Source organism: Erpetoichthys calabaricus, chromosome 4 (assembly GCF_900747795.2).
Source record: "Erpetoichthys calabaricus chromosome 4, fErpCal1.3, whole genome shotgun sequence".
Lineage (NCBI taxonomy): Eukaryota > Metazoa > Chordata > Cladistia > Polypteriformes > Polypteridae > Erpetoichthys > Erpetoichthys calabaricus.
In genome coordinates this window covers 58,879,023-58,951,111 of record NC_041397.2, presented here as the reverse complement: position 1 = coordinate 58,951,111, position 72,089 = coordinate 58,879,023, and the positions used below count along the sequence as shown (strand labels likewise).

General features: G+C 36.9%; 1 protein-coding gene across 1 annotated transcript; it reads right to left on the bottom strand.

Annotated features, from left to right (window-relative positions):
- Window positions 1-12,281: 12,281 nt before the first annotated feature.
- mtmr6 (myotubularin related protein 6) lies at window positions 12,282-68,961 on the bottom strand. Its single transcript, XM_051926388.1, has 14 exons — window positions 68,737-68,961; window positions 62,075-62,194; window positions 52,188-52,350; window positions 49,834-49,994; window positions 45,822-45,948; window positions 44,358-44,494; window positions 43,513-43,645; window positions 38,510-38,619; window positions 37,605-37,730; window positions 32,335-32,384; window positions 30,728-30,928; window positions 26,689-26,823; window positions 22,538-22,664; window positions 12,282-13,878 (listed from the first exon to the last, which is right to left on the bottom strand). Exons 1-14 carry the CDS (start codon window positions 68,758-68,760, stop codon window positions 13,609-13,611), a joined length of 1,884 nt encoding a protein of 627 aa, XP_051782348.1. The 5' UTR covers window positions 68,761-68,961; the 3' UTR covers window positions 12,282-13,608.
- Window positions 68,962-72,089: the final 3,128 nt, after the last annotated feature.

Here is a 72,089-nt window from a genome sequence, read left to right as displayed (position 1 = left end):
CCAAGTATAAACCATTAAGGAGATCTATCATGAACTGCTAAAGAGACAAGTATTAAATATTCAGTGGCCTGCTTTTAACATCATGTTTTAAAGTCATTAGACACAGTGTTGTCAATGTTAAAAAGATAAGTTATTGTTGGTGTTCAGTTCAGTTTCTGTGGCTTCCCCTGTCTTTATTCCAGCTACACATTTCTGCCCTCTGCTTACAACTTGAAGTCTTCATTTTATTGCAAACAAGAAAATGCTGTGGCTGATTAATTTGATTCTGATGAGGGTACATCAGCCAGCACTGATTCACTGAATTAACCTGGAAAAGAGAGGTTTCAAGAGGAAAGTAAAAATGCCTGCTCTGAATCTGCTCTGAAAATTACTCTGCATTTCTCATTATAGACTAGCAAGCATCTAACTGAAATCTGAAGTGTCATCACCAGGGGATTCAGGTACCTGTATACAATATGTCCTGTCCTGAAAGCCTTATGTGGAATATCCATTCCTTTCAGAAATCAGTGTTGCTTCTAATGTAAGCAAAGCATTTGGACGCCTCCCAGGACCAGCCTTACTAGTATGAGCAAACACTAAGTACTCTTAACATAGCTTGGATGCAAACAAGGAACTGAAGACAACTGCATGTGCTGGGGTGTGGAGCTTTGCACTGACAGCCCAGTTATGCATGTGCAAATGTGCAGTATACACACTTGGCTGAATCAAGCAATACACTGCAGAAAATTTCAACATGTCTATGAAAATTTAAAAATTGAGGAAAGCAATATGAAGAAAATCTATGCTAATATTAAGGATTAAAAAAAATGTAAGATTAAAATTAAAATTAAATCAAATTGAAACTGAAGGCCCAAGAAACGAGAAACTACAATTCTGGGCAAGAAGAAAAATTGGACAAAAGGATTCATTCATTTTTTTATCTATTCATTCATAGATATGTTTATTGATCTGGAAGAAAATTAAAAATTTACAGCACATTCCACAAGTCAATGTAAAATACAAACATCAACTTGATAACCTTCAGAAAGCAAAAAAACATTACTACCCAGGCTGTAAAGATACTCATTATACAATGTAATGGCTACTGGCAGAAATGACCTTTACATAGCGCTCTCTGCTGCAGCACACTTGGATGAGTTTGTTGCTGAAGCCATTCTCCTGTTTATTCAGAGTAGCATGCACAGGGTGAGGGTGGGCATCATTGTCCTTGATGGTCAGTCATCTTGTATTTGTTTCCAATTACTGCATTCAGACAGTCCACACTATCTGGCAGAGCCAAGCTTTCTTAATCAGCTTATTGAGTTTGGTGTCTTCACCCACAGCAAACTGCTTCATTGAAGGTTACACCTGCTGCCACAAACTGATAGAACCTCATTAACCGAGGCCTACAAACTGCAAAGGCACAGACTGAAAAACAGATTTGACTCTGACCCTTCTTGAACAGAGCCTCAGTGTTTGTAGTCCACTCAGGCATGTTGTCCAGATACACACCTACCCAAGTCCTCACTGCCTTCACAACCTCTCCAGCAAAAGTGGTAGAAAACCATTAGTTCTCCTGAAGTTCAAATCAACTCAACTTTTATTGTCATTCATCCACATACATAGTATATGGTGTGACGGTGCAGGTCAGCTCCATCCTCCCTCTTCCATTTTGGAAGCCTCTTGAACCTGACACGTAGCTTGGCAGATGAGGACAAAACACACACACAGCAAAGGGGATGGTGAAAGGGTGAACAGTGCTTTTATTAAAAACAATTCAAAACCAAAAGTATTCAAACAAATAGTGCAGTGATTCAAAAACTGTTCAATAAATAAATAATCCATAAAAATTAAATGGTGTTGCTGGAGGTTAAAATCCAATAAATTACCCATTAAAAACAATGAGGTTAAATCCCAGAGACAGTCGATAGAAACAGTGAGCTCCAACGCTTCCCTTTAAACCCGGCATCTCTTTCTCTTATCCTGTCCAGACCTTGCAGAAGGAGCAGACGCCTTCTTATTTGGGCTCCGTTCCTTGCCTCCCTTCCGTCAGCATTTGCAGACCACCCCAAAGAACCTCACACACCTCTCCCGCTATTCACCTTTGGCCCTTGCAGGGAGACGCCATCAATCGGGCCACTCCTACTCCCACGGTCCTGAGGCTCACTCCCTACCACCTGCCTCACTCCATTCCACTCGGAAGCTCTCGTTCTCCATCTCCACCCCTCTTTCTTCCATTTCCTTTTAACCTCATTCTTGTCTGCTTCTCCCAGTCACTGGCCAGTCTGTTTCCTCCTTTCCTCTGGTCTGTGTTCTCTTTCCCTTCCTTTCTCGCACTCGCACTTCCCTTTTAAAATGAAGACGTGGCACAGCTGTGGCAATCAGCCGCTCCCAGCATGAATTATGGTCACAGGCGATCCTACACCTGTGCACTAAGTACAAGGCAGTCCGCTCCCGCATCACATACAGTAACCGCTCTCGCCACGTTACCACACACAAAAATGCAAGTGCGGCAAACAGAACCATTTATTTATTAATTTTCAGCCACGGACCCCACTTTACCACATATGGTTGAATGAAATTTCGTCTATGGTGCATAGGGAAAACATCACACATGTAATATATACAATAACATTATCAAAACCAATGCAAAAATAGAATGTAACAAAACAAAAGAGGCAGGACTATAAAGCTTGAACAATGCCCTATATCCATAGCAAAGTGGAGAGTGTAAAGTAACAGTACATAATTGGGGGAATGTTAATAGGGATATAGTACTGGGTGACATGTAGGAGTTCAGACATCTGACAGCTTGGGGAAAGAAGTTGTTATAGGACCTGGCTTGGCTGGTCCTAATGCTGCGGTATGTTCTACCTGACGGCAGGAGGTCAAACAGTATGTGTGAGACGTCTTTCACAATGGAGAAGTTCATCACTATCTGCTTTGTTTTTTCAATCTTGAGCTGCAGCTGACTGTTTGTGCACCTCAAACAATTCATCCACTAAAGTAGTATACATATCCTGCCACCCATGATACACACCACTATTTCTGTATCATCTATTCAAGAAGCAGCAGCACTAAGTGCAATAGTTGATAGAAAGACAAGGATAAAGGACAAACACCATTGGTCATCTTTCAGTCTGGTGATGGCATTGTAAGACAAGTGTTTCAAAGTAGGGTAGTTATACTCACTAATCATGGCTCCAGACAGTAGTGGCGTGTTGCATGTTGACTAGCATGTTCAAGTCAGAATTTCATTGTTCTAAGTATACATGACAATGATGACTCTATAAGCCTATCTGTGAATTTCTGAAGAAGACATGACCTGTACCTAAAGGAGTACAAGTGGGATCATCAATTGGAAGGCTGCATGCAAGATTTCTTTGGCTCCACATCACCCGTCTCCGTCACATTTTTTCAGGCATACTAAAACTTTGTAGAATCTGTAAAAGTCAGCCATCTGTAATATAAAATGACATATAATGTCAGACACATGAAAAGTTTGAAATGAGAAAAAGGTGCTCAATTCATGTTAACAAGACACAACACGAGGGAGAGAATCCATAATGAAAGTGAATAATTCATTCAAGGTTTACTACTTGACGGCACTTGAAATTTAACACTGAATTGCAGGTATCACACCTATTATTAAAAGCTGGCACCACTGGGTAGATCTGACCACAACCTGATTCATCTTGTTCCCAGTTACAAGCCTGTTATTAGATGGCAACCTGTTACTGCCAGAACAGTAAGGAAGTGCAGCCTGGAGGCTAAAATGGCTCAGAATGACTGCTTCCAAATTATAGACTGGAGAATGATGTTCAAGTCACATGAAGATGTTATTGAGGGACTCAGTGACTGCATTACAGATTATATTAACTTCTGTGCTGTCACTGTGGTACCCTCAAAGACAGTGTCTTGCTTTCCAAACAACAAGCCCTGGAATACTAAGGAGCTAAAAGGTCTTCTGAATAAGAAAAAGGGATTCAAATCTGGTGACAAAGGAGCTCTGAAGAAAGTACTGTGGGTGCTAAAGAAAAAACTGAGTGAAGGAAAGGAAGCTTACAAAGCTAAAATAAAAAAAAAACTCATCCAGAAAGATTGAAAGATCTCTGGATTGGACTGGACATAATTACTGCATTCAACAATCCAGGGCTCAGGTGCTAGAAGGGGATGTGGACAAAACTAATGCCCTGAACCAATTTTTTAATAGATTTTTCCCTCCCACTGCCACCTTCATCCAATAACCAGTCTCCATACACCATCTCTACTACATCAACAAGTCCTACCACTTCAACTAGAATGGCCAGTGATGATTCCAACCCTGACTGTCATAATGGGCTGTCCATGACTGGAGACCAAGTAAGGACAACTGAGGAAGCTACACACTGAAAATGCTGCAGGGTCAGATGGAGTCAGACTTCACATTCTTAAGGCCTGTGTTGACCAACTTTATGGTGTCCTCTGTCACTTGTTGAGTCTGTCCCCAAGGCAGAAAGTGCCACTGTTGTGGAAAACATCTAGAAATTGTTCCTGTTCCAAAGAAGGAAGGTGTCTCTTCACCTAATTACTACAGAACAATGACACTTACATCTCATATCATGAAGACCTTTGAGAGACTGGTCCTGAACTATATGAGTCCTCTTGTGGTATACCACCTGGACCCACCGCAGTTTGCCTATTGGACAAAGATTGAAGTGATGGATGCAGTTAGCTGTCTGCTCCACAAGGCTTATTCTCACCTGGACAAACTTGGCAACACTGTGAGGATTATGTTTTTTAATTTCACCAGTGCCTTCTAAACCATTTAGTTATTCCCTGTTAAGGGGTAAACTCAGAGCTATGTGAGTGGAGGAGTCTGTGATACACTGGATAATGGATTATCTGTCGGGCAGACTGTAGTTTGTGAGATTCAAGGACTGTGTTTCTGATACAGAAGACTCATCTCATTTTCTCTTCACTCGGTACATCTCTGCTTATAAATATAAAACCAGGCCATGTCACTTGCAGAAATTCTCAGATGATTTGACACTTATGGGGTGTATTGATGAGGGGTGTGAGACAGAGTATAGGAGTCAGGTGGAGAACTTTGTAACACTTGTCTTGGATATGTGTGGGTGTCACTGGCAGTTTGCACCTTTCCCCATTTCTGTTCAGTATGGAATGGCTGAATGTGCAAGGCCAGCCAATGGTTCCTGGGGAAGGGAGCACCTGGCTCGGAGGGCCAAACAAACTGTAAGGGAAGGAGCCGACCACATGTAAATCTGTGGCAGGAAAAAGGTGAAAAGGAGAAAAGAACGCAGAGGCAAAGGAGGAGACGCCACCAAAACGATAAGAGGGAAATCTACTTGTGGAACTTGTGGAGAAAAGTCCAGTGAACCCGTTTTCATTTCTGTCTGAATCATTTTTCCCTATTTTTTATGAACGAGCTGAAGTAATTCGGGAGAGAACTTGACGGGCCAGCATAAGGGACTGAGTAGCGTTACATTTCAGAGAACTGGAGGTACGGCTCGGTGCATCCTTCGCCATTACAGACTGTAAATAATCAGGTTTCACAGTGAAAATTTAAAGGACACTGGTTTTCACTAATTTGTTTTTCACATTTGAGTATTAGGGCTTTATGTTGTTAATTGTTTGTTATAGGATTCATGTGGGGGGTGGAAGCACTGCTGCGCCGGTATTATGTATATAGGGGTTTGTTTATTGTGTCCAATGCCTTACTTTAAAAATTCTTCTTTAACTCCACTTTGCATTCACTGGTGTGTTTCCGTAGTTGTGGTAGTGTAGTAAGGTAGTAGTAGTAGTAGTTTATTTATATAGCGCCCTTCACAGACAAACGGTCACAGAGCGCTGAACAGCAAATACAGTACAAATATAACAGTTAAAACAAAACATAAACAAAACCAATAAAAACAATAAATAAACAAACTGGAACTATTCAGCACTGATTAAAAGCTTGTTTAAAAAGAAATGCTTATAGTTGTTTTTTAAAAGAATCAACAGACTCGACTCCAGGCACACCACAAGGCAGACTATTCCATAGACTTGGTGCCACAGACTGAGAGGCACAATCCCCACGGGTTTTTAGCCAAGTGCCTGGGACAATGAGAAGGCCCTGTTGCCCAGATCTTAGAGTCCGGCAAGCTGTATGGCGTTGGAGCAGGCTGGTTAGGTACTCAGGAGCTTGTCCATTGGCTAACACGGTACAACACTCTACTGCCATGCAAAGCTCTGAAAGCAAGTACCAAAACTTTAAAATGAATTCTATAAAACACTGGGAGCCAGTGCAGTGTGTGCAAAATGGGAGTGAGTGATATGATCACACTGGCTAGCCCTAGTTAGCGGGCTGGCAGTTGTGTTTTGAACTAACTGAAGGCGTGAGAGAGAGGACTTGCTCAAACCTGTAAAGAGAGCATTACAGTAATCAAGCCGTGAGGAAATAACAGAATGAACAAGTATCTCCAATTCTGATTTTGAAACAACAGTTCTTAGTTTTGAAAGATTTCTTAAATGAAAGAAACACGAGCGGCTGACTGACCTTACATATTCATCAAGTGTCAGGGACTGGTCAAAAATAACCCCAAGGTTACATAGACTCAACTTAATAACAGGAGAGACAGAAGATAATTTTAAACTGATCTCAGAATGAAGAACAGGAGGAGCAACAATTAGTACCTCAGTTTTTCCTGAATTCAACTGCAGGTAATTACTACTGAGCCAGTCGTTAACCTGAGACAGACAATCAACCAAAGTGACCAAAGTATTAATTTGGTTAGGCTTAAATGAAAAATAAAGGTGTATATCATCTGCATATAGATGATACGAGATGTCCTTAAAAGAGTTAAGAATCTGTGATAGGGGAAGAATACATAAAGAGAAAAGTATAGGTCCAAGAACCGAGCCCTGTGGCACTCCATATGTCAAAGGAGCAGAGTCAGATGAAAAGCCAGCCACACCGAATGAGAAACTCTGTAGTGTTGCTCATTCACGTCCCAGATCATTTCTTTATTTTTTTTTTCTTTCTCTTTGCTACCGCTGTTGGATGGCAGCACATATTATAATGGTTGCTTTGTGCAAAGATAATTCTCTGCACCTTACCATTTGCAGAACCAGGGAACTGGTTATTGAGTTTTGCCACATCAGAGATTCTCTATGTCTGGTCACAATTCAATTCAGGGAGTGGATATAGTGGTGGTCTGCTCCTACAAGTACTCGTGGGGGAGTCCACATCACTGACAGGTTGGACTGGTCTTGTAACACAGAGGAAGTATATAAGAAAGGGCAATGTAGGCTCTTTTTTCTTAGGTGACTGCATTCCTTTAATGTGGGTAGTGACATCCTTCACATCTTCTATAACTTTGTGATGGGCAGTAGAATTTTCTGTGCTGCAACATCACCTCAAGAGAGGCCCACCAAATCAATAAGCTAATCAACAGGGCGGCCTTGGAACGGGATACATTCTGGACCCCCTGCAGGTAGTAGCAAGGGGGAGAATTAAAACATACCTGAGTGCCATTATGAATAATACTGCACATCTGACACGCTAACACTGAGGACTTTCAGCCAATGAAATATGCAGCAGAAGTGTGTCAAGAAACAGCAATATGCCCGTATAATGCCTCACATCAACTCTCAAATCAGATGTTTTCTTTCTTTTTACTCATTCTGGTATGTGTTCAGACCATAATATCTGTATATATTTATCTACCTATTTATGTATGCATGTATTTATTAATTAATTTAAAAAGCTTCTGTAAAAATGAAAATTTCCCCTGGGGAAAAAAAGTTTGTTTGTTCATTCATTCGATCTATCTATCTGTCTATCTATCTAATCTAATCTACCATAAAAAGCAGGCCATTCAAAAACTGAATATATAAAGATCATGACCAAGACTGGGCCCAAAAGTAAGTTCATTTTCTTGTCCACAGATCACTGCAGTTAAATTGTTGAGTGGTCATTTTAGACAATAATGATCATAAAGCCTGAATGATAGGAAGAGGAAAATTCATTAGAATTTACACCTTCTACCATGCTTACAAATTACCATCTCATGTGCTGGGTTATTGAGGACATGTTAAAATATCTAAGGTATTACAAAATCCTATTGTGCTGGAGTCAAACTAATTCCCCAACAGTTAAAATTCAATTTTTAATATTTTAAATAAGTCAATATTAATTTTAAAGAAGGATCCATGATAAATGTGAATTTCATACAATGATTGATAAAATAAATCACATTATTTATCTCAACAAAACTGATAAACTAACTTTCACAATTTTATGTTCAAGATTACAAACCAAGTAAAAAGACACACATTAGCTTAGGCATTTTTAAACTGTCCACTACTAAGAATAGGTAAAATTATAAAACAAATTAAGTTTTCAAGAAAACAAAAATACTTAAAAACAGAATTCTGTACAGAAGCACATGCTATGAAGCATGAAGAAGCATGTTGGTATTTTAGCTGGTTCCTTTAAGGCATTCGGCAGCAGCCATACTACACGGACTTCAAAACAGGTCATCCACTTGAAGCCAAGCATGTTCAGGCTCGGCCAGTACTTGAACGGGAGATCAACTTGGAAAAAAAAAGCTTGGATTGCTGCTTGAAGAGGTGTTGGTGAGGCCAGCAGGGAGTGCCTACCATGTGGTCTGAATGTGGATCCAAATGCCCCAGTGCAATAAAAAAACGGCGCAATCTTGATAACTAAAACAAAAGCATACAGTAATCCCTCGCTATATCTCGCTTCGCCTTTCGCAGCTTCACTCTATCGCGGATTTTATATGTAAGCATATTTAAATATATATCGTGGATTTTTTGCTGGTTCGCAGATTTCTGCGGACAATTGGTCTTTAATTTCTGGTACATGCTTCCTCAGTTGGTTTGCCCAGTTGATTTCATACAAGGGACGCTATTGGCAGATGGCTGAGAAGCTACCCAACCAGAGCGCGTATTACTTAGTAAATAAAACTCCTCAAATATATTGTGAGCACGGGGGCTGTTCGCACCCCTAGAGGATACGGCTGCTCCTCAAAAAACGCTGAAAGATTACCTTCACATTGCTGCCATCCTTGCTGGGCTTACATGTGCTTCCTGCACGGTGCTTCGCATACTTAAAAGATCAAACAGCACGTATTGATTTTTGATTGTTTATTTTTCTCTCTCCCTTGCTCTGACATTCTCTGCTCCTGACGGAGGGGGTGTGAGCAGGGGGGCTGTTCGCACACCTAGACGATACGGACGCTCGTCTAAAAATGCTGAAAGATTATCTTCACATTGCTCCCTTCCGTCTTTGTCAAGCGACATGCTTCCCGCACGGTGCTTCGCATACTTCAAAGCTTGAACGGCACGTATTGATTGTTTGTTTTACTCTGTCTCTCTCACTCTCTCTGACATTCTCTGCTCCTGACGGAGGGGGTGTGAGCAGAGGGGCTGTTCGCACACTGGCCTAGAGGATACGGACACTCCTCTAAAAAATGCTGAAAGACTACCTTCACATTGCTCTCTTCCTTGCAGCTGCTTTATACGGTGGTGCTTCGCATACTTAAAAGCCAAACAGCCCTATTGATTTTTGAGTGTTTGCTTTTTTCTCTCTCTCTCTCTGACATTCTCTGCTCCTGACGCGCACTCCTTTGAAGAGGAAGATATGTTTGCATTCTTTTAATTGTGAGACGGAACTGTCATCTCTGTCTTGTCATGGAGCACAGTTTAAACTTTAGAAAAAGAGACAAATGTTTGTTTGCAGTGTTTGAATAAAGTTCCTGTCTCTCTACAACCTCCTGTGTTTCTGTGCAAATCTGTGACCCAAGCAGGACAATATAAAAATAACCATATAAACATATGGTTTCTACTTCGCGGATTTTCACCTTTCGCTGGGGGTTCTGGAACGCAACCCCCACGATCGAGGAGGGATTACTGTACACTATATATGGTAAATAAGTTTACATCTATTATATAAAAAAAGTCTTTCGACGTGACAAGACTTTTTAGGAGACGAGACGTGACTTTTTAGAAAAGATTTTTTCAAGTCCTGCGAGACAAGAATATTGCCATGATATTTTTAAAAGTCACGACCTCCTACCAACCATTTTCAAACAAGACCACGGTATTCTCACCTCTCAGTCTTGTGAATGCCTTTGTCAGACACATTTCCTGCGCTCTCAGCTCTTATAAATTTTAACATTTCCCTCACTTTAAGTTCACAATTAAAGAAGACGTATTATGCCCAAATCTTATTTAAGAATTTCATCACGAAGGGTTATCAACAGAAATAATGAGTACACGGGCAATCCTAGCACCAAGAAATGAGGAAATCAAACAAATTTACACCAAAAATGTTGATTGTCTGCGGTGGGTTGGCACCCTGCCCGGGATTGGTTCCTGCCTTGTGCCCTGTGTTGGCTGGGATTGGCTCCAGCAGACCCCCGTGACCCTGTGTTTGGATTCAGCGGGTTGGAAAATGAATGAATGAATGAATGTTGATTGTTAACACATCAAAATGGTTAAATGCGTATCAATAGACTATCCTGAAACAGTTGGTGGTGATCATGCAGAAGATAAAAACAACAACTTACAATATCATGAAGAACATCTACAACGGTTAACACTGTCTGGTCTTCCACCACACGAATTACTGTAGAAAGAAGGATGTATCCAAGAAAGGTAATGTAGTACATTCCCCACGGATACCATTAAGACACCAAAGATCTTGATATGTCGTTCGTATTAAAACATTTACAGTTTCCCATTAGAATAGCTTTTGCAAAGACAATTAACAAATCTCAGAGCCAAACATTCAAAAAACTCATTTTATTTAATAGAGAGAAAGAAACGAAATGCAGTAACGGGCAGTTATATGTCGCATGGATGCAAATGTAACACTTCACATGAAAATTAAAATCTGTTTAAATTGTACATCCACATCCCCATACGCGAGCGGCAGAACCGTAAACAGGCTAGCGTGTAATGCTGGCCAGGGGGTTGGCGAGCGAAGCAAGCGGCAGGCAAAGCCCCCTAGTTTAATTGTAATTAAATTAATTAATGAAAACATCCTAAAAATGACACAGTAGTTAACATAGCGCCTGACATGTCCACAGAGCTCAGTTTGGTTACAGACTTTGGCACTGTCTTTGTGGAATTTTTCCAGATGCTCCGATTTTCTTTCACATACCGAAGATGCATGTGTTTGGCTAATTTGTAACATAAATTATGACAGTGAGGCGAGTATGGGTATTCACTCAGAATGTCAAGTGATGACTTTATGCTTACTGCTGCCTAATATAGATTCCCATGGACCCTGTAATGAACATAGCAGGTTCAGTAAATAAATGAATGTAGGAACATAGAGCATGTTTAAAACCAATTTTGATAAACCTGGTTTGCACACATATTTTCACTAAATATACTGAATAAACTTTAGTGTAAGTGCCATTTCATCACTTTGCCATTTTGATTATTTTGCTAAATATCTTAAAAAGAAAATTTACTTTATGACTTCTTTTACTTTCCAAATTCAGCTACATTGGTACTGCCTCTACAAAAACAGCTTAGTATATCACGGATGCATATTTGTTTAGATAGATAGATAAGATAGATACTTTATTAATCCCAATGGTAAATTCACATTATCCAGCAGCAGCATACTGATACAATAAATAATATTAAATTAAAGATTGATAATAATGCAGGTGAAAAACAGACAATAACTTTGTATAATGTTAAATGTTAATGTTTACCCCCCCGGGTGGAATTGAAGAGTCGCATAGTTTGGGGGAGGAACGATCTTCTCAATCTGTCAGTGGAGCAGGACAGTGACAGCAGTCTATCGCTGAAGCTGCTCTTCTGTCTGGAGTTTATAATAACATAATGTAAAAAAATGCTGTTTCTTACCTTATATGTATCTGCAGCTTTCAAATAAGCTCTGCCAAACCATCTGTGCATGTATGTTTTTTGAGTTTTTCTTTAAAATGAATACTACATCATAGGATATTTTAAGAATTAGATTTTATTCGTGTATTCTTCAAAAGTTACTGGCCACTTGTCTGACATTTGGCCATCTGAACCATGACAAAATCTCAAGATAGCAGAGACCACTACTGTAATTTCAAATGGCAAAATGAGTAACATTTTTGCTAATAAATACTCAAAAGTGAGCACTGAAAAAAACTGTGATATTGATGTTATTTGAATGTTAAACTTGTATATAATTTTAATTCTTGCAGTTTAGGGTGGTGTCCACCAGAAAAAAAAACAAATTTTAGACAGAGAGTGCAAATTTACTATTTCTTCCAGAACATAAACCATTAGGGTAACATGTTTTATTCTCAGGAAAAATTTGCATTTTGGAAAATGTTTGCATCTTGAATAAGTATTACTGAATATTTAAATAAATATTTAAATAAAAGAGAAAACAACTGTAAACCATACTGAGAATTATTAAGCCTTTTCATATATCATGACCTATAATGAAAAGCTTGACATTTAAAATAACGTATTATTCACTACCCATCAATTACTTCTGAAGATCCAATGGAACAGATGAATGCACATTTAAGATTCTCTTAATTCTCTTTTGAAAGGTAGTCTTTGCCAAGTCTGAATTCTCACAAATATAACAAAGGCAAGTGTAGCATAAAACACAAAGAGACACCCAAAAAAAGGCAAAAATGAAAAAAGGCCATCTAAACTGCATCTCACAACCAAATAAGCTTTAAAGAACAAGAGTGGGACAGCAAGTAAAGAACAGAATACAAAAATACAGTCCCAATAGAATTAAAAGTACAGTATTTAGAATAAAAAAAACACTTATCTGCATAAAAGCACCATAAATAATACACATACTAAAACAGAACTAGGATTAACAAAAAAATATTATCAATGTTGTTTTCTTAAAAGAAATTCCCACAGGATTTTATGTTAGAGGCACATGCTTCCAAATATTAAAGTACCCTTGATTAAAAAAAAAAGTAAAAAAATAAATTTGCGGTTGATTATCTGTATATATTATAAAACACAGTATTTTCAAATAAGCCCACACATATGTATGTGTATGTTTTTACCTGCAAATTTTAAAATAGGTTTATGGCTAGAAAGTTTTCCCTTTAGCCCTAAGCTACACTGTATTAAAGAGATCTATACAGTACATACACCTGCTTTAAAGAACATCTATGGATGTATACACATCCTCGTGTTTATGAGGTTTCAGTTTCTTTATTCTCTTCTGCTAATCATTCCCTAGTGCAAATTAATCATTAATGCAAAAGTTACTTGAAACATCAAGGCTTATGCCAAAATATGACAATGTAAGGTCACTATTGTTGACAAAATCTGTTTTTCCCTTTATCTTTTTAAACAGCATGGGACAAAACAGATTTTTAAAACTACTAATTATAGATATAACTTTCAACATATACAATTTGATTCACGGTACAGTATCTACAGATGGCATGCTATTGGTTTATTATAGATTGACAAAGTAATAACAATGAATCAGCTCTTCCCAAACTCATGCAAAAGGGGGACAGCCTTTCTAGATTTACTTAACTCAGTCTAAACAAGAGAATGTAATTCCAGTATTTTGACAGTCATTTTTAAAATACAATTGTAAACATGTTATTTAGATAATGTAAACTAGCAGGTCATCCGAGCCACTCCAAGCTCCAGGCTGACCATAGTAGGTTCAGGTTTCATCAAAGATGATGGTACTTCATCATAAACATTTTCTGCACTGCTGCTGCCCTCTACAGTTCTGATGCTGTCATTGGTAGGCACCTTCTGGTCATGTTCTTTGCAGTTCAGAGGCTCTTCAAGAATCAGAGAACTAGGCCGAACTGGGAAAACTGGCTGTTTGGTGGGTTCATCTAGATTCTGGATCCAGACAGATCCCTGTTTCTGCAGTTTCTGTGGGAAAACAGAATCATTACAGATGAATCACTCAACCTAAAGGCTATAGTCACTCATGACAGTATACCTGAAAATGTGGATGACTGCAAACATAATACAACTTGTGAATTAAAATGTGGTCCTATATATTCATTAGAGAAAGTGCTGAATTTGTTAAAGAAATAACCCTGATACAACAAAATCTAACATTAAAAGCTGCTATGTACTCTGTGGTCCCCTTTAAGACAAGTCAATAATGGAAATTTTCAGGAATATTAAGGTACAGGGGCATGCATGAAAGTGCATAGAGTAGGTGTAATAAAAAATGAAATATTGCTGAAGAAAAATGCACACCCATTATATGAAACCAAATGTGGGTAGGTTCAGTGAAACAGACTAGTTCTGTGTAGTAAGGACTATTGCACACTTGACCCCTAGCACTGTAACATCAAGGGAACTTACATTTGACAACAAGTAGATTAATGAGCTTGACTGTAAGTTTTTGCTGGGAACTGGATGTGTCTATAATTTCTGATACATGGAATAGTTGGACTCTAGAAACAGCCTTAAATTTGTGACAATTAAAGAGATGTGGCTAGCGAAGAATAGAGTAGCATGGGATTGCCAGTATGGACATACTGTATTTTCTTTAGACTGTAGGACAGGAATAGGCTTTTAAAAGAACATTACTGTGCAGATCATTGGTATTGCTTTAGAACATTAGAAAAAAACTTGATAAGAACAGGCCATTCAGCCCAACAAAGCTCACCAACACTTTCCATCAAAATTCTCTGAAAAAACATTGTCGTTGTTTTGAAGGTCCCTAAAGTCCTACTCTCTTAACACACTCCTTGGTAATTTATTTCATGTGTCTATGGTTCTCTGAAGAAAAACCTCCTAATATTTTTTGCAATATTTATCCTTAACACATTTCCATCTGTGTTCCCATGTTCTTTTTGAAAAACTCATTTTAAACAGCCTGGATCCACTGTACTCCTTCAATTCCTTTTACAATTTTAAAACCTCGCAGCCAAAACTTATAAAATTGTCATACTTTGCAGCCCTGGAATTAGCCTTGTTGCTCTTGTTTCAGTTGTTTCTAGTGCTGGGCCTTCTCTTTTGTAGCCTGGAGACCAAAACTGCATTCGACAGTCTATGTGAGGTCTCACCAGTGCACTATATAGCTTAAACATAATTTTCTGTTGACTAGTACTCTACACTTTGTGCTACATAACCTAATGTTTTAATAGCCTTCTTAATGGCTTCCATACACTGCCTAGATATAGAGAGTGAAGGGTCCACAACTATTCCTAGGTTCTTCTCATAAGAGATAATTTCAAGTCTCAGACCTTCTCATTGTGTATTCAAATCTAAAATTTTTACTTTCCTTGTGTAATACTTTACATTTACTTACATTAAACTTAATCTGTTACAAATCTAACCAAGCCTGTACAGATCCCTCTGCAATTATTGGAATGATTCTAGAGTATCTGCTGTTCCACCTAGTTTGGCATAATTTGCAAGTTTAACCAGCTTATTATTTATATTCCTGTCCAGATCATTTATTATTTATATACAGTGGGTATAGAAAAGAATCACTCCCTTCGAGATATTCCCATTTTTTTTTTGCTTTACAACCTTAAATGAAAACACACACAAAAATAATACTTACTCAATGCAACCTATAACATCCAAGTGAAAAATATCACAGCTACAGTTCAGAAAAATTATAAAAAAACATACTGAGATTAATAAAGGATCACCCCCCAATGTCAATATTTTGTTGAACCACCTTTTGCTTTAATGACAGCCATGAGTCAGTTGGGATAATTCTTGTGGAAGAAAAAAAAACCCAGAGGAAGACAGGACAAGTTCAATCAATTAGATTTTTATTCAGTCACAGATGACTATGTGGATTCTGTGTTGCAAGGCAGAAGAGCAAAGTTATATTTTTTTCTATTGGCTTTTTATAATTTCTTCTTTCTCCCCCTTCCCCTTATTATTCAAAGCATTTTATTTTATTACGCTAATGGGTTATCTGTTCTTATTTTTTTTACTTGTTAAATAGACCCTAAAGAAGGAAAGGTCATCTTACCTGTGTCAAATAGACACGTTCCTAAAGAAACTGGAAATTGTCCTAGGCCAGCTTACTGCACCCTGTCTTATGACAGACGCCTGCATGAATAACCTGCCGTTACAGCAAAATGGCTTTGTCAGCTATTAACCCTAAGTACTGTAGCTTGCAAGAAGTTAATTTTTCTTTTACATTCTCTATCAGTTTTGCATTATATTTGCTCACTCTTCTTTACAGAACTGTTCAAGTTCAGTCAAATTGGATGGTGATCGTTGGTGGACTGCTATCTTCCCATCTTTCTACAGATTTTCAATGGGATTTAGGTCTGGGCTCTGACTGGGCCACATGAGGACATTCACTTTTTTCTCTCCTTCAACCACTGTGTGGTCAATTTTGCTGTGTGCTTTGGGTCATTGTCGTTTTGAAAGGTGAACATTCTGTCCATCTTCAACTTTCTGGTAGAAGGTAGCAGGTTTTCCTCAAGAATTTAACAGTATTTTGCCCCATCCATTTTTCCTTCTACCCTAACAATAGCCCCAAGCCCTGCAGCAGAGAAACACCCCCACAACAGGATGCCGCCACCTCCAATCTACTATAGGTATGGTGTGTTGTGGATGGTGAGCTGCATTGGATTTGTACAGTTTACTGTTTGGTATTGAGGCCAAATAGTTCAATTTTGGTCTCATCTGACCATAAGACCTTTTTCCACTTCGCATCAGAATCTTCAAGGTGCATTCTGGCAAAGTTCAAATGAGCCTTAATGTGGCCTTTCTTGAGGAGTGACTTTTTCCTTGTGACCCTCCCGAACAAGCCATAATTGTGGAGCACTTGTGAAATTGTTGTCACATGCACACAATGACCACTCTTTGCCATAAAATCCTACAACTCCTTCAAAGTGGCAATTGACCTCTTGGTAGCTTCTCTTACCAGTTTCCTCCTTGCTCTTCCATTCAGTTTGGAGGGATGGCCAGATCCAGGGAGGGTCCTAGTAGTACCAAACACTTGCCACTTCTTTATTATGGACTTTACTGTGCTCCTTGGGATTGATAAAGCCTTTGAGATTTTTTATGCATCTCCTGCCTTATGTCTGTCCACAACTCTATCCCTCAGATCTTTTGAAAGTGGCTTGCCACCCATAGTCAGTTGTTTGCCGTCAGTTGCACTACCAAGCAAGGGAATGCTACAGGAACAGCTGTTTTTATGCTTCGCTAATCACACTGATTACAATTGATAACAGGTGGAAGCCAGTAACCGTGGTCAGCAATGGAAATGGTGGACACTTATACCTGATCGAGTTTAGGAGGGGGGTGATCCTTTATTAATCTCAGTATTTCTTTTTTTTTATTTTTTAAAATTGTTCTGAACTGTAGCTGTGATATCTTTCACTTGGATGTTATAGATTGCATTGAGTAAGTAAAGCTGGAAAAATGATTGGTTTGTGTGTTTTCATTTAAGGCTGTAATGCAGAAAAATGGGAATATTTCAAAGGGGTGATTCTTTTCTATACCCACTGTGTGTGAAAAAAAAAAATATATATATTTGTTCTTTATTTCACCTTATACAATTTCTTGTATTAGGAATTTGTTAGTTTTCAGAGTGCAGGGTCAGCCATTGTACAGCGCCCCAGGAGCAATTGAAGGCTAAGGGCCTTGCTCAAGGGCTCAGCAGAGTAGGATCTCTTTTGGCAGTGACAGGGATTCGAACTGGCAACCTTCGGGATACCAGCGCAGATCCTTAGCCTCAGAGCCACCACTCCGAATTATTAAAAACAACAGGAAATCCAACAAATACCTAATATTGATAAGGTGTCTCACACCACAACTCTTTACCTCTTGCGTGTGAACTAATTTTGCACCTATCTACATACAGTGCTCTGAACATACCTGTTCTTGCAATGTGATGCTGAATCTTTTTCGGAATAATTCTTTTCATTTATTTCCAGTGGAACCTTGGTTCACGACCATAATTCGTTCCAAAACTCTGGTCATAAACCGATTTGGTCATGAACCAAAGCAATTTCCCCCATAGGACTGTATGTAAATACAATTAATCCGTTCCAGACCATACAAACTGTATGCAAATATATATATTTTTTTTAAGTTTTTAAGCACAAATATAGTTAATTAAACCATAGAATGCACAGTATAATAGTAAACTAAATGTAAAAACATTGAATAACACTGAGAAAACCTTGAACAACAGAGAAAAGTTACACTGCAATAGTTCGCGCTATGGCTCTACCAACCGCTCGCTAAAAACACTTTTTTTTTAATGAGTTTTAAGCACAGGGAAAAAAATTAACATTTTAAAAAATCCGTAATTTAATAAACCACCAAGAAAAGTAACATTGCAACAATGCACGCTACGAACCGATCGCTATAAACAGAAGTGAAAACAAAATCAAGCCCAGTGCATTCTTTAACTGCCTTCTCTACCTTATGAGACCAGCCCTCTCTCTCGCTCGCGCTGCCTTTGTGTGTGCGTCTGTCTCTCTCGTGCTGCCTGTGTGTGTGTGTGGCTGGCTCTCTCTCGCTGTCTGTGTGTGTGTGTCTGTCTCTCTCTGACGCTCTCTCTCTAGCGCTGCCTGTGTGTGTGCGCGGCTCTCTCTCTTGCGCTGCCTGTGTGTGTGCGTCTGTCTCTCTCTGGCCTGCCTGTGTGTGTGCGTCTGTCACTCTCTCTCGTGTTGCCTCTGTGTGTGTGTGAGTGTGTGTGTGTGTCGCGCGCTCTCTCGCGCGCTGCACAGGAAATGCACAGGGAGAGACTGAACATGTACAAACCGAAAGGGAAACTGGCTTGTTCGTATACCGAGGCAAAAGTTTGGCGAACTTTTTTGGTCGTAAACCGATTTGTACGTGCACCGAGACGTTCGTGAACCGAGGTTCCACTGTATCTCACTGTACAACTTTCTAATCACTAAGCACCCTCTTGGCAGTAACTGTTACTGCTGGGAGATTATCCATTTTTGTACATGTGAAAACATACTATAAGCTTTGGAAAAATTCAAGTTTAGAGCATTCACTTCTTCACTCTCTGCATAATTTAATTTGCTGTTAGTGTCTTAATACACTTCACCTTTTCCTTGACTGTTCTTTTGCTTCTAAAATTCTGAAAGAATCCACTATTTGTAAGGATAGCCCAGTGAATATTTAGATAATTAAAATCCACTGTGAGTGTAACATCCTCCTCTAATAATATTATAATATATTCAAAAAGACAGAAACTACATTGTCAGGGCTCTATAATACACTTCCAATATCATTCTTCTACTCCTAATGCTTTTTTGGATGAATCGAGAAATCTTCACAAAGATGAAGCTGATCATCCAAATAAAGAAGATGTGCATTTAATTTCCGTTTCACATAAATCGCAATCCACCTCCCATTTTGTTTTGCCTATCCTTCCTAAAAATATATTAACCATCTATGGTATAATGTGAAAGTTGTGAAAGTGTGCATTGGATACTTGGGCTTCAGTCTTTACACATCCTACACCATGTCAACATTATGTCATTAATTACTATAACATATGAAAACACTTCATGTCATTATTACATATAACATATGAAAACATTTTCTGTTTTAGCTGTGTGTTCAGCATTTCTTGCCTCACATTTCCTCTGTCATGTTATATTTACACAGACTGTTGTACACACTGAACACACATGAAAGGAATGTATTTCAAATTACAGTATTTCATTACCTATGTAATTCCTTACACATGCATCGCCATATTAACACTTCAACACAGACATCAGCTGTGAGGATTGCAGCAGGGTGATGCCGTCATCTAAGTATCAGGCTGCGTTCTGCTAATCCACACATTTCCAAAACAAAAGCGGGATATTAGCGCAGTGATAAAGAGCTACAAGCTTTTTGACATATGTCAGGAAAATTTAAGGAGGTCATGAGCAACAAATAAAATCTTAAGTGTCAGGGATTCTAGTGTTAAATGGCAACAGAGACATGAGCACTCAAGGCTCACTGATGCCCGCGGGGAGCAAAGGCTAGCCCAAATGGTCTGATCCCACAGAACAGCTACTGTAGCAAAAGTTGCTGCTTTCCATGAGAAAAAGTTGTCAAAACACACAGTGCATCCCAGTTTGCTGTGTATGTGCCCTTGCTAACCCTTATCCACTACTGAAAGGACCTACAATGGGCACATAAATATCAGAATTGGACCATGAAGCAAAGAGAAGAAAGTCTTCTTTTAGATAATCTGGACAGCAAGGGTGTGTGTACATCGTTTACCTGGCTGCAGGATGCACTGTGGAAAGAAGGCAAGCCAGTGGAGGCAGTGTGATGCTCTGGGCAATATTCTGCTGGGAATGTTGGGTTCTGGTATTCATGTGGATGTTACTTTGACACATACCACATACCTAAAAATTGCTGCAGACCATGTACACTCCTTCATTGCAATAGTATTCCCTGAAGGCAGTGGCCTCTTTCAACAGGATAATGTGCCCTGCAACATTGCAAAAAATGTTCAGGAATGGTCTGGGAATTATGACAATGAGTTCAAGGTGTTGACTTGGCCACCAAATTCTTTATCCAATTGAACATCTATGGGATGTGCTGGAAAATACAAGCCCAATCCATGGAGGCCCCATCTTGCAACTTACAGGACTTAAAAGATTTGATGTTACCATCTTGGTGCCAGGACACCTATATACACAGAAACACAGACACATATGTATACTTCACTGTAGCTACATGATTGGCTGCTTGGATGAACAGGATATTTGCATTATTTATCAGGTGTAGCTGATCAAGTGGCCACACAGTGTGTCTAAAACGAGGTATGACAACTTAACTTCCAGAATGAACCTGTAGAAAACATAAGCATATCTATCTGTGCATTAGTGGCTACTGTCACCTTCAAAGTAGTCTCCTTCCGCTGCTATGCATTTAGTTAGATGGTATTGCCATTGCTGGAGACATACCTTTGCTATGTTACACTGGATGTCAGAAATTTCTGAAAATTTTTGTTTTTACAAGGCAGTTATTATTTTAGAGAAAAAACAGAAATAACATAGGGCTATTCACAACTCAGGAAATTTGGTAATTGATTTCTTAGCCAGGAAGTCGCAAGCTCTGAGCACATCATTGCTTGGGGAGTGGTAATCATGGATGATCTACTTCCGACATCATCATTCACATCTTCTCGCCTCTCCTTCAACCTCTTATGCCATTCAGAAACACCTGACTTTTTCACATCATCTTCACCATATGCCACTTTAAACAGCTCCAGCATTTACTAGCGCTGGTGACACTACACAGCCATTCCAGGAATTACATTGACACACCGTGTTTATTATTCAAGTATTCAGTGAAAATTACATTTCTTATTTTCCAGTCAACTTTATGCTGACATTAATTACTTAAAGTTATGCAAGTAGCTCCTTGCAACTGTGACATGGGTCTGAAGATTAATGTGTGAATGAAATAAGTAAGTACATTCATAAAAACAGAAGAAATTAGTCTGGCTGCTTTGGTCAGAATTAAAGAAAATTCTGGCAACTCCTTAACAATTGACTTGTGTCTCTCTGGCCAGCCTACGGGATATTTATTATGTTATGCACCACATAAAATGAATACAGGAAAATACTTCAAAGTTTTCCTTCTGTTTTCAATGTATTAAAGAAATCATGTTTTAATATCCAAAAGTGAAAGACAGAATGACGAAATATGGCAGTAGTAAAATGGGCAGGCTGTTTCTTAATCATAAATAAAAGAACAGAATTACTGGTTTAAACAAAAATATATTCCTTATACTGTAAATTTTGAATTTTCAAAATAATTTGAGTATGTAGATATGTGTGGTCAATCATAGACTGAGTAAGTTTTTGGTATGTTATCTTTTTAAATACTAAATTATGTTTAAATAAAATTCTTTTCAGATATACCTTTAGTACAGAGTTTTTTTTTTTATTTGTACTCAACCCATTGTTTCATGTGTAATGTATGACTGAAAAGTCTGAGTCTTTTGAGATGATGATAAGTTTCAGAAAAAGATCATTGAGAACTAAACACAGTTAACTGCAAATGTAAGCAATACAACTGTGGAGTGAAAGGGGCAATACACTTGCTACCAGATATTTCCAAGTTTATCCATAGGTTACAATTCCATGCATAGATCAGGAAAAAGATCCTTTAGTGTATTATTTTAGATGTTTTCATGCCGTCCTGTTAGGTATAAATTTTAAAAATATTCAGTGAAAGAATTTCTGTTATGCAAGTTAAAAATGCCTGACTGTAAATTAATAGCATTAAACGTATGTCATCATAAATACATTTTTTAAATGGTATAAAATAAGGAAAAACCCACTTTAAACACTCTTCATAACAATTACTGATGCACAATAGAGAACTGTAGACCTATGAACTGTACATAGACATTTACTGTACTCATTGTATTAATATGTCACCAATTATAACGCCAATTTCAATTTTTTAAGTTGTGCAGGAAAAAAGCCTTCAAAACTACAACCATTGTACATTAACTAGTCACGTATGAACTTCCATAAATAAAAGAACAGGTGCTCCATCTAGTGGTCACTTCTTATGATTTAACAAACAAAAACAGACATCACAAATTCACACTCACTGCTTCTAAGACTTTGATTTTTTCCTCCAGATCTCTGCTGTTGCCTCTAACTGTGCTGATGTGGTTTAAAACAACCTGCCTCGGGTGCATCGATCTATCATACTGAAGGTACATATTTCTCCAGAACCTATAATTACAAGAAGAAAGAAGATTTAAACATCAGAGTAAAGTGTGTTGCGGATTTATAGGTGCATTTCTGAAAAAGCGCCTTGAGCATGGGAAAGGCACTATATAAATAAAATGTATTATTATTATGATACATACATAGGCAACTATAACAAACATGTAAATGTGAAAAATTACCCAAAATGTTTGGTTCTACCGCAAAATTACCCTAAAAGATAAATTTCACATGCCCAGGGTCAGAAACATAGAAACACAGCATATTGTAAGAAACATGCTTAAGACATTTATAACAATAATGTATAGTAACATTCGCACATCTCTCAATTCAAAAGTCACGATATCTTTATTTATTTATTGTGCTTCTAATTATCCTGTCCCCCTTGTTAAGGTCATCAGTGTCATAAAGTACCAAGTATCAAGATTACCTTTGTCAGGAGGGTGGACTTTTGTACACATTTATGAATGAATGAAGAAATTAATTTTTAACAACAAAATCAGTATTTCACAATTTCCATTTCAGTCTTCATAGTCTTCAGTCTTCAAGCATATGTAAGCATCCTGATTAAGGCAGGAATTGTAGTGCAAGAGGAAGATGCAAGGAATAAACTAATAAGTGGTTAGTTTAGTTTAGAAAATAACACTGTATATATTTTTATTCAAGACGCATACAAATTTGGCAAATGCCAATGAATTAGAAATAATACAAAGTTTACTCACCAAAAGAAAGAAGTTAAGAGCAAGAAACAGTTTTTAGGGTTCACCGCATCAAACCATTCATCAAACATCAAAGCATTCAGATTTATCCAGTTGGAGTGGCATTGTGGCTTGCCATCACATGTTGGAATACCAAAACTTGAACACATACACCACCCAAATTTTTGTTGGTACTGCAACTCGTGCACACATCACATTAATTTCTGACGATGTGCTCAGAAGACATATCAAAAGAATGCTGGATACATGTGGCAGTATTGGTAAGAACTTTAAGCACACTGACTGAAAAAAATAAAGATAAAGAGGCCAGAGGGATCCTTAATGTTTACTTTCTCGTATACAAAGTATAGGGAAAGTATTGTAATCATCCAAAAATTCGATGTCAAGATTTTAATGAATCTTGATGTGTTGGACCTCCCTGAGTCCAAAAATACCATTTTTGGAATTATGTCTGTGTGCCTGTGTGTGTGTGTATGTAAACACAATAACTTAAGTATACTTTCACTTAGGTCAACCAAATTTTGCATACAAGTATTAGGTATAACATGTAGATTTCTATCAAGTTTTGGGCTATTTCCACTAACTGGAAGTGGTACATTACCTTTTATTCATGCAGTTGCAGAGTCCGATTAATTCAACTTTACTTTTATGATAATTATTCAATATATTATTAATTTGATTTGATTTGTTGTTGATTGTTATTTAATGTACATAATATAAAAATATAATCATTGTCTTGCAGTTTACTCCTCAACTATCCATTCCCATATCTGAGCATACAAGAAAGTCTAGGGGATACCACTCCCTATTTTTTAATCTAGAAAATCAAATCAGTAGTGGATAAAGGTCAAGTTAATAAAAATAGCACTGGTTTTAGATAAAAATATCTTTTACTTCTTGCAACCTCAGGGTTGTTTATTTTTATATAATTTTGTTAAGCATAAAATAGTACATGCTGTTCAGCAGTCTCTTGTGTAATAGTTATTATGATCTGATCACTTTCTTATGGGTACAGAGTAAGAGGGCTTGAAGGGGCTATGATCTAGCAAGACTATTCTCCACAATTCCTTGACCAGCCTGGCCGTGGACTTTGCCACATAATGGGTTTGATATGGTTACCAGAAGACTGCCACATAATGTGTTTGATATGGTCACCAGAAGACAAGGAGATGCATCATGAACTGACGTGTTAAAAAAGCTTTTTCCATTTCCTGAGAGCTGTGTACCACCATCAATAGAAATGTATGCCTGGATCTAGTCTCACTGAAGCCAGACATATATATCTCTGTATATACTATACATGTCTGAAGACAATCATGAGTAAATACTGCCTAAAACTGGGTGGGAACAATTAGATGGCTCACACAGTGTTACATTTCTAAACCAATTCAAAGCCTCATGAAGGCAACATTCAAAGTAGGGGTAATGATTTTGAACTGCAAAGGTCAGAGGTTCTCTCGTTAACCAGGTCCAAGAGAGCGCAAGCTTCCTTTTACGATGAACTGTCTACATTTGAAAAGTTTCATAAGAAATCCCTCTTTGTTGAATGTGTAGAAGAAACACTGTACATTTTAAAAATAAACATAACCTGTTTTAAAAATAAACATAACCGGATGCAAGGGAAAAAAAACCTTTCTGTAGTATGAGGTTATACATTGGCTTTTGACGCTATCAATACACATATGGTAAACATAAACGATACGTTGCTAAAAGGACTGTGTGTGTTCTCTGCTGTTCATCAATAAAATGATAAATGTATTAGTTGATGTAAGCTTGAAAGAATTGGCAGCTATATTTGTGAAACTATGAACTGTAAAATATGCATTTGAAGTAAACAGTGTGTCATATTCCGTCAAAAGGACTACTGTTAAGAGAACTGATAATAAACAGCCACTGGAGATGCAGATTTCAGTACTCAAAACATCCCAATCAACAAATCTGCCTAACAATACCAGTATATGATGATGTTGCACAACATCCACCTTCTGACTACATGTCTAAAAGAACTAAAGAAATTTAACATTAATGTTGAATTAGAAATATTAATATGTCATGACAAAATAGTCGCTACGTTTTAACTCACTGTATATCCATATACCACAATGTCTACCTAAACTGTATTTGCTGTTATGTCATATAGTGATGCAATAGTTAAAATAATAGAAAGATATGGTAGCAGACAGAAGCACTTATAAAACATATGGAGCCCAGTAGCTGCGGTGGCATCTGTGGCATGTCTGTCTGTCTCTTCTGTTGTGGCACTTATTACAAATTAATCATTAAGCTTTAGTTATCTTGTGGTACTGAGCTCCTGAATGGATAACAGCAATTTTAGCTTTTGTTCAGTACCTTTTGCTTTCTCAATCTCTGGCGGTGATTTAAAACGCAATAACTGGAGAAACTGGGGACAGCTGTTTTAAGAAGAAGCCCTGTGGTTGTAGCCTTTGCAGCAAAGTATTTTGCCGCTATTTACTATACACTTTTAATGGGTTTTCTCCAGGCATGTATTCTTGTTTGACAATCACATATGGCCTTGTGAGACTAGCCTGGTTCAAGTAAGAATGCTCTAGCTCTAATATGTCAGAATAAATGGAAACTGAATTCCATCAACATAAAGTCTGTTTTTATGCCAGGAGCATCTGTGATGTGAGACAATTTATGTGTGTGTTTCCCCCAAGGCTGGATGTAAAGATAGACTTTGGATGCCTTAGGTTGAGTAATGCTTGCTTTTAGGTACTAAAGAGTGAAAGATACCATACAAAATGGGGTAAGGTGTCAAGGATGGAGTCTGCTAGGTTTTATTATACAGATCAGATTTGCAATATTAAAGGAGTACTAGTACATCATTTTAAAAATTTCACTGGGGAGGTTCATAGTTAAAAGCCCTGATTTACCCTGGATAATGCAATAGAGTTCTATTATGTCTGAAAGGAAGTTGATGCTGAAAATGGAACTACACTGGGGTAGCAAGAAATAATTTATTCAGAATGCAACTCATCCTTTACTGTATATATCCTATGAAGAGACCCACTTGTAATTGAATCAGAGGCTAGCCAGCTCAGATCTCAGGTTTAACACTGTGTAAAAATCTTAGGCCATCCAAGGACATTATTTTAAAGCTACAGTAGTTACCTAGCCAGTACAGGTTCATTTGCATGTAAAAAATACTATGGAGCATTAAAATAAACAAATTAATATGGTATTAGTGAGATTTTTTTAATTGTGTCATAGGTAAAGATCTCTTTCTGTTCAATTAACATGATTCTGTCCTACATAACAAACATTATAAAATAAACTGTAAATATACTTACTTAAAATTAAATGGCATTGTATTTGGTTCAAGCACTGGGTGTGTTTCAGCAAATCCGGGTTGATAAAGAGGGTTTAGATAGTTCTGATGGTTATTCATAAGATGAGGCCACAAGGAGTATGTCTTATCTTTCAACCTACACAAATAAAACAGTGCAATCAAAAAGAAAGTCAATTTCCTTTTATACTTGTACCATAAACAGCAAAGAATAACAGAGATAAAATGTTTTTCCGATGTATTTTTTCTCAAAACAATAAAAAGGTAACTTTATATTTGTATCATAATTATGATCCTTTAAAAAAATCTATTTCTAAATAAACAAGACAATACTGAAACTCAAAGAAACTGTTAATGTAGTATCATATTGTACAAAATAGAATTCTACACATCATATTCAAATCCCCAAATGTTAAAGTTCTGATTAAGCTATGATAATTCAGTTTTATTGGGTATTTGAATGCAAAAATGTTACACTTGTGTACACAAATTACAAACTTTTAAAATGTAGTTCATTGGCAACAGGAAACAAGTAAGCAACTTATTACTACCCTTTAATCTTCCATATACAGTAATATGAATGTAGATTTGGTGTCTCTGAGGCTAAGGATCTGTGCTGGTATCCAGAAGGTTGCTGGTTCGAATCCCCGTCACTGCCAAAAGAGATCCTACTCTGCTGGGCCTTTGAGCAAGACCCTTAACCTGTAATTGCTTCAGGGGCGCTGTACAATGGCTGACCTTGTGCTCTGACCCCAAGGGGTATGCGAAAATCAACAAATTCCTAATACAATAAATTGTATAAGGTGAAATAAAGAACAAAAAAAAAACAAAACAAAGCATGGAGTTCCCAGACAATCTTTATGACTGCAAAGGCTTGGAGCCTATTCTGGGAATAATGGATACAAGGCATGAAACAGCCCTCTACAGCATGCTATTCCACTGCAGGCCCCACTCATAGTTTGCACGATGTGACACTAAAATAAAAGAGTACCTCATATGTATAATAAGTAGCAAAAGTTCTTAGCAACACTAAAAATTAGTGAAAATGTAGCACAGACAAAGTAAACTATAGTAGAAGATTAAATAATTCATGTGTACATAGTACATTAACATTTATATTTGTATGTCTCCTGAAGAGTGATAGCAGTGATGTTAACAGCTGTAGAAGTGACAAAGTGAAGCCTCAGAAGCCTCACTTGCTGCTCTCCTTATTTTTTCATTTCACCCTTAAAAAATAAATTGGCTCTGTAAATAAACTTTAGGCAAAGACTTTTAAATTTAATCACGGGGAATTGAAGTCACAAAAAACAACTTTTAGCATTATTTAGATCCTTAATATAGAGTGCCTTTTAGCCTAATGTGAGACTCTACTATGTAGTTAGATACTGTCCCTCCTTTTTTTGCAAAACCTTTTTTTTCTGGCTACATATAAATTAGGGAGTAGAGGTAATGATCAGAACCAATAAAAACACAGTATAATCTGCTATGTAATAAATAAAACAGTGCCTGTCAACTGTTCTAGCTTTCTTTTACTTTTTGACTAACAAAACAAAAATATTGTGTATTAAAGAACTACAAATATTATGTGTAATTTATTGATTTAATATGTGTGGTTATTAGTGTTACAGTAACATTTGCCAAGAAAACACAAAACTAAACATTACATACATATAAATGTATCCAGTATCAGTATATTTACAGTCCTCTCCACAATTAATAGCAGCCCTTGTAAAGATGAGTAAAAAATGATTGTAAAAACTAAAAGTCACCCTTTTGGTAAATTACCTTAATCTTGCACTGAAATAAATGAGAGGAATCCAGCCTTTAATTGAAAATAATCCCTCACAAAGAAACAATGTGCCACAATTATTGGTGCCCCTAGAAATTCTTATGATCCAAGTGTAACTGAAGCATTTTTTTCCATTAAATGTTACTATTTTAAGTTGATCAGAGTGTGTAGGAAAAAGTGATCTATGACTTCTTGTTACGTAAGGGTATAAAAATAAGGAGGCACAGAGGTGAAATTCCCTTACACATTTATCAACATATGAAAGATAAGAGAACACACAACTCAATTGAGAGAAAGTTGTGTAGATCTTCATAAGTCAAGGGATGTCAATAATTAGGTTAGGACAATAACTAAAAGATTAGGTCAACTGGAACCGTTACTAACTTGCCTAGAAGAGGACCCAAGTTTATTTTTCCCCCAAACATGGTGAACAGGATGGTAAAAGAGGTAAAAAATCCTCAAAGATTACTGTTGAATGAATACAGAAAAAAATAGTATTTTGAGGTCACCAATTCTCCAAAACTACCATCAGAAGCCACTTCCATGCCCATAGAATATATGGAAGGCATGTCAGAAAAAAAGCCTTCCCTATCATTTAACCACAAATATAAGTGCCCGGAGTTTAGCAAATGCTAATGGAAATTTGATTTGAGCCAAGTTCTTTTGTCAGATAAAGTGAAAATTTGGTGGATCTGGCATAAAAATAAGGATGGCTACTGTAAAGAACCTGATCCCCACCACCAAGTATGGTAGATGCTCTGTAATGTTGTGGGGCTGTTTTTCCACCAAAGGCCATGGGGATCATTTTAGGGAATATCGCATCATGGACTTTATGAAATACCAGGGGATTTTAAATTTAAATCTGGCTGCCTCTTCTAAGAAACTAAAATTGGGTCATCGTTGGATACTCCAGCATGACATTGATCCAAAAACATATGTCCAAATCAAAACAAAGTCAAGTTAAATGAATACAATATCAAACTTCTGCCATGACCACAACTATACACAAGCCTAATCCCAATTGAAAACCTGTGGGAGGAGCTGAAGAGGAGAGTCCAAAAGAGAGGACTGTGAATGCTCTATTAAGATTCTATAAAGAGGAATTGTCTCAGATTCCCTGCTCTTTATTCTCCAACTGTATAAGGTGTTACAGGAGAAAGTTCTCTGTCTTTTTATTGGCAAAGGGAGTTTGTACAAAACATTAAATGTAGGGGTGCCAACAATCATGGCATGTGTGGTTTTGTTAAAAAATACTGTAATTTTTTCTTGATAAGGGAATTTTTTTCTCCTAATAAATTAACTTCAGTTAAATTTTGTTGTTCTCTTTTTATTCAGTGTGAGATTAAGGTAATTCACCAAAAGGTGAATTTTTTATAACATTTTGTCCTCATCTTTACTGAGGTGCCATTAATTGTGGAAAGGTCAGTATATCAGTTTTTACAATTAGTCAGTCAGAGTATAACTATTGCAGTACACATTCTCATACAACATCTGGCAAACTGAGCTTAAACAACTATTACTGAAAATTTATAACTGAATGAAAATTTTGCAAATATGAAGAGTAAGAAAATGGAATATGTTTACTTCAGCCTTCATACTTCAATTTATTACTACTAAAATGCATTTGACCAGTTTTTATTTAGAGTTTAGCATATTCCTATGGATGCATAAATATGACGGATACAGAGCAAAACCTGGAGGCAATGGTAATGGTAAGTTTAAATAAAATAAAATGTTAAATTCTGTTTTCTGCAGTAATTTGCAGTATTGTGTTTTTGTTATAAATATAGCAGAATTAAAAGGAACACAATTTACACTCCAAATAGCTGGCGCCCTGCCCGGGATTTGTTCCTGCCTTGCACCCTGTGTTAGCTGGGATTGGCTCCAGCAGACCCCCATGACCCTGTGTTAGGATATAGCAGTTTGGATAATGGATGGATGGATTGTCACACGATTAAAAACTATGTACTGTATACATCATCCATCTATCATCTTCGAAACCAACATATCCAGAGCAGGGTCATGGGGAACCTGGAACCTATTCCAGTAAGCACTGGGCGGGAGGCAGGAACAATCCCTGGACTGGGCTCCAGTATACCCCTGGATGTATACATCACCTCTTCCACCAATAAGTATTATTGAAAAAACATGAGACATCTCTGACATCTCAGATGATTTGCATTATGAATAATGAATTTAGATAACTGTGTGAATAATATTAGTAACATTGCATTTTTTTTCTCCCTCATCTTACCTCATCTCTTCTCGTTCCCTTTGGCAGTTACCTAGAAAGTTGCCAAACTGGCATGAGTGAACATGCTCATGAATTTGAATGAGAAACCATTCATTATACTCAAATGCCATTGGGAACTGTTCTAACAGATGCCAGACACACTCCAAAAATTGGGTAAATACAGGAGACACTTCCTTAGGGTCCCCATCCAACTGATCACACCTAAAGCAAAGAAAAAACAGTGACAACATTTAAATGTAACTATTAGTATTTTATCCTATGACTGGTGGAAGAAAATGGATTTGTAGTCTTAAAACTATTAAATAGACATCAATAAGAATCATAAACATTTAATACAGTATGTTCTCCAGTGATACTTCTCTTAAACACTGCATCATGCAGCAATTGGGGCAAAGCTGGAGTTCATTTTAAAATCACTTTGTAATCTTTAGAAGATACTGGCAAAACAGAGAGTGAGGAGAAAGAGGATTACTCTGCTTTCAGAAAATTATTTAATTTTGGTGTAAAAAAGTGGCCATCAGAAAATGTAATACAGCAAACTAGAATAATGCAAACTAGAGGTGAAAATAACTAATTCAGGTAGAACTTTAGAACTCTTGGAACTATTATTGGCTATGCTAAAATTAAAGACTAACAAATAATTCATATTTCCTACCAGTTAAGATAAAAATGAGCCCTTTCAAGATCACACTAACAAAAATCCAAGTGTTTTCTTGTTATTTGCGGTCATTGTTCTGAAAAGTATTTTGACAATTCAGTGTAATAATTAATGATTACGTCTGTGATAGTCTTACTTTGATATCATGGATTAATATTAAAACAAATTACAACAAAACTTCCACTCATCCATCTATGAGTCACAGGAAGTAACAATTTCTAAAATAGGGCCAACCAGTTTGGAGTTGCCAGCAGAGAACATGGCAATTAATAATAATAATCACTAGTATTAGAAGCATGTTTCTCTTACACTGATTTATAAATTGCATTTTGTTATTGGGTGTATATTCTAAATGGTTTACCAATTGCAAATGATTATTTTAAAATAAGGAATTTATTCCTTAGGATGTGAGCAGACAAGAAAAATGCCTCAAAAAAAAATAGTTCCAAGAATTTTTTGATTGAATAATTATTTCTTTCTTCCTTTCATTCTTTATCACAAGGATGCTTCATAAATACAGAAGGCAAATTTTCTTAAATGAAAACCTTTGCTGCTTCAAAGTGGTTGTACAGTATTTGGTAAGTTTTAAGGCTTTTCATTCACCTATGGACCCTGGCATTTTTAAAATTAAAAAAAAAAACTCCAGTTAAGAACATAATTTTACATGGCAATTTTATATATTATAATTGTGAAGAAATAATTTCACCTTGAAAAATACTAGGGTGTTGTACCATGTTAGCCATTATGAATGTGGTAAGAAGTTAAGCAAAATGAAGCCTTTTATTGGCTAACTAGAAAGATTACAATATGCAAGCTTTCAGGGCAACTCAGGCCCCTTCTTCAGGCAAGACGTAAAATACCTACTTTATCCTTCATGTATATACAATAGTAATTGAAGATTTAGTTCAGACTTAAAAAATACTATACATCACATTGTACATTTCAATACCTGTCAGCAAATTTATGCCCAAATGAAATCCAGTCTTTTTCAATCAAAACCTAAAAAACAAACATAGTTACTTTAAAATCCAGGTAATAAGATATAGACTTGACAATTCTGCATAAAATATGTTATATTACCTAAAATAATATTTACTGTAGTTTAATTCTATACGTCCCAATAAATTCATAGTCTATCTTTGCATTACCAAAAGATTACACAAAAATGTATAGGCATTACGAAAGAATTTATCTAACATTATGGGTTTGTACATTAAGTTTAGAATTACAGGCCTAAAACTACCCACATTTAAGACACTAATAAGTAATTTATATAGTTATGATGACAATGAAGCTTTTTGCCAATGTGCACAAACTCATCTCTTGTGCCTTTTAATAATCATAGCATTCAGTAGTATGCTCACAGTTTGCAACAAACTAATTCTATATTCTCCTCTTTACTATAAATACTGAAGATAATATAAAAAACTTTAATACACTTTAGAAATTGCTTTACTGTGATTGTTTTTCACATGGAAAGCTTACGTAGTAATATTGTACTAAGCATTTTTTTAAATTACAGAATAATTCTGTTTAAGCTAAACATATTTGAGCTAAAATCTGCTATTTAATTGCAAAATATTGAGATTACATGGTCATGGACTTCTTTCACTGGGTAGAAAAGTTTTTTTTTCCCCAGGAAAAACCATCATGAAGGGTTGACAAGAGCTTCTGGTGCACAAACTCATTTCCAATAGGAATATGGTTTGTTAATCTAACAGAGCTTTGTAAACAGAAAATGATGTATTACTTTGCATGCTATGCATCACCTATGTGAATGTAAAGAAGATGGCAAGCTCTGGTGAAGGCTGACAGTGATGTTCTTCAATTTCTTTTACACAGTGAACATTTCAGGTGAATTAAATTTCACTGTATGACGTTATGTGTTTACTCTCTTGCAGCCTACTATACGAATATCATCTAAATTCACTTTATATCAAATTACATGTTGTCTGCTGTCTTTAGGCCTTGTCACACACATGCGCATGGGAGGCAGCTAAAGGGCTTGAGTAAGGGCAGTTCCGAGTCATATCGGGATGTGGCAGAGTGCAGGGTTCTCCCCTTTTTAATTATTGTATGGGCGACAACCCCGGAGCATATTAGATATCCTAAAAGAAGGATGGGAAGAAGAGGCTCTTCCCTCTACAAACATACTGGAGTATATCGTGCAATTACGCCATAGATTTGGTAAGATTCGGCCCCTCCTTAAAAGTCACATGGAAGAGGCCCAAGCAGCACAGGTCCGATATTACGACCGCGGCACGTCTCTCCGGGAGTTTCTCCTGGGAGATCGTGTCATGGTCCTAGTACCTACCTACCTCCCTCTCTAAGTTGCTTGCCCATTTGCAAGGCCCCTACGACGTTAAGGAGAGGAAAGGACTCGTCGACTATTTGGTGAATCAACCCAATCATCAGCCGATGGAGCGGGTTTATCATGTAAACCTGCTGAAACCTTGGAAGGACAGGGATCCCAAACCCTCCTCCGGTCAGCCCTGCTCACTCTTTGCTCAAACGGCTAGCCTTAACTTCGGACGGATTTAAGTCCCAGACAACAACGGGAGCTGGAAACAGTTATCCTGTCTATCCTGGAGGTAGTGAGTGAAAACCCTGGAAGGACCTCTCTGGTTGAGCGCAACATTATGACAGAGCCCGGGGTTATAGTCCTAGAACGTCTGTATTGTCTTCCCGAGGGAAAAAAGGGCTGAAGTGGAGCTTGAGATCAAGCACATGCTGGAACTAGGTGTAATCGAGGAAAGTCATAGTCCCTGGTCCAGTCCCATTGTATTGGTCGCTAAGCCTGACGGGAGTTGGAGGTTTTGCAATGACTTCCGTCGGCTTAATGAAGTCTCCCAATTTGATGCCTATCCAATGCCAAGAGTGGACGACCTCCTCGAGAGGCTTGGACAGGCTCTAAATTTTAACACACTGGACATGACAAGGGGGTACTGGCAGGTTCCTTTAACGGACTCCCGAAAGGTTAAAACACTGGCAGTATTGTGTCCTTCCATTTGGGTTACACGGGGTGGACAAAGTGCTCCGGTCTCATAACTCATACACTGCTGCCTACCTGGATGACGTGGTCATCTATTCCAGCACATGGATGGAACACCTACAGCATGTCCGAGCGGTATTGCGGACACTTGGTGAGGCCGGGCTTCGTATTAATCTCAAGAAATGCTTCTTTGGATTGAGCGAAGCCAAGTATTTAGGCTACCTGGTGGGTCGGGGTACCGTGAAGCCACAGTGCTCCACAGTAGATGCCATTTTGAAATGGCCCCATCCGCAAACCAAGCGGCAGGTCCAAGCCTTTCTCGGGTTAGCGGGGTACTACCGCCGGTTTGTGCCTCGGTTCTCGGAGAGAGCGGCGCCCTTGACTAATTTGACAAAGAAGAGGGCCCCAAACATTGTGGTAGGACTGAAAAGACAGGCGCTGCATTTAGTGACTTGAAGCAGGCCCTTACGTCCGCACCTATTTTGAAGGCACCTAACTTTTCTTTGCCTTTCATCCTCCAGACAGACGCTTCAGACACAGGCCTGGGGGCCGTGCTGGGCCAAAGTGTCAATGGTGTGGAACACCCCATCATGTTCCTGAGCCGGAAACTGTTGGACCGGGAGACCAGGTATGCAGCGGTGGAGAGAGAGGCTTTGGCGATTAAATGGGTGATTACTCAGCCTAGGTGCTACCTGTTGGGCCAGGAATTCACCCTTGTCACGGACCATGCACCTTTACAGTGGATGGCCCTGCACAAGGAGTTGAATCCGCGGGTCACCCGGTGGTTTCTTGACCTCCAGCCGTACAAGTTTTCACTCATTCATTGCCAGGGTGCTCTTCATGCCAATGTTGATGCTCTTTCTCGGGTTCACGACCTCTCGGTCAGGGTCACACATGTGCGCATGGGAGGCAGCTAAAGGGCTTGAGTAAGGGCAGTTCCGAGTCATACCAGGATGTGGCAGAATGCACTGACTCTTATTCTCCCTTTCCTGTAGACCATTCACGGTAGATTCCAACTGGCCCTCTTGACGTCACTTCCGGGACCGAGCCTATGGAAGGAGACCTTGCCAGCTCCGGCCCCTGTGATGTCACGTCCGGGCTCGAACCAATGGCTGAAGACCTTCATGAGCCAGACCCCTATGATCTCACTTTCTGTCTTCCCCTTTAAAAGCCTCCACCTTTTCCCTATTCCCTCAGTTCTGTTTTGGACTCGGTTTTGTGCACAGCAGTGCTGTATTTACTTGTTCAACTTTGCAGCCAGGAAATCAATTATATGGGTGGCTGCCCCAAACCTTTCCATGACTCTGAGTCGAGTTTGTGACAGCCTGTAAATATGTAAATAATAATCTTCTTGATGGAGTGTTTGAATAACATTTTAAAGTTAATGCGCACATAGTTTTGGATCATTTTCCTACTGGAATATCCAATGATGACTCAGTTTTAGTTTCATGACAGAGATGGCCAGATTTAAATTACAATACAGTAATCCCTCACCTATCGCGGGGGTTACGTTCCAGAGCCCCCCGCGATAGGTGAAAATCCGCGAAGTAGCGACCTATATTTATTTTATTATTTATACATATTTTAAGGCTTTATAAACCCTTCCCACACTCTTATAAACCTTTCTCACTCTCTTGTTAACCTTTCCCACACTCTTATAAACACTTCCTACGCTCTTAAACACTTTCTACATTCTTAAACACCGCAGACCAACACTGCACACTGCACGCAGTGATCAGACGTCAATGTGTCTGCACTCGCTTTGTGAAGGGGAGCAGCTGAACTCACGCTGAGCAGAAATGAACTTTGTGCTGCTTCTGCCAAAATGCCTGCTTGTTGCTCTGCGCGTTCGGAAGGAGGAGGAGTGTGTGTGTGGGTATGTGAGGGCTGAACGCACGTTAGCTCAAACCCCCCTCCCCGGAGGCGCAGTTCGCATTGTCAAGGGGTGGGGAGCTGAATGAACGCTAAGGAGAAGTGGACTTTGTGCTGGCTTTGTGCTGCTTGTCGCTCTGCCTGTCAATAATTTAAAAGCCTGTACATCACCAATTTTCCTGTCTCACTGTCTTGTCTTGCGTGAAGTTAAAATGCTTTATAATAGTGAGATGTTACTCATATCCTTAGCCCGACATGCACATATCACATATGTTAACAAAGTGTGTTTTATAAGTTTACATGTGTTTAAAGCATGTGGGATGGGTATTTTAAGGCTTAAACTATAAAAATGTTTATTTATATGGTCTTTCTATATCGCGGATTTTCTCCTGTTGCTGATGGGTCTGGAACATAACTTCCGCGATAGGCGGGCAATCACTTGTATTTAAAAACCCGCGAAGTCGTGAATCCGCGAAAAGTGAACCGCGAAGTAGCGAGGGATTACTGTATTCTGATATTTCATGGATTCCATGATGCCACATTCCCTAAAAAGGTTCCCAGAGCCTTTGGAGGAAACACTCCCCCACAACATCACATACCCTCCATACTTGAAAGTGGGGATCAGGTTCTTTTGGCATAGCCACCTTTTTTATGCCAAATCCACCTTGAGTGTTTGTTGGTAAAAAGCTCAAATTTTGCTTTGTCGCATTTACTAATATTTCAGGAGCTTACATTTATGGCTAAATTACTGAAAAATGATTGTGTGGAGGTGGTGATTGATGGTAGTTTTGGACTCCAAGATGCTATTTTTTATATATTTCTCTAACAGTGATCCTTGGGGAATTTTTTACTTCTCTTACCATCTTCTTCATTCCCTGAAATACGAATGTCAACACATGTCTGTTTTAATTGTGTTCTCTTATCTTATCCTGTGTTGGTCAATGAATAAGGGAATGTGACATCTTTTCCACCTCATATTTACATGTACCCCAGTGCAACAAGAAGTCATGGATTACACCTTGAAATGTCCTACACATTCAATTTGAAACAGTAAGATATAGATGGACAAAATAATTCAGTTATACTTGGATCAAAAGAATTTCTAGGGGTGCCAACATTGTGGCACATCTGGTTTTGTTAAAAAATAATTATTTCTTTGTTAGGGATTATTTTTTTTCTCATAAATAAACTTACTTCAAATAAAGTTTGGATTTAATTAATTAACCAAAAGGTGAATTTTTTTATAACCCTACACAAACAGTAAATTCAGAATTTCTTCATATAGAAGCAAAAATAAAGACAGAATCCAGAAACTAAACATAAAAAAGAAACACAATTTACAGAATCAGACATACCATAAAACCTTTGATTGTTCTGTAGTAAGGGTCCATTAAGAGTGATCCTAAGGAGCAAACTTGTGCAGTACGGTCCCAGCCATCAGAACAGTGAACCAAAACACTTGCCCCTTCAGCAGTTATAGCCTGTTGTACCATAAGTAAAACATAAGTAATTCATGTAAGAGTGTATTAGCCTTTACACATCAGATATATAATATGAAAACCAAAACACACCAAGCAATAAAGTGTACTTGTGGCACATTGTGCTTTTAATACAGTTATTACAAAACACATGATGTCTACACTTTCGATTAGCTATAACAATCTAACTGCAAGAGGCTGTCCACCCAAATTTTGCATTAGCTCTCAAAGTAGTGACTGTGCTTTTCAACAGAGCATTTTCTGCATACACAATGAAACCTTTTATGCAGCATGTTTCCTGTTTATAGTACCATTGTCCAAGCACTAGGATAAAGATTAAACAGTTCTTGCAAAGAAGAAAATTACTGATACATTTTTGAATACATATTAAATTTATCATGTGTTTATTGACCTAACAAGTTTTAATGTTTTCAAAAGACTGTATATCTGGACAAGATGCCAGTCTGTCTTCAGGCACACTTTGTTCTTGTGAAACCTGCAAATATATATACTCTTATTAGGAATAATGATAGCAGCTACAAAAATAGATTGAATATGGTATTCCCAATAATTATGAATTTCAAGTACAGTAAAAAATGGTTAAAAGCACTAAACACCTTAAAATTATCAGTTTTCCTACAAAATCTCTTTACCATTATATTAAAGTAACCTTTGGGTAAACGAAATAAATATTGTGATATATTTTCTTCACAACACCATCTATTACAATATCAAAATAATGTATACTTTATGTACAAAGCTGGCCCAAAATGAAAACTTACTTTTGATAAAGTGATAGCAGCATCCAGAATTGCTTTAATGTGACGTAGCCATCCTGAATTTTCTATACCAGTTAAAAACTCTGTTACAGACAAAGACTTGGAACCTATAACTAAAGATTAAAACAAAGATGTTATTAAGCAGTATTTACTGCATGAAAGGTAACCTATATTATAATTTAAATAATACTATAAAATAGGTGTCCAATCTTGTTAACATACCTACGTGTGACAATTTAATTAATCAAAATTAACAATCATGAAAAAGAATTGAACAGGATAAATGTCACATTAAAAAAATGAGGTACTGCAATTAAAAATCTATTACTTTATACAAAACAAACACCTTCATTTTACCATGTACAAATATTCAACTTATACACTATTCAAATATCAAAAACTATTCACTTTTGTAACTTTTATAATATTGCATCTATTACATTATATTATTTCCTGTCCATAATCATCCATCAATATTAGTCTTCCCTACTTTATCCAGTCACGGTGAAATATCACATCTCCCAGCACCAATAAGCAGAATGGGAAACCAGCTCTGAATCAGACAAAGATATGTCACATCACATCATTGTAATGTGCAACACTCACGTGAATAAAATGCATAAAATAAGCTTTAGGCAATGGGCATGACCTTGAGAAAGGGGGCTAGGATGACTTGGCTTATCAGGATTCTACAATTGTCAGATTCTCAGAGAAAACTAGTTTTAATAAGAGGTCAATGTACTCTTTGAGAAGGTAACCATTCTTGAATGAGATTGCTTAAGAGGAAATACAGTAAATCCCATTGTGCAGGGAGAGTTCAAAATGGTATTAGGATATTCTACTGGAGTCTTCCTATAGCAGTGATGAGCGAACTCCACAGTGTTTGCTTCACCTCAGGTTCAGAGAAATCACAGAAGTGTTTGCAAATATCACCGAACTTAGCAAATTGCATTGAAGTCAATGGGGATGAACTAAATGAACTAGATTTGACTAGATTATAATGGTCCAGTCATTTGTAAAGTGTCCCTGATGGCTAGGGAAACGTCTGGCAACCATACTGGGCTGAATATTGTGGCCAAAAAGTTAAACTGAGCTTTGCAGCACCAGTGCCAACTACTGCAAAACTGTGCAGTCAGAGACACGCAAACGTAAATTTCATCAAAACAAAGTGGAAACGCTGAAATCGTAGTCAACAGTCAGAAAAGAAAGGCAGTTTTATGTTGATTTATGTGAGAAACCATTGCTTTGTGTGCTTTTCAGAAAACAGCCCAGCAGCAGCTCCCCTCTCCCACCTCACCTGCACTTCTGCCATGGTAGCGCACAGGGCAATGCACTCAGCAACAGACTTATTATGTAGATTTATGTAAGAAACTACTGCTTTGTGTGTTTTCAGAAAACTGAGTTTCTGAAAGAAAATGGAAAAAAAAATCAACCCTAAATGAGTTAAAGGTAGAAAATTGGTATGTCGTGATTGAAGCCACTGGTTTCAATCAGTTCTATTTTTTTGAAGTCATGATGGCTCTCCACACTGTCTGTGCTGACGCTTTGCAATTTTTGTTCTATCAAAAAGAATAAAACATCTTGTACATAGTAATAAATCTTTTGCTATTATTATTATTTGATAGAGACTTCTGTGTTTGGGGATGGGGGGACATCAGGCTCTTTCAAGGTTTGTTTTCATGGAATTCCAAGATCTACCTGTACATTTGGCTACAAGCACATGTAACACATTATGCACACTGTATATGTTTCATAAAAATAAAATTTGAGCACTTGCATTTTTTACTTATCTGTTAAGCTCACTAAAGTGAGTTCACCTACTACACATACAGTATTAACGGGCTTTATGGCTTTACAGCCATAGCATTTGTTCTTATGAAAAATGTAAAAAAAAAAAGTAGTGTAAATACTGCTGCTATAGTAGTTCACCAGCTGCATTAGCACCTTTGGTTTCCATAAAGTCGGTGTGTTCTGTTTATATCTGCATGAGTTTTCTCTGCTACCCTTGAGTTTCACTCAGTTTTTAAATCTGCACTGTGTCAGCCAGTAGACTAGCAATACTAACTGTGAGTGCAATCGTGTGCTCTTTATAGTGCCAACTACTGCGTAACCGAGACTACATGAGATCAAAGAAGAAAGAACATAGTGAGAGATGCGCAAGCTTTGTAACCAGTATGTAATGCACATGAATAGCATTATATACCCGAGGGGTTGGTCCCATCCAATTTTTGCCATTACAGCTCCCATGGATGATGCACTGGCCTTGCAAACCATTATGAGATGCTGGGGGGAAAAAAGTTACCCTAAACTAGATGGATTATTAGTAAATAATTTGATGAACAACAATGAACGTGAACACAGCAAATTCACTGCGAATAACACTTTGGCAAAATTTGCTGATCAACACTACTACACAACATTCACACATTCAAGTGACCACAGTATTGGTTAATTGCAAAAAAGCAACCTTCATGCCATTCCAGGGCATAGTGTTTTAATTAGTTGAAATGCTTTCTATCTAGTGTTGACATGTCAGCCCTGCAAATGAACAGGAAAAAAAGGATATCCAAAACTTAGTTAATTCCTCAAACATGGGATACTGGCCACTGTAAAAGTAGACCTTTAAACTAGGTTTTTCATTGCTTTATCTAGAGGTGAAGACCTTGCATCACTTTCACTTACAGAGCTAAAAACACATCATCATGTATTAAAGTTTAGAGTGCTTAGGGTCTTCTATACAAGTTTTAATTTTACTTATTTTAATATCTTCTTTTCACTTGTATAGATGTAAAGCTGGTAAGTGTGTGTGTGTTGGTTGGTATTCTTATCTACTGCTTGGTATGCACTAAGCTACAGTAAAACAGAAGAGTGTCTAGAGCTGAACCTTGGGGGACACCCAGGTCATTCATCTGTTTTTTCCAGGCATAGGGCTGAAGTGTCTAGAAGCAATTGTGATCCCATAGCACTTAAGTTATCCATAACCTTGACACATAATCCTCTGCGAAAAATAGCTGAAATGCTTAAGAGTTTTAAGCTAGGTTACTGTTAAACTGATTTTGTCTTATTTGTTTAATCACAGAGAATTATATTTTTCCTATCTAATATAAGACACCTAAATACTATTACTATAATACAGAAATACATCTTGCAATCTTGTAACACATAGGCTCTGGGCTACTCATCTATCTTCAAAGCAGAAATCTGACTTTAATCAATAATTCTCCAATACACACTCCAATATACTGACCTCTGAACATGCTTGTTACTTTTTTGTCTTTTTTAATAACACATTTAAACTGCTTAGCAACCATCATTAGTACTTCCTCTCTTCTTAACTTTAATTTAATAAAATTAAGAAGCTCAATGTTTTATTTCTCATTTGTACTATCTGATACAACATTTTATAAACATCTTTTCCCTAGTTTTTCACTTTCTATTTGTAACTCTCATTATTGTACAACACTTGGTGCTACTTTTGTGTATAAAAATGTTTTATATAAATAAATGTCACTATTGTTGCAATCGCAATATTTCAAAGTACTGCTAACACTGAAAGATTCATTTTAACATTCATATTGAATTGGGTCAGAAATATTTTTTTTAAACAATAAAATAACACTAGAAAGCACTAACACATACATCAACATAATTAAATAAGGCAAACTGGAAAAGCACCGAATATAAAAACAGTAAAAACTGACATTCTATTTAATGTTAAAAAAATGAGGCTATACAGATGATAATTAGTATACAGTACACTGTGGTTATGAGTGGAATATGCTATATAAAAGTAAACTGAATTGATACGAACTGAATTCAGTAAGTAGTTCAGTATGTCTGCTTGCTATCCTTAAAACCCATTACAAGCCTTTGTAAATATAAAGTTTCTGTAGAAAGTCTACATTTTAGTGGGAAAACACCAGCAATTCTATTTCATTCTTTGAGCAAGAGGTAAAACTTGAAATGTGAAGACCAGTTCCAAAGCTTATACTATAAAGACATAGACTTACTGCAGTTACTCTGATAATACAGGCAACTGTTTTGAATAGAAATTAATTCCCATCCACCAAAAACAATCTTTATTTAATAATAATAATTCATTACATTTATATAGCGCTTTTCTCAGTACTCAAAGCGCTATCCACACAAGGAGGAACCGGGAAGCGAACCCACAATCTTCCACAGTCTCCTTACTGCAAAGCAGCAATTTAGATCTATTCTACATTATTTCTTAGACATTAGAATCTTATTAAATATTTTTATGTTGTATTTCACATTATAATATACAGTATCTCTCTTCATGTGCCTCACAAGAGGTGTCACAATTACAGTTATGCAATAAATATTATATATATATATATATATATATATATATATATATATATATATATATATATATAACTTTTAGTAGTTTAAGACTGTCATGTATTCATGCTCGTTCACATGTTGGCACTATGTGGGGTTCATTATATAATGGCAAAAACTCGTTTGCAGCGATTGATCAATAACTTCACTGGGAAAAGCTTCTGTAGTGTAGTGAGATTTAAGAAATCAGTCATAATAGCAAATCATCTATTATTCACACCCACCTATCAGTTAATAAATAAATAAATAACAAGAAACATTGGCCAAAAATGTGTCAATGGACTTGGCTGACTGTAAATCGGTACATGACCGTAATTGCAGTCGCAGGTACTTTATATATACAAAAAGATAAATAATGTTGAAACATAAGTTACAAATATGTATCAAACTTACTAGCAACAACTGTAGTAAAACCAAAATATTTTTTTTCATTACAGTCACTTCTGCATGCTTTCTTCCCCCCAGTATCTCGACTCAAACATAATATACATTTACAAAAATATTTTACAACTTATGCTAAAGGAAACTGACAACTGTAGCAAAAATATTGATATTATTAGGCAACTGATGGATGCTAAAAATAAACCTTATAAAAAGTCAAATACAACGATATTAACTACATAAAAATGGAAAGTAAATACCTTCAAGAAGCTTCTGAAGACTGGACCTCATTACATGAATATTCTCAATCCCAACAAACTGAAATCGGATATTTAGATAGTTGTCTTCATTTTCATAGCCCTTTCCTGCTGCTCTGTTAGCAAGAGCATTCAACTGGTAAAAAACAGTACAAATCCATTGGATTTGAAAAAAAAAGTACCCAGGAAGGGATAGTATCAAAAACAAATACAGAAAATGCAAAGTAATACAGTTTAATGCTATTATACAATGGAAGCCAATGGAACAGTGCAAAACATAAAGCAATCAAGTGAGTCAATGGAATAACCAAAAACAATGGCATGAAATTAACCAAACTAAAATAGACATGTTTATTAAAATAGAAGTGCATTATTAACAGGAGGAGGAATTATTAGCAATAACATAACATTCTCAAACTTGTTTAATCCAATTTAAAGCTGGTGGAGACAGAGCCTCACCAGCACTAAAAACAGCCCTGGATAAGGCTTCAATCCATCATCATCATGTATACTTATGACTAACTTGTATTTTTCATTCTCTGACATTCAATATAATAGATTTTCATTAAACAAACTTTTTTCGAATTTATGGAGGAACTGACAATCAAATTCATGAAATATGATGAGATTGTGTGAACCAAGCAATCAAAATAAAACCTACCCTTACAAAACCAGAAGTAATTTCTCACCACATCATACATCTCTTTTGTAAAGAATAAAGGTTATACATTTTTGTAAAAGCAAAGCAAGTTAAACTCATAAATCCAGCGTTCTGAACACATTGCAGAAATTTCAGAAAAGGACAATAAAACTATACCAGCACAACAACACATAATGATTTAACTTACCTTAGGCCTCGTATCCATAACATACATAAAGCGGCTGTTGGGATTTGCTCTGCTTATCGCCTGCAACATGTGCTCATCTTCTAAACACCTGGCACTGAAACCAGATAAAGGCTGGCTACATCGACAAACTGCAGCCTAAAATAAAATAACTTACTTTATAGCTATTAACCAAAACAAAGACATACTATGTTTATAAATACAACAGCCATTACATAACATTCTCATAACATACTCTACTTAATCTGATAAGCATACAAAAATGTGAATACCTTATTTGACAATTATCTATTCATCCAGTTTTGAAGCTGACTAATCCAGTGAAATATTCAAGCTGTGTGAGGCTTAAACCAGCAATTGACTAAATGCCAGCCCCTCAAAAGGCAAAATATACAGGGTCAAGTTACAGTTGTCAATCACTCTAACATTCAGGTTTATGGCATGATGGAAAAGACCATAGAACCAAGAGAAAAAAAATCTAAACAAACACTGACAAAACATACAAACTGCACAGTGACACTGACTGACTGGGCTGGGAGCAAAGAATTCTGGAGTTCTAAGGCATCAGCTCTAGCCACTGTTGTACAGTAACACCAATACATCAATAAATAATCTTTTTATATACAGTATGAAAATGTAGTTTCATCAACAGCATGTAATATTACAATGGTTATTAGATTGCAAGCAAGATTATAATATAACTAGGGGGGTGTGCACTCCTGGCTGCCTATGGTGGCCCAACATGCCCTTGATAGCTCAATTCGCTTGCTATAGGTCCATTGTTCTATTCCAGCCTGGTCAAAACTCTGGTTCTGATATTTATTTTTAGTTATAGCAAATGTTAAAACTATTTGAAATTATCCTCTATACAAGATATATAAAAAAATATAAAATATCATATATAAGATATTTTGTTTGACATATGCTCATTAAATTGGTTGTATTGACACAAGAGCATCATCGTTGTATTCTCCTAATGAAGACGAAAAAATTATATATAGATGTATATTACATAACATACAGTTTTGAAGAAAAATTGCCATTGCATGAAACATTGCTCAATTTCATTTATCTTTTTAAATAAATATAAATATATATATATATATATATATATATATATATATATAGAGAGAGAGAGAGAGAGAGAGAGAGAGAGAGAGAGAGAGAGAGAGAGAGAGAGAGAGAGAGAGAGAGTAGATAAAGACTAATTAATATAAGAAAGGCAAAACTGTGGACAAGACAAAAGTACCTGAAACCAAAAAACAATATAACATGCCAAATCTACAGAAACCAGTACAGGACACGGTAAAAATTAATTACTCATGCTTACACATGCCCACACATCTTTTGCATTTGATAAAAGAACATGCAAACTCCACACAGACAGTGAAAAACACATGGAGTTCAAACTTGGGTTTCCCAGGTCTATAATTTTATACTGTTTGTTTAAGCCTCCAAAGTATTACCTTTTCTCTTGAAAAAAATATGACAACACTGGAAATCTTCCTTTACTTCGAAACTTGGAACTTCCAACAATTATCGGCTTGCTTACTGTTGATGGAACATAGATATCTCTGGGGTATGTATCACAAACCTAAAATGAACATAATATGGAAAGGTTTTATTGGAATTTGATTCCTTGTTATATGAATGATCAAAAACATCATAAACAATGTCTGGTAATATGAAGCTTCTCATCTACAAAAAAAAATCTTTTTAGTTTTTGGAAAGCCAGAGCTGCAGTCTTGTTTTAACAAAGAACCTGAATCATGATATTTCATAAATATAGCATCACTGCTATTATAAATTACTTTTCTGCAAAAGTTTTGTGTCATGGAAAACAAGAATGAAACTGGCATTGGCAGTACCTTTAACTCATAAGTTTAATTTTGTTCAAAATGATGCTGATGGAGCACCCATTAACATTACCTCATTCGTGTATTTCACTTTACTTAGATCTCTTTATGTTGCTTACGTTATCAAGTAAAATATATTAAAATTTGCTTAACTGTTCTGTTGATATCAACATTTGACACATGCTGCTATTACAGTATTTAGTATTGAACTGATACTAGTATTGCTTTTTTCCTTCTTTTATGTGATCATATCATCATCATCATCATCATCACTGGTTTAACAGCCATTTTCTGGGTTTATGGAGGTTAGCCAGTTGTTCCACATATCTTTTACTCAGTTCTTCTGGGCACTCCTTTGGGGTGAGACCCATTTTTCTCATGTCACTCAACACCACATCCAATCATGTCTCCATTTTGGTGCACATTTTCACTTTACCAACCTCTGATTTTCACTCCACACTTCAAATCACCTCAGTCTGTTTCTCCTCAACACAATTCCTCTTGCCCTCTTACTAAGTCTTTCTCTTAATTCAGATACACGTTCAGCTTCACTCCCCGACACTGCACATATTGATCTGGTCATTCTCATCTTTGTACTTTCCAGCTTTGCTTCATGTCCTTCCTTCATTAGCTATGTCTCTGACTTACAACATTTGAGATACTGCACAACTGGTTACATTTCTTTTCTCTTTCCAATTGGAGCACAGGCAGGTGAAGTGATTTGCTCTGGGTCACACAGTGATAGTGGCAGGATTTGAACCCACAGCTTCACGGTTTTAAGTCCAAAGCCTTAATCACTGTGAAACACAGCCTACCTGCCTCTTCATTCAAAACTTAATGCATTGCTCACTGTGCATGTTTTCAGTAAGTAATGCTTACATCTGTTGGTGTTTTATTGTTTACATTTTCATTAACATTAATCGTTTAATGCTAATATAAAACTGTTTAAAATTAATATACTTATACATATATATATACACACACGCACACAGTAAACTCTAGAATTACTTGCTCTCTTCATGAAAATGAGTTAAAATTGATATATAAAAAGAACCACACACGACATATGGGTTTAAACAAATGGGTAAGCTTTATACCTTTACTGTCAAACAGATTTTTGGAACAAAATAAAAGTTTTCTATAAGTAACAAAAAAGTTCATAAAAATGCAGAACTTCAGTATTTGGTGAAGCCTACTCTGAATGACAGCACTCTTTCTGTAGTGTTTAACAAGGTTGCAGAACACTTGTGGAGGGATCTCAGACTATTCTTCCATGCCAAAAATTTCCAATTCATTCGAGATTCTAGGGTTTTTTTCTTGTGAACTGCCCACTTCATTTGAAACCACAGATTTTTCTTCCGATTTAAATTTTGGAGATGGATGGAGAGATTGTAAAACATTGATTTTGTGATGATGCAACCATTTCTTTGTTGATTTGGATGTGTGCTTCAGGTCATTGTGCTCTTAGAAGATCCAGCCATGGCTCAGTTTCAGACCAGATTTTCGGCTAAAATTGTTCTGGTAATGAATGGAACTCATTATACCACTGACTGCAACAAGAGCTCTTGGACCACTGGCAGCAAAACAGCCTCAAAGCATCAAAGGGCCACCACCATATTTTAAAGTGGGCATAAGGTGCCATTCTTTGTATGCAGTCTCCTTTTTTCACCAAACATGACTGTGGTGTTGGTGACCAAAAAATACATTTTGTCTCATGTGATCACAAAAACACAAACCCAGTTGCTATTCCATCTTTCATCTTTCGTGGAACTCATCCATAAAACTTCTTGTTCAGGATGTGGTGTCTTACTGTTGTTTTTGAAATGGCGTATCCCCAAGAATCAACTTAACTTTGCAGGTTGTGAAACTGACCCTTCGGCTCATGTTTGCCATTCTTAGCATCCTCCTCGCTGTGCATGGGGTCAATATGAGGATGCCTCTACTTCCTTGCAAATTTTCAATCATGCTTGACACACCTATTTTTATAGACATTCCCCAATCTATGCAGCTTAAGAACTGTTTTTTCTCATTTAAGTTGAGAATTCTTTGGTTTTACCCTTATTAATGGACAACAAAACGATTTTATGTGTGTATTGCCTCATATTTATAACCCAGTGAAACTGGAAATAGTTATAGATAACAATAAAAGTCCTAAACACTAAAACAAATAAACATTTTTTCTCCAAAGATGCAAATTCTTTTGGTATCATTTATAATATTCTTCAAGGGTGCCAATAATTTTGCCTCGTATGTTTGTGACAGAATAAACTATTCTAAAGGTAAAACAACACTTTTGCAGAAATTATTCTTATTAAATGAATAAACAGCAGTCTCTCCAAATTATATGTATTAGCCATATTATTTTAATGTTTTATTCAATTTCTTGAGGGGTGTAAATACAGTATTTCTGGGGTTGACTGTATTGATCCACTACTACCACCCATGTAGTAGTGAAACAGGACAAACTTTAAGAATCAATCAACAAAAGGTATCGCTAGCTAAGCGGAGGCAGGGTACACTCCAAAACGCAGAGGTAGACTGACTCCCCATTCCTGACGTCACGCTTTCCTGTCCCCTCGGTCCACAGCCTCTGTCTCGGATTAGCACGAATATATTGCTCCTGCAAGCGAACTATGATTATTAGAGAGATGGGAGAAGTCGCAAAATCAATATTAGAATGTTCAAGCAAATTATAGAAAAAAAACCCCATCTAAATCCGTTAAGTAGTTCTCTCGTGAAAAGTGGACAGACATACAGACATTGGATTTTATATATAGAGAGATATAGACAAAAGTATTGGGACACACCTCTTAGGATGTACTCACACTAGCTTTGTTTGTTCCATACCATGCCCAAACGTGATGGTCCCCCCCCTTCCCAACTCCCTCGCTGGCATGCACTCACACTACTCTTAAAGTTCTGGGCCCAGGCATACTGTCATTATGATTGTGTGGCTTTTTGCAAAGCCAAAACAAGATCCAAACACAGCATGCATGTCAAAATGATTTTACATATTTTGTGGTATTTTTTTTTTTTGAGTTGTGTAAGGGCAAGATAACCCTCTACCCTCTTACAGATTTATTGAGTATGCAGCGCAGTGTTTTGCTTTAATTGTGCTGCATGTACAAGAAGATTTTTACAGAGACAAATGATGTTAAGGGAAGAATTTGCAGCTTTTCTTGCCAACTACAATTCACAGTCATGTGTAAAGTGAAAATAAAAACCTGTTTTTAACTCAAATGGTATTGACTAAATGAAAACAATCTTACTTGTTACATCATTGACGTCATGTCCGTTTCCATACTTGGGCACATTTAGCGATCACACTGTTCCCAAATGCTACTGAAATGCACTGGACCCACCTCTAATAAGCGGACCCGAGCAGTATATATTAAATTCACCTATATCAGTTTGTACAGTTCTAAACACAAAAACAGTAAATTGGTGGTCTTACTACTGTTTTTTTAATTTTAGATCATGTGTATGATGAAACATTTTTAATAAACACATTTTCTCATTGCAATACTAAAAATTGATGTATATGTGAACAAAATGAATGAGCACAGTGCAATAGTACAATAGTTTAAAAAGGCTATCAAATTTTGTAAAACTCCATAACTCACCTTGTAGTCTCTATTAACATCAGAAAGTTGCCACTGATCACAAGGCACACCCATTCTCTCAAACTCAGCAGCTAAGTCAATTAGCTGCCAGCCTTCTTCTCTCTGCAGGTCATTTTGCTTTGGAGGGTTATATGAGAAGGCATACAACTCACTGTAAGAAACTGAAATGCAGATTACTCGATTAGGAGCCAAGAAACCATGCAGGTATTCTTATTTCAGGGAACATTAAACAAAACACTTTCAATGGTCAGAAACATCTCAGTGCTATTAAAATACTGATGCAGAGTTGTAGATTGCACATATTTGTCTTACACTTTATCTGTAAATGTTAAGATCTAATAGACATTGTTTGTGGGCATTTGCTCTATTACAAATCACCATAGAGAGAAAGTAATAAATATTTCAAGGGACAGATTGTAGCCACTCTGATGATAAGGCATACATTATATTAAAACAAAAGACTTAAGAAAAGTGTTTCCACTCTTGGTATATCTAGTTCAGTAGTATGAAATGACAGAAAGCAGTAATTAGCATCAGTGCTTAAAAAGAAATGGATCTATAAAATTCAGACTGGTAATCTACCGTGTCTAACAATTTAGCTATTAAACTAGATTATAATGATATTTTAACATTTATCAACAGCAGGATATCCAATTAATCTTTAGTCCCCACATTGGTACAGTAATTTGGGAAAATTATGTTAAAGCATGCATACTGTCTATGATTTGAAAGCATATACAGAAAAGCCAAATCTGAATATTGTCTCCAGAGAGATAAATTGCATATACAGACCACATTTTAATATCTGAAAACTTTTCTGTGGGTATTCCGGCTGAGTATCATACTATTATACTAGCAATACTATAATGAAATCCAAAATTCTGTTATTTCAGATTCTTATCTTCTATACCTTCACATCTCCATTGATTAAATATCCAATTATATACATGTGCAAAGGACTAAACTGCAAACAGTAAGGTATTAAAAAATTATAAGCAAATGACAGGTCAGCAGATCAGGTGAAACAAAAGACTTATAGCAGGCAGACATAGCTTAGGTGAAAGCTTGGCCAAAGAAGATGAAAACACTAATAGACAATAAACGGGTGTTGGCACAGCCAGACAAACATTAAAATTAAAGACCGCATAATACCTGCAACAGTTACAGGCACATTTACAGAATTCCAGGTAAGCACAGAATGTTGTTTAGGGGATGCTTAAGATGTGAAACACTAGATCTGCAAGTTCAATAACTTTCTAGTTAATTCATGAACAAACCTATCTTATTCTGTATACAGACTGCTGTAACATCTAGCATGTGCCTCTAGGGGAGGACACACATTCACAATGAATATGCGTACTTCCCATGATTTTGTCATAGGTGTCTATTTTAAATTTTCACGCACAGAGGTAGATAGACTTTGTTTCTTTCAACAATTCTCTAATTCTCCTTCAAAAATACAACTTCCAACTGAATCAGTTAAGCTGTTCAAATCAAAAATACTATCCCAAGCAAACTAATACATTATTAATGTCTTGCAAAAAGACAATTTTACTAGTAAAATATGTGATATATTTATACAAAAGAGACCTGCAAATTAAAGTTAAATGCTCATATATTTATATTTAAGTGTCAGAAAGAAGCAGTTTCAAGCTGTTAATTAAATAATAATAAAAAATAAAAGCGACTCTTCTGTCATACTCAAAACATAATTAATCTTGGTAGGGCATTCACGGTAATAAAATGCATCAATTTGTATATCCAATTCATTATAATAACTATTCATTCAAAATTTGTACTAACCCCTACTCTCTCTTCTGTTTCCTTTTCCGGTGTCCTATTGGTGGTGGCTTGTGCCACCACCATCTACCCAAAGCACCATGATGTTCCAACAATGATGGATGGATTAAAAGCCAGAAGTCTGTATAACCATCAGCATCAAGTGACTCCGTGAGAACCCTAACTACAAAGAGGACTATTTCATTTATGTTAGGTAGAATGCCCAAAGGGGACTGGGCGGTCTCGTGGCCTGGAACCCCTACAGATTTTATTTTTTTTCTCCAGCCTTCTGGAGTTTTTTTTTTGTTTTTTCTGTCCACCCCTGGCCATCGGACCTTACTCCTTTTTATGTTAACTAAGGTTATCTTATTTTAATTTCTTATTTGTCTTTTATTCTTCTTTTCTTCATTATGTAAAGCACTTTGAGCTACTTTTTGTATGAAAATGTGCTATATAAATAAATGTTGTTGTTGTTATCAAAGTGATACACACTTTTTTACACCTTATAACACCCAAAATAGCATGTGCACTTTTGCACTCTTTACTGTGGAACAATAATAACCTTAAGTCCATACCTGGTCTATGCAGTTGCAGAAGAGAGCTATAAATGTCGTGGCAGTCCCTCTCTTTTGGAATAACAAAGTGAACAACCCGAAAATTTCTGCACTGAATCACCAGTGGGCAACCATTAGTGGTTAAAGGTAATTTTTCTACTGTAGCAATATGGTGATGCAGAATCTATTTCAAAAAAGAGAACATTTACTTGTTAGCAGCACATTTTCTACAAAGATGTCTGTGCACATCCATCTGTTCATGTCTCCCTGCTTATCAGCTTGGTATCACTTGTTCAACAGTCAATATCATTACAGGTTGAAGAACAGGACACATATGTTTAAGATGAGAAGAATATCTAAAAAAATTAATTACCTGCAGTAATATTAAATGATAATACTGAGATTACCATCCAAAAAAAAAAAAAAAAAAAATTATAAACTGAATTTCTTCTCAAAAGCAATTACGGTAATAACTTATGTGACGATTAGTGGAGAATTTAGTCTGGTTATTATTTGCCGTTCATTCATTTTTTAATAGTTGTTAGTGTTTATTGTCATTTTGATAAGTATTTCATGGATGTCATCATTCTGTGTGTCTTCCCATGGCCGCTGCAACACTGTTTATGTGTACTTAGGATAAAGTATCTATCTATCTATCTATCTATCTATCTATCTATCTATCTATCTATCTATCTATCTATCTGAGGTCTTTTCCTATTTAAAATGGCGGTGCACCATTGGCAGCATCTACGTTTCTGGATTGCTAATATAAAAACTTTGTGCAAAGGGAGTCAGGATTTTCCACATGCTTTTATGACCTCGCTTTCTATTATGTTTATTGTGATTTGATTATCTGGCATTTGTTAATCTTTGCTTTTGACCTGGCCCATTTTGACTTATGATTTATTCTCTTAACTCCTGGCTCTTGAGTCAACTTTTCAAATTCACTATTTTCTAGAATTTACCTGAAGCTACAGAAGCTTATTCCCACCTCTCAAAAATTATTGTATTATTTCACAAAAGAATTGCATTATTTTACAACAGCACTGCATTTTTTTTGAAAAAGTACTGTGTTATTATATGCGTGGAGGAGAGAGATTAAGAAAGACGTGGCTTACAATCAAGTGACAATAACTGAGTAAAAGTTATAGGCATACATTTAATTTTAATCAGATTAAAGTTTAGTGTAGATGTATTAATATAAGCAGGGTGGTAGCTCAGAGCAGGCACATCAGAATTTGCAGAATATGTTAGATTACTATTTAGACATGCATAACTAGGCAAAATTCATTGTCCAAATGAAATCAGTTGTAAAGCCTTTTACACATGGACCAAGAGTTTAGCATACCTTTTTATGAAGCAGTTTTAGTAGTCAGTATATATTGGAGCAGTCTATGACTTTTGGAAAATAGCAATAATCAACCAAAAGCAATGATTATTTTGCATTTTATAAAAATTAAGTATTTTCAGCAGATCACATTTAAAGATTTCTGGTAACTTATCAAGAAGTTAAAGGAGTTGGGAAAGTCCTGGATGTCATGTTAAACAACATCATAAAACTAATGGAGAAAGCTTAAAATCAAACCAAAATTTTCATTTGAAATTGTAGCTGTCCACTGAATACTATTTGACCATATGTGATGAGGAAGAAAATGACAGAACTTTGGGGTACAGAAATTTTGTGGTTGTTCGATTTTATTAATAACTGTAGCCATCAATTGTTTTATGTATGAGGGAAAAACAGGGAATTTTCAGGCCATATAACGACGACTTTTTTTTTTTGTTTTCCTAGTGCATGGGAATAGAAATAAGACTTATTAAAACATGCATAATCAAACTTGCAATGTTGGAACTATTAATTAAACAATTAATAAAAGAGGAACTTATATTTACATTCTTTCTATGTCAAAATCTAAATTGTGTAAGCTAACTCTGATTAAACAGCCAGCATTCTGGGCATCTGAAATTCAACATTTTTTTCAAACAAATCTTATTTGAATGAAACTGTCAACGAATAAATTACCTAAAACACATAAGGATTTACAAAATCCACCTGGAACCCTCCTTGTTTCTTTGGCGGGGTTGTTATTACAAATTGTGACACAATTTATAGACTTCCATATTTCTAATTTTGAATAATTGTTTAGGTCTTAAGACTACAGATTTCATTTGTCAGATACAGCATACCCCATATCATTTGAATTAGAAGGTGGATGTATTTTTGAAGGTGGATGTAGTTTCATTGTATACTAGTATTCTACAGGATTAAGGTTTAGAGGTAGTACAATCTACATTGATTGGAAAGTCAGCATTCCAGTAAGATATCATTGATATAATTTTGAATCTTTCTTGCTTAGCTTTAAATTGGAATTATCTTGCCTTTGACAGCTGCATCTTTCGTCAGCATAAGGGAGTGGTGACAGGGCAGCGTTTAGTCCCAGTATTGCAAACTTATATGTTACAAATTATGAAGACGCTTTAATTTTTTCCAACAGGAACCGTTACTATTGACTAATAGTGAAATGGGTAAGATATACTGGCGATAGGTTTTTAGTTTGGCATTTCAATTTAGAATCATTATTCCAATTTCATACCATTTTAAGCAGTTATGATCAAAATGTATTCTTTACTTTACAGCATAATGAATTTTCCATTCCTTCTCTAGAGGCTGTCACTTATGTGGAGAATGTGGTAATTTATGTGGTAATTTTCAGTTCTCTTTAAACCGCAAATCCACTGACCGCAATACTCTACTACACGTCTCTTCTTTTCAACCTCAATCACTTATAGACAATTAAACCAGTTTCTATAGTTACATAAGATCTGTTCTTGGCAGTTCATTAGTTCTGCAAAAGATATAAAAGACAGAGTCTAACACAGAGGATATTCTAAAAGAGCTGTACATCAAGCTTATAAACATGCTTGTAATATTGACAGGGATTTCTTTCTAATGCCATTGAATACTAATAATAATTTTAACTAGTTAGTATTTTCTTTAATGTATTTGAAATTTGCTAATGCCATTTGTAAATCTGTGCTATGACACTGGCATATTTTGCATTTAGTCCAAATTATCAGTCAACCGTCTTTGTTTTCTTTTGCACATAATAAAAAAATTTGTAATGCTGCTGTCAATACCATCCATACCACTTTGCCTGGAAGAGACAGAATTGCAATAACACAAATTGGACATTTTCCTTGTTTAAAGTGTAACTGTTGTAATTATTTTCATAAACGAAACACCTTTAATAGAAAGTAGCCCTGTGATTGGCACAGGTGTAGCTTAACTGTTTGGTCTGGTTGTGCAGAGCTAGTAAGCCTCTTTATTTAAAAGAAATACAGTACTCCATCCAAAAGCAATTATTTTTTTTATATTTTACTTATCCCATTTACTTTGTAGTGAAAGCTAAAAAATGTATCTCATGTTTTCATGCAGAATGGAGAGAAAGAAGTCTGACGTAACAGAACTCAATGGTGGCCAGTGTTGTACAACAGCAAACAGTGTAAAAACATCCATGAAAAAGAAAAAAAAATCTTCAGTAACTCGTGTTGCATAATCCGCATGTCTGTTTTTCAGTTGCTTGCTCAAAACATGCAAAACAATGCTTCCTTAAATGATTTCTTTTCAGTCATCTGGACACAATACACTGCAACTAGAATGATGCAGCACTAAACTGAGGTTGGTACAGTTTTGGGGCCAGTTCAGGAGATGTACCCTGCTGAACGCATGAGGAAGAATAAAAAAGCAGCTTTTCTTATTTTAAAGACTTACATCATTACATTTTTATTATAAGTTACCTCAGCACACCCAAAAACTGTTTTACCACACTACTTCCACAAAAAAAAACTACATACATGTGTGCATTCATATGGCAGATGTATCAGATTTATCTGTGTGCTGCCAAATAATAATTCAGCTTTATGCCTGCTGCGCTCTGAAATTGTCCATGAGCCTGTTTCTTTAAGCTTAGACTTAAAATCCAAACGTTTAAATCTTGTTTATTATAGAATAAATAATTCCTGAGACTTTTTGCTTTTCCTCTTGTCTTTCTGTATGTAACTGCTTTATGTAAACAATGATTTAATCATATTGGGAAATGTGAATTGCTTTTGTAAAGGCACAGAGTGACTGTGATTAGAATAAAATAGGGCTATATAAAATAATACCTGACAATAAACAAAACTGGCACCACTTTCAGGATTTGTTACTGCCTTGCGCTCATATGCAGCAACTCCTCACATCCTTGAAAATGAGTAGATGGATGAAAGTGCATTTATTAGTTATATGAAAATACATTTTATAAAAAATGTATTAATATACTATGAATTTAACATGAAAATGTAAAAGGATGTTATCAATACAATTCAAATACAAAGCTTTATAAAAGTATTCAGACCTTGAAGAGTACAGATGTTCTTGGAAAACAAATAAAATTTACATGTTTTGAAAACTCATGGTCAAGAGCAATTTTAAAGATAATGCTGTTTCTGAGTAGACACTGTGAAAGAATAATTTAACAATAGTTAAGTATTCTGGTTTACAGTGCACATTACAATACATAAGAATTGATTGTGGAAAACTACCGAGATGGTCAAGTAAACAAGGGATGCACCAGAATGGAAGGTTGATGTAATTAATACACAAAATGTACTGAACAGTTACTAAGAGATGACTAAGAAGTGAACAGATGTTCTGTGAAAAAACAAAATGGACAGTTGTTACATATACAAGAATGTCAAGTATGGTGGCTCAACCCAAAGGGTGTAAGATGAATAAGAATATAACAATATAGACTTTTTATTTTAATAAGTCATTTGGATTTAAACCAACAAACCAACCAGAGTAAAAATGTATTAATTGATTGACACGGTTATGTAAATTACTTATAAAACTGATCTATACCCTTAATATTTCGACCATTCAGCCTTTTCTCCTGCCAGGTTTCTGACTCAAAGTGGTTTTATGAAACAAAATAGACAAAGAAGACAAAATTACATTAGTGTTGTGGCACCCGGACGGGGCTCACGCCCGGCTGGGACGCCCAGGAAGACAGGAGAAGGGCTCATTCCTCCTCCAGACCGCGAGGGGGCATTTGCCCTGGTTGTATTGGGGGCCACGGGTACAGGGCTTGGAAGCTCTACCCTGAAGGGGCCTGTGGCCACCACCAGGGGGTGCCCCGATACCTTGGGGACCCTGGACCCCATTGCTTCCGCCACACCCGGAAGTGCTGGGGGGAAGAGAAGAGGGGACACCCGGAGTGCTTCCGGGTACGCAGCCGACACTTCTGCCACACTGGGGAGTGCCGCTGGAAGATTGCCGGCGAGCACCTAGAGCACATCCGGGTGTGTATAAAAGGGGCCGCCTCCCTTCAGACGGAGACAAGAGTCGGGAGGAAGTAAGATGATGTCGGGCGGAAGGCAAGGAGGCGGCCTGAAGAAGGCATTGGTGTGTGGCCAGGACTTTGGGGTCTTTGGGGTCTCTGAGCACAAGAACTTTGTAAATATTATAAATAAACGTGTGTTGGGTGACATGAGCGTGTCTGCCTGTCTGTGTCCGAGCCAGTCTCCACAGTGTCTGGACTATCCCCTGAGTACTGTTGGTTCAATAAGCAACAGTTTATGTGGATGTGGCTATGAACATGAAGCACATAAAGTATTAAATCTTTTCTCATGAACAATTACTCTTGCTTTCCTTTTCTCGCCTTGTTTCCTCCAGTAATTCTGTGCAATTCCCTCTCACACAGTTAATTGACTTTAATATCAAATCTTTTGTGCAGCTATCAAGGTACAGTATTAGAGAATCTTTGGATGTCATTTAGAAGATATACAGTCTTTCCTGTTTAGTAGATTTACTGGTTACATTTGAACACATTGGAAATCAAGATGTTGCAGATGAGGTTGTTTCTTCAACGTCAGCAATTGTGGTCTTTTGATCTTGAACTAATCAGTTTACTCTTTGCTTTAACAGAAACATACTAATATGGTCAGTAAAAATTCATCTTTTTTTTTTTTTTTTTTTACTGCTGGCACTATATTTAAAAGCAAGGTGCAAATAACCTCCTCTGTAGAATGTTCAGATGTGTTGCAATGAACTTGATATGAATTTGAACTTTTTCTACAAATAAACTATTAGTGCCAGATATTTCAAACACAACACAGCAACTGTGGGACTCTTCTTTATATTTTGATGTGTAATTCTCTGATTTTGTCTACACATTTTTTTTGTTTTTCTATTCTCAGTATATAAATCACATTATGAACTTAGAATGCCTGGTCAGTTTATAAATCAAAGGCCTAGTGGGCTGCATCTGTCCCTAGTGAAACAGGATACAGTACAGACAAAAACTTACACGATTTTGACAGAAGGTTTCTTTGGAGGAACTATTGAGCAAAATAGGGAGTAATGCACTATCAGTAAATGGCATCAACCTCCAGTGTCTAGAGGATATCTGGCTGGTCTGTTCAAACCAAAGCTAGAGAAGTGATATGCTGTATATGCGTGGATCTTTCTATATGAATGTGAGTGTGTGTGTGTGTGTGTATGTGTGTTAAGCTTAGGGTGCATGAGAATAGGCTAACCCATAAAAAAAATCTACTGTGGTGGGCTGGCGCCCTGCCCGGGGTTTATTTCCTGCCTTGCACTCTGTGTTGGCTGGGATTGGCTCCAGCAGACCCCTGTGACTCTGTAATTAGGATATAGTGGGTTGGATAATGGATGGATGGATAACAAATCTAGTAAGCTCCACTCACTCCACATGCACTGCTATCAGTTTTATAATGAAAGTTAAAAAGCTGTGTTAACATCATCACAAATGTTCATTATGTATTCTAACTGAAATAAAAAAGCACAGATAAAACAGAGCCATATGAACATTATAAAGATGGTAAATTACATGTGACAAATTAATATTTATGTTTAATTACAGTATCGCTTTGTTATTATTTTTCATGTTGTTATGTCATTTTTATTGGTTTCACAAATGATTATGTATTAGTGTATTGTCGCTTTGAATGAGAGTATTGCTCTAGCTCTTTAAAGGCTGTGGAGACATGCAGTTCAATACAAATCATTCTGAAGTCATTGTGGAGATAGACATCACTGTGGCGTTGCGTTATGGTTCATGGTTGGATTTTCTAGATTTTTGATTATTTTACTCTGTCTTAGGATTCTAATTACCGCACTGTGTTGTTTTGGGACTTATTTGCTGTGAATTGCCTTTAGGCAACTCATTTAATGCTTCAGTTTGTTCTGTGGAGTTTTGTTAAAATTTTTGATGTTTTTAAAATATGTTTTTTTTTTTGTCCATCATTGCACAAGCTAAGGTTTTCAGTCATCCCACTCTTGTGAGGCTTTTGATATATTTTCAGGACATTTTAAGTATATTTTTGAGGATTAACTCCCTTTTGGGTCTCCAAGGCCTGAGACCTGCCAGGCAAGCATAGGAGGCTTGGCTTTTTCAGTGAAGCCTTTCGGGGTCCTCAGACCTCATTCTTGTTATGGTTCTAACTCCAATTCTTGACATTCTTCACTTCGGATTATCCTATAACGCTGGTTTGTAAACAGTTCCCTAGACTGATGTTTGCCTGATTATATTGAACTCTTTTGTAAGTAGCTTTGTATAAAGGTGTCTGATAAGCAAGCAAATGTAGAAAAGCAAAGACATACAGAAAATTGGAGATATTTGAATTCAGAGGGCATGTCATTAGAAATGTACATTATCTATACCACAACTATGTTTCAGGTGACAAGAAATTTAGTAGCTTGGGCTGGCATGTCTGTCCATTAACTCAAAAATAAAGTACATAACAAAAACACCTGAAAACTGTGTGAAAACATAATCAAAATAATAATGACCTGGGAGCAAAAATAAAGATTTAACCAAAATGATCACTGGCTATTACAGCTGACAAAGGTAGTTCAACAAAGTAATGCCCTGGGAAATTAATACTTCAAGTTTAATTTTCATTATTTTTTGCTTAATGTTTTCATTGTTTGGGGAGAATCTATGGGAAGGAAAAATGCAACTCTCAAATTAGTCTTTTGTAGCAAAATCCAACACTCTTAGAATGTGACAGAGAGGTGAAGGATTAATACTCTTCTATGGTATTTAAAAGGATGCAATGGTCAACTTCTGGACAGGTTACCTTTCTTGTTTTTGCTATTGATTCATTCTCCTCAGGCTCTAGTCAGGACTTTAGTCACTCCCACTCCTCCCAGATGCTATCTTCCCCTAGACCAGGGGTCCCCAACCCCTGGTCCGCGGCCCATTACCGGGCTGCAGCCGTCTGACGGCCGGGCTGCGAGAGAACTGCCAGCAACGGAGACTCAATCAGACTTTTCAGAACGCTTGGCGGGTGGGGCTTTGCAGCGGTGCAGAGAGAGGAGAGAGACCGAGATGAGAGAGTATTACAACAAAGTATTTTTATGGTCCTGACAGTTTCCCCATATGACACGAGTCTATAGAAATCTCGTTACTAAGAAGTCCATTCAGCAGATACTTTCATTACAACGAAGTGACCTTGAAATGCCTGAATGAATCATCCACAGAGCAGTTAGATCTGTGGTCGCAGCTAGCTGTGCACATTTGCACAATGATCCCCAAACAGAAACATTGTAAAAAAAATTTCTTTCTTCGAACTTTCCTCGTACTGTTTTTTTTTTTTTTTTTGCTGTTTTTGTTTTCTGTGGTTTTCAGTGATACATCTTGCTTATTGCTTGTCAACATTTGAAAAACATCCATTGGAATTTAACTCATTGCACCCTCCTATAGAAACGGCAGAGACAAAAAAAACGATAACAGTGTTAATGTTTGTGACGTGCAATCTGCTGGAATGACAAATGCAATGCATATGTCTTTGTTATATGCAAAAAAAGAAGAAAAATCTCGGGTTTCAAATGTATGTGAACTGCTGAATAACTTAATAATAATCGAAATGTAATGTAAATTGTGTGTAAAACTGCCCTACGAACCCGCCCCGAATCCTCAACCCCCCCCAATCCAAAACTGGTCCATGGAAAAATTTGCTTCTAGTAAAGTGGTCCTTGCTGTCAAAAGGTTGGGGACCACTTGCCCTAGACAGTATAGCTAGGAAGCAAAAAGTGATTGCTGGAATTACAAGCAGCAATTCTACTGCTCAATTGAATGAAAATCTCTATTTAGTTGTGCAGAAGAACTTAGTCCATGGTAGAACTTGTTGCTTGTAATTTCTGGGGTACTGTTGAGAGGAGAGCAGATAGGAGGGGGAGAGACAACCTAAATAAATTCTTCAGCAGACTGTGGTGGCAATTCTGAGTGGAAAAAGGTGAGAAATTGCACAGAGATAGATCAGCTGACATTACCAGGAAATGCACTGCTTACATTGTTCAGACTATAGCTGATTAATGGAGCTCTCCATTTAGCTCATGTTGCAAAGTGCACACTTCTGAAACAGACGTTGCAGGTTTGAGACTCACCATCAGCAGTTCACCACAGCACAAATCTTCAGACTGCGATGCTTCCTGGTGTGAGTCCTGAGCAATTAACCCCCAAGCTTTCCCAAAGGATAAAGAACTATTCAGATAAACAAATATATATAACTTTTCTAAAAATGGGTCACATTGCATTAAGACTAAGCCATATACTGATCAAATAAGTGGAACTGTGGAAGATAGAATGGCTCCAGGCAAAGCATATGCAGCTAAACCTAAACTTTACTTCTTCTGAAGACTGTGGCTTGGACACAACTAGATAGTTTGGGAGGAAAATCACTCCATGCTTACCCTCACGATGTAAAAGTTTGTTATGACTGTTTTACTTGTATTTACTCAGAAGGTGTGAAACTGCATAAAGAACAACTTAATTCAGAAAAAAAAATCAAAACAGTATGTACTATAAACCATCATAAAATAATAGAAACAGGATGCTCACCCATATTTCTTGTGGACTATAAGCATTCCCATCTATAAACAAAAGATGAGTTGCAGTAAGGTACAATGTTCCCAAAGTTGACTTGTTGTTGAACCTGTCTAGTAACTTCACCTGTTCAACCTATAATAAGATTAAAGGACGGTTATTATAAACTGAATAAATAGCTACGTTCAGTGCTTTACACAGTATTAAGAAATGGAACAAAGTTCAGTTTAAGAAATCACTCTTGCTTAGGAGAGGCTGAGCATCAAAAATGAGACCATACTTTATACATTTTATTATTCTCAAAACCATACTGAGATTTATGAATATATAAAACATATCTACTAACTTGAAAAGAAATCTCTTATTTTTTAAGAAGTGTAATTTCTTGATGCCATTAATCTTGTAGTAGAGACAGCATTTCTCTTAATGACAATAGCTGTAGGAATCAAGGATTTAATTTGTTTGTTACACATATGCAGGTACTCTAGGAAATCACACAAACACCAATAAAAAGTCAGCAGCAAAGTTTTTCTGCTGTGACAGCAATGAATTTCACTGACATGTAAGATGTGTGACAGCTTTATAAGTGTACTATAAAATATAAAATGTTTTTGGTATTTGGTACACTTTTTAATCCCCATGGGGAAATTGTCTTTTTGCATAACCTTTGGAAGTTTGTTGATTTACTTTAACATGTCCCTTAATTTAACGACTTTACCAGTAGCTAAACCTTCCTGCTCCTTTTTTTTTTTACTCTTACAGTAGAAAAAAATATTTTTATCAGGGAAAAAAATAAAAATTGTCTGCTTTTAACTAAATGCTTATACTCTTTAAGTTACTTTGCAAATTTTTGTACATTATACATTTATTATTTATTAACTGGATAGATTGTATTATTTGCCCTCTGAGCTTGCATTATGTTTCACCTGGCTGTATGCATCTACATTTCCCCTTGGGATTAATAAAGTTTATTGAATCTAATCTAATGTTTGAGCAATCACAAGTTATTTTGTTTGGGTTTCTAATTTGCATCACAGGTAGAAAGAAAGTGCAAAGTGTGCCCTATTCTGTTTGATTTACATCACTATGTGCACACAGAGAATCACAAATCATATCAAGGAACTGTCTTTTTAAATGTCATCTACACCTTTTACCTAATGGAAAATAAGTCATTAGCACTTTATGCACTATGCATGAGCCACAAGCAAAAAAAGTAAAATTAACAATTACAATAATAATAAAAAAAAAAAATCAGTACTTACCATTCAAGTGCACACTTAGCATTCAGAATTTAAACCCACAGTACATAATTACACATACTGGTAAGAGTAAAATATAGCTTGAAAAGTAAAACCCTATTTGTTATCTATAGGTTTGGGTTCGACTTCTGTGTTTTAGTTTAACTTGAGATATCACTATTATTCACTTGATTATTTTCATCCCATTAAGTTACCCCACTACCCCCCACCCCCCAAACAATGAGAAGTCATAACCCAGGGAAACCTGATTGGGTTAATCCACCCCTGCATGTGCAAAGATTGGTTGAAGAATGTTGCATACATAAAAGATGGTTTTGTGATCTGGTTACACCAAGGCTGCAATTTTTTGTTTGAGTACAAAAAAATATGTATGTTATATGCCATAAACCAACAGTGAATGCTAAAACTGTTCTTGTTGTAATGCATGCAAATGCCAGATTTACCTTTGGGGGATGGACTACACCCTTATGGGTAGGATGAAATGTGAATATTTAAAAGACGTTTCAGGTAGAAGCAGTTCCTGGGGGAGAAAATATTCCAATCTACCTAGTGGAGTGATAGTGATAGTTCAGAACAGTCAACATTTTTCACTGTTTTGATATAAGATTTTGATACCTCATATTCACCTGCTTCAGCAGTTTTCAAAAACCCAAGGCTGCATCATAGTTTTGTTAAACAATCTTTGTGTTATACCTTTTTTTTGATGGCTCGCACACATTCTATTAATTGTTTATCTTCTTGCCACACATGATTGATCTATACTTTAATTTTAACTAATACAGAATGTATCAAAAACAGCCCAATTCTTCATTTGGAAGCATTCAAATTAATTCAACTAATATTATCAGAAGAGGGTGCTGTCACGCTAACTTGTTACCTGTTTTGCTGACATACAGTTAGGTCCATAAATATTTCGACAGAGACAACTTTTTTCTAATTTTGTTTCTGTACGTTACCACAATGAATTTTAAATGAAACAACTCAGATGCAGTTGAAGTGCAGACTTTAAGCTTTAATTCAGTGGGATGAACAAAATGATTGCATAAAAATGTAAGGTAACTAAAGCATTTTTTTAACACAATCCCTTCATTTCAGGGGCTCAAAAGTAATTGGACAATTGACTCAAAGGCTATTTCATGGGCAGGTGTGGGCAGGTCCGTCGTTATGTCATTATCAATTAAGCAGATAAAAGGCCTGGAGTTGATTTGAGGTGTGGTGCTTGCATGTGGAAGATTTTGCTATGAACAGACAACATGTGGTCAAAGGAGCTCTCCATGCAGGTGAAAGAAGCCATCCTTAAGCTGCAAAAACAGAAAAAACCCATCCGAGAAATTGCTACAATATTACGGGTGGCAAAATCTACAGTTTGGTACATCCTGAGAAAGAAAGCAAGCACTGGTGAACTCAGCAACGCAAAAAGACCTAGACATCCACGGAAGACAACAGTGGTGGATGATCGCAGAATCATTTCCATGGTGAAGAGAAACCCCTTCACAACAGCCAACCAAGTGAACAACACTCTCCAGGGGGTAGGCGTATCGTTAACCAAGTCTACCATAAAGAGAAGTAAATGAAAGTAAATACAGAGGGTGCACTGCAAGGCGCAAGCCACTCATAAGCCTCAAGAATAGAAAGGCTAGATTGGACTTTGCTAAAGAACATCTAAAAAAGCCAGCACAGTTCTGTAAAAACATTCTTTGGACATATGAAACCAAGATCAACCTCTGCCAGAATGATAGCAAGAAAAAAGTATAGAGAAGGCGTGGAACAGCTCATTATCCAAAGCATACCACATCATCTGTAAAACACGGTTGAGGCAGTGTGATGGCTTGGACGTGCATGGCTGCCAGTGGCACTGGGACACTAGTGTTTATTGATGATGTGACACAGGACAGAAGCAGCCAAATGAATTCTGAGGTGTTCAGAGACATAATGTCTGCTCAAATCCAGCTAAATGCAGTCAAATTGATTGGGAGGTGTTCATGATACAGATGGACAATGACCCAAAATATACAGCCAAAGCAACCCAGGAGTTTATTAAAGCAAAGAAGTGGAAAATTCTTGAATGGCCAAGTCAGTCACCTGATCTTAACCCAATTGAGCATGCATTTCACTTGTTGAAGACTAAACTTTGGACAGAAAGGCCCACAAACAGCAACTGAAAGCCGCTGCAGTAAAGGCCTGGCAGAGCATTAAAAAGGAGGAAACCCAGCATCTGGTGAGGTCTATGAGTTCAAGACTTCAGGCTGTCATTGCCAGCAAAGGGTTTTAAACCAAGTATTAGAAATGAACATTTTATTTCCAGTTATTTAATTTGTCCAATTACTTTTGAGCCCCTGAAATGAAGGGATTGTGTTCAAAAAAATGCTTTATTTGCCTCACATTTTTATGCAATCGTTTTGTTCACCCCACTGAATTAAAGCTGAAAGTCTGCACTTCAACTGCATCTGAGTTGTTTCATTTAAAAATTCATTGTGGTAATGTACAGAACCAAAATTAGAAAAAAGTGGTCTCTGTCCAATATTTATGGACCTAACTGTAACTCTTAACATTTCACTAATCTTGTTTGACTTTTAATGAAAATGTATTCACCTACAGTGGTGTGAAAAACTATTTGCCCCCGTCCTGATTTCTTATTCTTTTGCATGTTTGTCACACAAAATGTTTCTGATCATCAAACACATTTAACCATTAGTCACATATAACACAAGTAAACACAAAATGCAGTTTGTAAATGGTGGTTTTTATTATTTAGGGAGAAAAAAAAATCCAAACCTACATAGCCCTGTGTGAAAAAGTAATTGCCCCCTGAACCTAATAACTGGTTGGGCCACCCTTAGCAGCAATAACTGCAATCAAGCGTTTGCGATAACTTGCAATGAGTCTATTACAGCGCTCTGGAGGAATTTTGGCCCACTCATCTTTGCAAAATTGTTGTAATTCAGCTTTATTTGAGGGTTTTCTAGCATGAACCGCCTTTTTAAGGTCATGCCATAGCATCTCAATTGGATTCAGGTCAGGACTTTGACTAGGCCACTCCAAAGTCTTCATTTTGTTTTTCTTCAGCCATTCAGAGGTGGATTTGCTGGTGTGTTTTGGGTCATTGTCCTGTTGCAGCACCCAAGATCGCTTCAGCATGAGTTGACGAACAGATGGCCGGACATTCTCCTTCAGGATTTTTTGGTAGACAGTAGAATTCATGGTTCCATCTATCACAGCAAGCCTTCCAGGTCCTGAAGAAGCAAAACAACCCCAGACCATCACACTACCACCACCATATTTTACTGTTGGTATGATGTTCTTTTTCTGAAATGCTGTGTTCCTTTTACGCCAGATGTAACGGGACATTTGCCTTCCAAAAAGTTCAACTTTTGTCTCATCAGTCCACAAGGTATTTTCCCAAAAGTCTTGGCAATCATTGAGATGTTTCTTAGCAAAATTGAGACGAGCCCTAATGTTCTTTTTGCTTAACAGTGGTTTGCGTCTTGGAAATCTGCCATGCAGGCCGTTTTTGCCCAGTCTCTTTCTTATGGTGGAGTCGTGAACACTGACCTTAATTGAAGCAAGTGAGGCCTGCAGTTCTTTAGACGTTGTCCTGGGGTCTTTTGTGACCTCTCGGATGAGTCGTCTCTGCGCTCTTGGGGTAATTTTGGTCGGCCGGCCACTCCTGGGAAGGTTCACCACTGTTCCATGTTTTTGCCATTTGTGGATAATGGCTCTCGCTGTGGTTCGCTGGAGTCCCAAAGCTTTAGAAATGGCTTTATAACCTTTACCAGACTGATAGATCTCAATTACTTCTGTTCTCATTTGTTCCTGAATTTCTTTGGACCTTGGCATGATGTCTAGCTTTTGAGGTGCTTTTGGTCTACTTCTCTGTGTCAGGCAGCTCCTATTTAAGTGATTTCTTGATTGAAACAGGTGTGGCAGTAATCAGGCCTGGGGGTGGCTACGGAAATTGAACTCAGGTGTGATACACCACAGTTAGGTTATTTTTTAACAAGGGGGCAATTACTTTTTCACACAGGGCCATGTAGGTTTGGATTTTTTTTCTCCCTAAATAATAAAAACCATCATTTAAAAACTGCATTTTGTGTTTACTTGTGTTATATTTGACTAATGGTTAAATGTGTTTGATGATCAGAAACATTTTGTGTGACAAACATGCAAAAGAATAAGAAATCAGGAAGGGGGCAAATAGTTTTTCACACCACTGTAAATATTTTTTTAATTTACAGTATTATTACTACTGCACACTTGATATGTTGAACCTATGGATAATATTTTTATGCAGAACGGAATGTGTCATTTCAGTCAAAGAAACTTCCACTGTACTGTATTGTAGATGTTAGTTTTTGGCATTAGAAGACATTAAACGGTCAGTTCTCATTTATACTTCCTTAAACCCTATGATTTAGCATTTGCCCTAGAATTGCAAGCATTAATGCCAGTTTTCATGTTAACTAAAAGTTAGCTATGGCTGGAGAAAATATTTTCAGATGTGTGTTCGGTATGGCCAAATAACTAAATCTTCTTAAGCTTTGTAATTGCTCTTGCATCACATTAACAGCCAACAGACACACTTAAAAACAATAAAGTATTGTTGTTTCTTGAGTATGATAAATGTGTTTGCACAGGCCTTCTTGTTTCCTTGTGCAGATATCAAAATCAATCCAATACTTCTCAAGAAAAATGATCCATCAAGCTAAGAAGCAAACAGCAGTTTGTCTGAGGTTTAGACCATCTGATATCTGCTTATCAAAGTGAGGCTGTTTGCAAAAGATGCCCAGTCACGCCACTCTTTATCTTCCTTAGACTAGAAGACATTAGTATTAGCTGGTGAATAGGTCATACAGTACATGGACAGGCAGTGTCTTTTTTTAAAGTTGCTTTATACATTTTTCTGATCTTTCTTTAATTTAAGTGCAATGCTCCTCCAATTTATTTCATGCATTTTAAGTAGTAAATGATAAAAGTTCAGTGTTCATTTTTAATGGATTTAACATTAACTGAAAAAACGCTGCTTATGTTTGTAGAAATGTGCTAATATAAGAATTTTTCTCTCACTAAAAAATCCGAGGCTTTGGAAGAGTAATGTTTCTTTAATTACTGCTTAAAGTTCTAAATCAGCTACTACATTTACCCAAAACCCATGCGATCAAAGCCAACAAAATACCATTTACTCACTAAAAGAGTATCTGGTTTGCAGCACATAAACAAATGAAAACGGAAATACACGAGCGAAAAAAAAAATCAATGGATGCATGGCAACAAACGAAAAACGTAAAGTGCCACTAACAATGCAAGGACTGTCTGTTGTATGTATGATGAAAAGGTAAATGTTTTCAAACTCTAATAGCCACTACATGCAAAAATTGACAAGTGATGAAACGATGATATTTAAATTATTTATATCCTTACCTTTGGCGTTCTGATATGTTCCATTTTAAACAGATAACAAGACTAAATTTCAAATTACCGCAAGACGTAAAATGGTTTCGATCGTTCATTAGGGGCCACAAAATCGAAATCTATATACATGAGTCTGACTATAAGAGTTCATTTAAACATCTTCAGCGGCTTCAAACACCACTGCAGCTCCTTCTTCAAAGACCTGCTGTTTTTTTCCATCGATTTCCTGCTTCTGTAGGTTTGTATCACTGTTACTGGTCTTGGGTGGTCACGTGACATTTCAGGTGCTCCTGGGAAATGAAGTCTTTGATGTAAATCCACATTTGAGGCTAGGTTTTAGACGTTCTGACACGTTTCATTGTGTCAAAAAAGATCTAAAAGGAGTTCGTTAAGAAAAACAGTTGATATCTAAACGTGATTCTGAAGCTCTCACAACAATAAACAACTGACTAGTCTCTTATTTTTAATGTTCGTCTTCTATGATGTTCTCCTTCTTCACCGACTCTGGCCTTGATCCTTCCCATCTTTTCAATTTTTATTTTTTTCTGTCCTCCTTTTCCTTGCCTGTCTTACCCACATATCCTGTCTCCATTTGCCACATCAGAATTTGATAGTGGTTCAACTTCTCAATGTCTGTTTATAGTTTTTAGCTTGGAATTATCATTCATTCATTATTTTTTCCTATTTCTTTTACTGTATATACTGTTACATTTACACTATACTGTGCATTAGGCCACCTAAGAAACTTAATTTTAAACCTAGTTACCTAGCCAGTAACTGTGTATTTGCTTGCAGCAGCACCATGTAATATTACAAACTATGCAAATGTACATTGACAGAATAAAAAGAAGCAAGAATGTCTAGTGACTTTAAACAAATCAGCACTTTACATGGTTTTTAGTACAATGAAAAACTGAAGCAGTTTACTTTGGTCCACTGTAGCATTATTTTTTTTCAAGTAGTTCAGTGTTAAATTCTTCCAAGCCTCTTGCATTTTTTGCTATAATTCCTCTTTTAACTTTGCATTTTGTTCTTTTATCTGTCCAACTGGTCATACACAGCTTCAGTTTTGCTGAGATTACAGCTCTGGGCTAATTAGGCTAATGTAATTAGTGTTCCATCTGAAAACCTTGGATCATCAATATACTTCTTGCTAACTCTTCTTCTGACATACAGGAACCTTTATGAACCAAAAATATCAGGCTCATTGCTTCATTTTTTGTTACTCTATATTTGCTATATAGTTCAAGTTCAAAGTTTATTATCATATGCACAGTACATATGCAATGAAATTCTTTCTTTGCTGTCCACACCAAATGACAAAACCAACATATAAAGATAAGCATAAATAGTAGCAGATAGATAATAAGTAACAGAGGCAGCATAAAGTATAAAAACAGAATTGAATTATAAAGTGTAATGTGCAGGTAGGTGTGTGATGGAAAAGTCCAATACAGTTGTGTGAGGTAGATAGAATGAGGTCCACCATGGTTATAAACTCCAGTCAGTTATTTAGGAGTCTAATGGCTTTAGGAAAGAAAGAGTTCTTTAGCCTGAATGTCCTGCATCTCATACTTCTATACCTCCTGCCTGAGGAGTGTAAACAGTTACCTGGTGGAGGACCCAAATGTAAATCCTTCTCCTGTGGCAGTAGAACCAAGACCTCTGCTTCCAAAATTAAAGCCCGCCATCATTCCGACTGCAGTGTACTATTCGGGCCTCCTTGATAAAATAAACAGTTAATAAAGTTCGCTATGCACCCCGTAAGGATTCACAAGAAAATGTGGAGGCCTTCAGTTTTGAGCAGGACAAACTGAAAAAACGTAAACAAAGACTGAAAAATACAGTAGTTGAATAGCAACATTCGCAACAAACATTCTATCGTGAACAGTTTGTGTTGGGGATGGGTGGGGTCTCTGAGGATCGAGGCAGTTCTCCTGTGGACTCTGCAGCTGTAGATGCTCTGCAGAGAAGGCAGTGGGGTCCTGGTGATCTTCTCAGCAGTCTTCACCACTCTCTGCAGGAGTTTGCGGCCCATAGCAGTAGTGTTGCCATACCACACGGTGATGCAGCTGGTCAAGATGCTCTCAACAATGCAGCTGTAAAAGTTGCCGAGGATTTTAGTCGACATACCAAACTTCTTCAGCCTCCTCAGAAAGTACAGCCGCTGTTGAGCCCTCTTGACCAGCTGTGTGGTGTTAAGTGTCCAAGTGAGGGCCTCACTGATGTAGATGCCCAGGTATTTAATGCTGCTCACCCTCTCCACTTCAAGCCCTCGGATGAACAGTGGCCGGTGAGGTCTCCTCTCCTTCCTCATGTTCACTATCATCTCCTTCGTCTTGTCTGTGTCGAGGGTGAGGTTGTTGTCCTCACACCATGACACCAGACTGTCCACCTCACTCCTGTAGGTCACCTCATCCCCACCAGTGATGTGTCTTATCACTGCGGTGTCATCTGCAAACTTTAGGGTGATGTTATCTTTGTGGGAGGCAACACAGTCGTGGGTGAACAGGGTGTAGAGGATGGGGCTGAGGACGCATCCCTGTGGGGTGCCTGTGCTTTTCATCTACTGCGATCACTTTTGCTTTTTTCCTTTCTGCAAAAATGGTTTCTTAACTGTGACAAGACATACAAGACCAATTCTTTTCAGAATTGTTCACATAATCAAAATGTATATTTTAACATCAGATGCCAAGAATACACTATACTGTACTAGATTTTCTTCTGGTCCTTAAGGAAGTGACCGTTAAGTAATGCTACTGAGACACCTTTTTTTGGGACTTCCACTATTATTTTAGTTGGTAGTAGATTACTTTGTTCATTCAGCTAATTATATTAGTATAAATAATTTGTTATCTGTTCATTAAGGGGCCTTCATCTAAAATTAGATTTTGTCTGAAGTATCAACAGGAAGGTAGAAAACTGTTTTCATGGCATTGTATAAATAGACATAGTGTATAGTATTTGCAGTCCCAAGAGAAAAAATACTTGTTATTGTTTCCTCTCTTTACTCGCACAAATATGCTGCACATTTGTGGGAATAAAAATAAATATAAATAAATAAGTATTTAAATACATAATTGTGCATATCACTTTCAGGAATCACAGTGCCTGCTGGTTTAACAAACAGTGCATATCCTAAGTTTAAAACATTATAAAATCATGACATGGTGGCTCTAAGGCTAAGAATCTGAGCTGGTATCTGGAAGGTTGCCAGTTCAAGTCCTGTTACTGCCAAGAAAGATAATGCTCTTTCGGGCCCTTAAGCAAGGTCCTTAACCTGAAGATTGCTCCAGGGTGCTGCACAATGGCTGATCCTGTGCTCTGATCCCTAAAGGTCATGCAAAAAGACAATTTCCCCT

Coding starts and splice junctions, on each gene's coding strand:
- mtmr6 (XM_051926388.1), bottom strand. CDS start 68,760: ATGGAACATATCAGAACGCCAAAG. Junction 44,495..45,821: donor ATATTTTTTTCAAGAGAAAA/GGTAATACTTTG, acceptor TTATTTTATTTT/AGGCTGCAGTTTGTCGATGT. Junction 43,646..44,357: donor TTATGGATACGAGGCCTAAG/GTAAGTTAAATC, acceptor GTTTTTTACCAG/TTGAATGCTCTTGCTAACAG.